This window comes from Quercus robur, chromosome 1 (assembly GCF_932294415.1).
Source record: "Quercus robur chromosome 1, dhQueRobu3.1, whole genome shotgun sequence".
Lineage (NCBI taxonomy): Eukaryota > Viridiplantae > Streptophyta > Magnoliopsida > Fagales > Fagaceae > Quercus > Quercus robur.
The window spans coordinates 13,884,085-13,956,173 of NC_065534.1; the positions used below are offsets into that span (position 1 = coordinate 13,884,085).

A 72,089-nucleotide genomic window follows, 5' to 3' on the forward strand; every position below is an offset into this window, starting at 1 on the left:
TCTATAGAGATGGCTTTGTCTATTCTTAAAGGACTGCTCCATGGATATGTTCAGTCATTGTTTGACGAGGTGACAGAAAACTTTTTATCTGGTTTTTGATTTGGTTCTTTTTTATCTTCTTTGCCAACAGTCCTTTTGCTCTACTTTGTAGAATTTTTGTATATTGAAATGATTTTAGGGGCTTCTAGAGGATTAACTCCAATTGATATTCTTTCAATTGTAATGGCTTGACCATAATATAATTGAATTCTTCTGAATTCTTGGATGTTTATTCTAGTTGAGGTTTGGGATACTAAAATCTGATAATGCAGTAATTCACCTGTTCCTGCATCTTTTGCATTTTAATACAAGTTAGATTTAATTTTGAATGAGATTCCATATCCTGGCTTGAACATTTGTTTGGAAAAGAAAGTTCAGACAGTTAATAATGTGTATTCATTTCATTGCTTGCAGGGGATAGTAAATGATCAGTTTTCTCAGATTCATACTTTGAAAAGTGAGGAGGAACCTGAGCATGTTGTGCAGCTGATTGATAAGTACTTTGTTGATGTTGAAACAATCTTATCAGAACTTACAAGCAAAATGTATCTCCATATTCATTTAATTTTACATGGTTCCAGTTACAGATTCTAGTTCTATATTTACTTTTGGTTATTTCTCATTCATGTTTTTATATCTGCAGTGATTGTCCTGATGTTGATTTCTCAAAGCTGTCTGAACTGGTTCACAAAGTAGATGAGAGAAGCTTGAGGTAGCATGATAGATAAATTTATCAATTGCATTACCTTAATGATATTCACCTATGTCTGGTAAATGGAGAAACTCTGTCAAGGTTCGTAATGTAAACATGTTCACAGGCTGCTGTTATTGAAAGGCAATTCAGATCTATTTGGGTATATTTAAAAGCTGCTTCTAACATTGTGTAAAGGACAGCTGGTTTTTATAAAATGTCTTGCCTTACTCAAGAGCAGGAGGCTTTGATCAAAGGTTTGGGACTTGACATCTATCTTAGTGAAGGGCATGGCAGACTAAACACATGCCTTTCTCAACTTTTAGTAGTAACTGGTTCCATTTCAGCCAGGCCTTTTTCCTTTCGCTTTACAATCCAACCCACTGAATATATATCTATAGATTTGGATAATTTTTTCTCATTTCTTTTCTAGTATTGAAAGATTATTTAGTATTTTATACTTTTTTTTTCTTCTTCTTGTAATAGTTTTTGCTTGCTTAGTTATGTTGTTCTTCTTGACATTGCTTATTTGCAAATAGTAGTTACCATATAATATGGGTGCTAATGAAGGCACCTTGTTTTTGCATGATCTGCCCAGGCAGTTTGATCATTTTTCTCATCAAGTAAGAACACACATTGAGATTTTAATAGCACTGGAGTTTATCATCAAATTTTCTTCATTCTAATAGAATGCTAAGATTTGTTTTTCCTCCTTTGTAGTAAAAGTAAGAAAGCATTGTCTGTCCTTACCACCTGTTTCATGAACCTGTTTTTCTTGCACTTACATCCCAGCAGTCTAAACTATGAAACTTTTATAGAACATGGAATAGAAAATGTAATTTATTAGCTCCTTTTTCCTACTATTACTGGAAATTGCTGTAACTTTTTGGTAGGCAATAAAAAATTGTATTCAAACAAAAAAGAATTAATGCATTGAAACTAAAAAAGAATTAATCTTATCATCAAGTTGTCATCATAAAAAGTTTAGAACAATGAATTCAAGAATGCATCAGAGTGTAAATTTCCCAAAGCAAGCAGCCAGTCGAATAAAGAACGTAAAAAAATAAAAATAAAAATAAAAAGCTTTTCAGTGAGTTCCCTGCAAGCTCTTTATCATTGAAAGTATGATTATTCCTCTTGCACCAAATTTTCCACATGATGCAAAGAGGAACTGTCCCCCCAAATCTCACCAATCTTTTATATACGTGGATACTGGTGTAGAAGTGAATAATGAATATTCCTTGTTACGGATGATACACTGCGTCGTATCTTCATTTTTCCCAAAGAGAGGAATCAATTATAGTTGCACACTTTGATACTCAGATGCACCCTTTATCTTTGGAGTTTTGGGAAGAATGTGATTGACACATTGGTATGTACCATCCTTGATGTATACCTGAGTGTATGTAGAGTCAGAAGGAAATCATCCCACCCGGCTTACCCCTGACACATGTTGTGATTTGGTCGAAGGTTAAATATCAGAAGCTGAACTTCCTGATTCATGTTTATGACATCAACAACATTGAGTACTAGAATTTTCAGCACTACTTGTAATGGTCAATGTAATATAATGGGATCTCACAAAATGTAGACTACCATTACCTGCACTGAATATAACACGTCTACTTGATTGTGGTTTGAATATTTAAGATATGAATCACATAATGCTAAGTTTCAAGCTATATCTAGAAACAATGGCAACCTTTAAAATTGATATCATGAGATTGAATAACTTTCCTCTTGTTCTTATGATCAATATTATCAGCTTTTCAACATGATACTTGGTGTGAATGGTTTAATTCTTATTTCATTTTGTTAAGGAAGTTTTAATTATAGACTTGTTTTCCCAAAATTATTTATGTTTACTTCAAGGGATACGTAGAAGATTATTTTCTCCTTCCATCTCTTGGTGATTGCAAACTGGATCTTACTTTTTTATTTGGTGTTACAGCATTGGTGCCAAGCATGTGAAACTTGCATGTGCTGATCTCATTAAGTCTTGTGATCAGATGAACAAGGAAAAGTAAGGATTTCTGTTATTCACACTGCCTAAATATGAATGATGACGTATTGAGAAGAAGCAATTAAGATCCATTTTGCTCATGGAGAAGTTACTAACAAATTTTGAATATAAGATATACTAGCATTAACCTAGCTTTTTCAAATACAATATACCAGGATCGTAGTAAAATTCAAAATTTGACCCCTAGTATATCAAATTTGAATCCTAATGGGACCAGTGGGTCCAATCACTGTCACTATTGCTCTTGAAAATGTTAATAGTATGAAGTAGTTTAACCAGTAACCAATTGGAAGAAGTGTCATAGAAGGATATCAAATGAGGGTTTCATCCTCCTTTTTGTGTAAAGTTTACTTAAATGTGACTACTTTGGGGAGTTCCTGAAGTCCTTGTAGTTGTGATTACCCTTTTTCCTTTCCCTTTTCGAATGTTTTCCCTTTGCAATGTGGTTTTTGTTGTATGCTTGTGGTGTTCATGGGCTTATCCCCTTTTCCATCTATTCTAAAAAATTAATAATCATCCATCCAAACAAATTGCTAGGGGTTGTTTGATGTTTTAGATTTCTTTAATCACATTTTTTGAGTAATTTATTTTTTCTAATTTCCATCATAAACTGCTCTATCAAGTCTCTTTTCTTGTTCAACTTCAGGACTGAATATATTGTAATTGAGTTTGTAATCCTTGTTATAAATTATTGCAATTGATTTTTATTTTTATTTTTAAACTGGGCCTTCTTAATTGGTAATGTCAGGTACTCTAATACTTCACACACTTGTGCATGTCACGCTAATTAGGTTATGAGTTACCCAACCAAACCTCTCTTTTTCTTGCTTTCATGTCAAAATTTAAGCACATAGCAAGTTAGAGGAGTGTTTTGACATATATGCATATATATTCACAAACTTGCATACATATATACATATTTATATGTATTTATGTTACATGAAGGAGGTAGCCCTCCCTCACTTCTGTGTTGATCCCTAGGCCTCCGTTTTCTTAGGGGAAAAGATACCAGCTCTGCACAAAGGCTGGTAATGTGCTCTGACATGTACACTAGAGGGTAACCAATTTTTCCAAAAATGATTTTTTGTTCACTTTTCTACTAGCTAGTTGGTAACCTGTGAAATGCACAAAGGAAAGCTTAACTTAATATGATTTTTCTCTCTTACTTTTTTTGTCTAGATATGAAATTTGATAATTGTGGTAGTTATTAATAGGCATTTATTATGATTGAGTTTGTATATGGAACTTATATATTTACCTTTTAAATAAAATATGACATGCCAAGATTTTAATAGAGGGTTTAAATATAAAATATAATTTTAAAATATTTACATATATAAAATAATGACCTGTAAAATCGTGAGGCCCCAAAAGCTAATGCGGCACAATCTTATAAGGTCAACCAAAAGTCAAACTCAATTTTACATATATTATAGATTATATATAATTCGATGTTTTCCTTGTAAAGTATACATTTTAAATTAAGGCATAGCTGATTATATTCATTCAATCACTAAGTTTGTCCTCCTGTTGTTTTTTAATTCCTTCCATTTGAATGAATCTGCCAGTATCATTGAGTTTTGCAGTAACTAAAAACTTGCCTTTTACACTAAGAAGATTATTTTTATTTCTCAATTAAATTTGTCTCATACTTGCATAAATGAATTATTAATCCCCTGACCCCTTTGTATTGCAAATTTTTCTGTTTCAGTTTCTCCAGAGCCTTAATTTGGATAAAGAATGAATTTTCTCACACTCGAAACAAGCTGGAGGCCTATGCTCAGGTATTGCACAATGTTCATTTATATCTTCTAAAGTCTCATGATAATGTTTAATTGGAAAGGGCATTGTATTATTATTCTTGATCTTTCATATGTATGATTTTAAGTTTTTATTTCCTTGACCTTTGTTAGTCTTCTTTGGAGAGAAAATTATGGAAACCTGATTTTAAGGACGTTGGAGAAATAGAAAGATGATATTTTGGGTTGTAATGGGCGGTACTCTTCTATAAGGATCTGGAAGTTTCTAGGAATTTTTCTAGTGATGATGTTTTCTTCCCGGCTATTTCAAGAATACTCCTATTGTAACCGCTTGGTTATCAAGAATTTCCTCCACCTCCTTTATGTAATATCCTTCAAGGAGCAAGTAACACATCCATTTGTAAATGTTGAGAAAATCTGTGGTAGCAAAGACTAAATGAAGCAAAGATTTCTAGGCCATTGCTATGAGGGAATTTAAAGAATTTGCTTCCTCAATTGCAGGAAACGTGGTTGGTAGGTCAGAAAATCAGATTTCGATAAGGATGTTACATTACCATTAATGCAACTCAAAATTATTTCATGGAATGTTAGGGGTGTGAATGACCCGAGGAAGCAAGTAGTTATATAGGAATTGCTTGCAAAATGGAGAGGCAACTATTTAGGGGAGGCAAGAAGATGAAAGTGGCAGATATGACTACTAGGGAGGCAAGACTATTTAGGGGTCCATATGTGGATTGGATAGCTTTCAATTTAGGGACAAGGGTGCGCGTGGTTGTACCAATGTCTACCTTGGTTTGTCTGTGTTAGTTATAAAGAAGATGCAAATAAGGAAAATGTGAATGAAAATGGGCTATTTCTAAGTCCAGCAGCCCTTTCCCAATTCATTCCATATATATGGGAGATTATAAAATATTATAAAGCACATTCTGATGAGTAATGCTACATACACAAACCATTTTACAACATTTTTACTAACTGCTAATGTAGCGAATTCTTACTAGTTCTAATATAGGCTCATCACTAACATCACATTTTTACTTACAATAACTATTTGGAAAATGTTAAAGTCATATCAGCAGTTTGTAAAAATGTTGTAAAATAGTGTGTCTATAGCATTACTCCATTTTGATTGTGACAGATGGACATGGTAGGGACATCTCACCAATGTTATCCTTCTAGAAGGATACAATTCTCTTTGTTTCTAACATTCCCCCTCAAGTCGGAGCATATATGTCATATAAACCCAACTTGGTACAAATAGATTCTAATTGAATCCCACATACTGATTTAGTAAAGACATCAACAAGTGGGTTCTTTTCTTTGGGCTTCTTTGTGCTCATTATATGTACATGAAGTAGTCTCTTTAACTTAAAAGTATTCTTACTTATCAAAAAAATCATCAAGTTAGTTCTCAGATTGTACACACGGTGTAGCTATTTCGTCTTCGTATCTTGTCCCATACAAAGTAGCAGTTTACTTAGATGTGCTTGGTCCTTTCATAATTTTGATAGGTAATAAAAAAAATTATTAAAAAAAGACTACATGTATAAAGAACACAAAATAGCCCGGAGAACTACATCAAAAAGAATTATATACAACAAGGTATTGACTCTATGAACAACACAATGGAACTACTATTCGTAAAACCCCATGTGCAAGACCACTCATATAAGGATTCAAAGCAATGTTTGTAGTAGCTTGATTATCACAGGATTGTTTGATAGGAGTAGGTACTATGGCTAGAGATATATTTGGGGAGTCAAAGTGCCATGCACAGTGGCATTTTTCAGATGGACAGCAACACTGGGTAGGATGTTGATAATTTACGAAAACGACACATTGGGATTTTAGATCAGTGTTGCATGAGTAGACAGAGTGGGGGGACAGTAGGGCATCTCATGCTTCATTGTTCCATGTTTAGAGGTTTGTGATCTTTGGTGTTTGCTTTAGTTGGAGTATCATGGGTAATGCAAAAGATGATAATCCAAATGTTATCTTCATGGCAAAGAAGATTCATTAATTATAGAAGTGAAAAGATTTGGGAAGGCTGTTCATTGTATAACTCGTGCACTTATTGACAAGAAAGCAATAGTAGGGCTTTTGATGGTGTAGAACACCCGATTATGTAATTAAACAGATTATGTTATGCTCTTTGTCTGATTGGGTGATTGCATTAGGCAACATCCCTATTGTATTTTTTCTGGATTTTTAGATTCTCTAAATCTTAGCTTGTAATGTTCTGCAAGTTGATTCATCAATTATATTTAACAAAATTATCATTTACTTATTAGAAAAAGGTTGATCCTCCCCCTTTAGTGCTTGCTTAATAACTTTATTATAAGTCCAATAGGGTTAGAGTTGGACAATCTCCTTTTATTGGATTTTACACCATAAAGATGCGGATTTCACAAACTTCACCTTACTATGATTTAGTAAATATTTATAATCAAAGACCCCACCAAAACATGACAACAACAGCCATCCATGACAACCAAAACAATGACCCCAAATTGATACCAGATTGGTTTAGGGAGTAATGAGGGAATAAAGGTACACACTCAAAATGGATTGATAAGCTCACCACTATTAGAAATTGCCAAAGAGATATAGAGCAAGAAACTCAACACCTATAGGAATCCACAGAAGGGTGAGAATTAAACTAGAAATCCCTCTACTCACAAGGTAAAGGCTGATTAATTGAAAATAAAATTCTCTTTCTGATTCCAATTTACATATGTGATGAGCTTAGAACAACCCTTTAAACATGGTAATAACAACTTACATCCCCCAGACAAAAATAATTAATAAAAATCAAGAACTTGAGAAAATGTTCATAACAAAATTAACAAGACCCATTAACAAGACATAGGAATTGGAAAAACCATATTGGGAACTAATCAAGCATAATTAGAAGCAAAATAATTTAAACCTGGCTATTTTTGGAGTACTTTCTATCAGCCCAAACAGTCTATAGCAAAATTGCTATAATTTCGTATAGAAAACTCCAAATTGCACGCTGTTTGATACCTTGGAAACTGGAGACCTAGAGCCTTGCAATGGTATATAGCTTGCTGGCTAATTCTTCTGGAATCATTACCAAATTAATTTTGAAAATTCCCCAAAAATCTCTCTTTTAAGTCCTTTGAACTTCACTAGTGTGCTTGAATTATCAAGCACCAATGTAAATGATATATGCTGTTGACACTTGTTCAAAAGTTCACCCATTGGGAGGCATTGATGGTTTAAGATTTAAGATTAGTCATGGTTTCCCATCAAGTGCAATGGATTACCAGCCAAGCTATCCCCATGACTCAACAAGCTAGAATGTATATTGTCCAGCTTGAACCAGCAATTAATATCTATATATATATATATATATATGTACCCAAATGCTGGTAATATCATAGTATAACTAAAGGGTAATAGCCTATTTATTTTGTTTTCAAACAATCTTGTGTTTTACTACATTTAAATTACTCTCAACACATTTGTGTACAGATGGAGCGGAGGATTATCAGACTCAAGAGCAAACAACAAAGCAGCGCTTGTGTGCCATCAAGTTCTCTCGGTTGTTTGAGAGAAGTTCCTGAGAAGTGAGAATGCAATCACTTCCTTATGGAAGTGAAGATCTGTAATAGCATGTATAGAATTTTTTATAGTTGCTCCATCTACGTGGTCGCATGTGTTTACAAGGGATGCTTTATAAACAAAAGCTCTATCTACCTATTAACTTGAGTTTTCTGTTAATGATTTGACGATTAATGTTCTATATTTTCTTCCTACTTATTGTGCATTGTTCAGATTCCAAAAAGGGAACTAGTTGGCCACTGAAAAAACTGCAGTATAAGCACTACCACATTGTCTTTAGTAGCGTAACAACAAATCGATAATTGAAAGTTCATGACATAAAGTACTTTTGGGATTATTACAATTTAGGATTTTTTTGCCATTTAACACAATTTTAGGAACAATTTTGTTAGTTAGCAGGTTTCTGAAATTATTTAGGAAACTAGCATCTCAAGTTTAAGAGACTTGAGTTCAATGTAAAAATCAAGCCTGTGACACTCGAGTCCTAAGCTAATGTGGAAAAAATTTTCCACATGGATAGCTGAAAGAAAAGAAGAAGGCGTACAAACTGAGTGAAGGAGTGAAGAAAAAAGAAGAAGGCATCCAATCCAACTTCATTTGGGCAGAGCCCAACTGCCATCGCCTCATCTTGGGCCAAGTAATTTATGAATTTGCAACTTTATCTGTTGGACACCAACACTCCGTTCTTCCTTCTCATCGTGGCCGCCGCCGATTGCTTTGAAAGCAATTGCCTGATAGAAGATGAGAGCGTGGGATTGGGATTAGGATTGGGGTTTGGTTCTTGTTTTGTTGTTGTTTTCTGGGTTTGTTGTTGAAAGAAGATGAGAGCATGGGATTGGGGTTTGGTTCTTGTTTTGTTATTGTTTTCTGGATTTCTTGATAGAAGATGAGTGTTTGTTTTCTAGATTTGTTGAGAGAAGATGAGAGTGTGTTTTTTATGGGTTTTGTTTAGGGAACTCGAATCTTAAAGACTTAAGTTCCATGTGGAAAAAATTTTCACCCTAGCTTTGCCAGCACATAGAACTCGAGTCTCTGAGACTTAAGTTGCTATAGTGAACTCGAGTCTGAGTGACTTGAGATTTTAATTTCCTAAATAGTTTGGAAATAATGCTAACTAACTAAATTGTTAGCATTTTGGTGTTAAATTGCCAAAAAAAAAAATCCTTACAATTTACCTCATTGTGGTTTGGCTCTATCACAATTTATAGTACACAAACTCTTAATTGTTACATTTAATCTCCTAAGTTTGGACCCAAATGAAACAATTAAGATTTCATTCAAATTATCACTAATACTTTCATCTTAATACAAACTTTAGGGGCTAAAAATGTTGCAATTGAGAAAGGCTTTTGTGATTCTAAATTGTTATTGGACCAACCCACGTGGAGATAAATTGTTTAACAGACTAAATTATGATGGATTAAACCAGAGTGGATTGTGTGTGTGTGCGTGTGTGTGTGTGTGTGTGTTTCGTTGGAATGAAGTGCTTTACTTTCATTGCTCATTGTTGATGGCCATTTTGGAAGTCCAAGTGGAAAGGAGAAGCCCAGCAACGTAGACAGAAAAGAGTTAGTAAATGGATAGAAAACTCATTAAGCCCAAGTGGCAAGAATAATGGATCACAGGCCGATAAGATAAACAAATGGGTGTTGAGGAGGCAAATGGGCTTAAAGAGACCCGGAAAGAGAAAAAAAAAAAAAAAAATCATGGGCAGTATATGATGTGGAAAAGTGAGAATAGACCACGGCAAGCCCAAAGTAATAAAAGCAAAGAAAGTAAGGGGTTGATGGCAAGCCTATGAGCCCCAAGGATGAGGGATAATGTAATTGGGTCGGGGAAATCCAAAGAACTCAGTAAAAACCCATGGGAATGTAAAGTTAAGAAAAGAGCCAAGAAAGCCCAAGGAAAGCAAATGGGTCAAGGACGCCCAAAAGAAAACAAATGGGACACAGAAGCCCGCCAGTGATGTAATAAAAGAACCAATGGCTGTACTGGGCCATTGGGAGAAGAATAAACGACAGACCTAAAGAGGCCTAGCAGGATTGGGACAAACAACTTCGCAGCAGGAATGATAGAGTGGCATGGTAAGAGATGGTAGCAGAAAAAAGGGTGGACTGAAGAAAGGCAAAGCCCACCATTAAGCAAGGCCCAGCCCCTAAGTGAGGCAAACCATAAAAGAAAGGGAAACCATAAAATAGTCAAAAATAGGACGACAGACTGTGTAGGCCAATCACAGCGAACGCATGAGCAACAGGCAGATTTTGGACATACATGGAAGAGAGGCATGTGCAAGGCCCAGACATCATCAGCCTGTACCCAGCCAATACAGGACACGGTGAAGACAGAGGTAAGAGGGCATGGTTTGGCGGTGAGGAGAGGGGAAAAGCCTATTTTGAGGTTCCTGCTCGGGCTCTTTTGGGGGAAGTGTCCTGCTGAAATGACATACCACCTAAAAGAAAAGAAAACAAACTGAGTTTGAACCACTAGGTGCATGCCATGAGGGATAAGGAGAGAGAAGGCACCTACACCATAGTAGAGAAGGGTACCATGACAGACAAACAAACAAAATAGTTTTCTTTTGTCTGGTGATGGAGAGTGGCACATAGACGGACCAGTGGTAGTCGACAAGTACACTCAAACCAGACAAAGGTGGTTAAGGGCTAAAATAGTAAAATCCGGTCACGGCAAGCACTATAAAAAAAGGTCATTGCCGTGTACAGGAGACCAAGCACCACGGAATAGGAACTTGAAAAAACGGGGGAATAAAAAACAAGTATTGAGCAAAAGAGAAGAAAAAAAAAAAGATAAAAAAGGGGAATGTTAGAAGACAAGGAAAGAAAAAGATAGAGAGTTAAAGCGACAAGCATGCTCCAATAGGTTGATTCCTCTCTCCCTCTCAAAGTCCTGCTCTCTGCCAGAAACAAAGAATTCTCTTGTGCACGAACTATTTAGGTCCGTTTCCCTCAAAGTGATTAATTTTCATGGAAAGATTTCCCTGGGAGATTATTCACGTTGAGAAGAGATGTTCTTCCCTCTCTAGTTTTGGTCCTGCAAATTAGATTTAATCTGATTTCTTTCTTCTTTTGATTAACTCATATACTACCCACTTATTCCCCTTACTTTCTTTATAAAAGTAATTGTTGTTAAACTGTGATTATATTTTCTTGATTAGGAATTATCTATTCACTTTAATTAAGAAGTCAAAGTACTTTCTTTTGTCTTATTATTATCATATTTGCCTGCAACGACTCATCTAAAACAGCTCTGTCTGCCATAAGCGTGCTTTTGGTGAGCGAGGAATAGTTTACGCACAAGCTGAACCAAATTGAGTTGCAGTTGGACCGGTCTCAAGTCCCTTACTCAGAATATTTGAACCCAGTACCACAAGAGGCAGCCTAGCCCGATATAACCAAAAAGGCCCACAACACTCATGATTATGCTTTCTTAGATACAGGAGATTGGTTAGAGATCCTTCTTGCTTTCAACACTGTACAACATTCATATAATCTACAAATGTTGCTCCAATCCTAATTTGGCTTAGGGGATAAACCAATTAAGCTCAAATTCAAATTATATTTCTAAGTCTGGCACATTTATAAATTTTGCACCCGTAGTTTTAGAGTTTATTTTTTTCCGCTAATGGACTGAGGTGCTTTGCTCATGAATCATGATGACGCATTCTTAGATACAGGAGATTGGTTAGACTTCCTTGCTTTTAACCTTGTACAACTTTAATATAATCGACATATGTTGCTTTATTCCTAGTTTGGCTGGGGGGAGAAACCAATTAAGACTCAATTAGGAATTATCTCTAAGTTTGACATGTTTTTATTTTTGTCTCTATAGTTTTAATTTTTTTTTTGAATTTCATCCTTCAACTCTCATTTGGTCTTCTGTAACATCCCAGATATGTGGATAGAATTGGATGAATGAGTTGGGCAAACATGGGTTGAGCCACACATTGGGTGCTATACAACACAAACATTACTAGTGTTTTTAATGTTCACTTGACTAGTTCTTTTGAAATATAGCACAAATATGACTAGTGTTTTCCTTGGATCGTGACAAATGGTATCAGAGGTAATCAAAATATTATCTCCAATCATGGGGGATGGGCAAGACAGATTTTTCACCACAACCCAAACATATTTACTAAAATACCTTTAAATTTTTCATAATTTCAAAATAACTCGTAGATTTTTCCTTTCTTTCATTTCCTTCTTTTTCTATCATATTTCATCTTTCACAAGATATACTCACACAGTCAATGCCCCACCCTCTCTATCATTTCATTTGATTGATTGTTTCATACTTTCATATTAGATCTTAAGTTTTTAATTTTGTTAATTAAAGTTTCAAATTTATGAAATTTTTTCAATTTAAGGCCTATGTACATCTCCATTTTTCATTTATAAGATTAAGGGCAATAACATAGCAAATAAAAGTGGGAAATAATTTATTAAACTTTGCATTTCACTTAAGGTAGTTTATAAATTAATTTAGTAGCTACTAAACATGAGAGTAGCAAGAGAAAGCTTTGTTTAAAGAGAGAAATGTTTGCTTAGAAAGAGATAATGATTGCCAAAAAACTAAAATTGAGTACCTAAGTAAAACACAGTTTTATAAACAATTTTTCTTTTTTCTCTACTCCATTAGAACATCAATCTATCTCCAACAAACTCTCTACTTTTCTTTTATTTTTTTACAAATCTATAGTGTGTGGATCAAAAAAATCTTACAATGAAAATAAGAATATGATTGTCACAATTAATTTGTTAATATGGGCCAAGAACTTTTGCAAAAAAAAGAATCTAAAAAGAGTGAGATCCTAAGCAAGAATGGCAATACAATCTTAAAAAGGAAGGAGGTGCAAGCTACATATTCACAATGGGTCCTTGGGCGTGCGGATGATGGACTTTTGAATACAATCGTTTCTCTCTTGCTCACTTTTTTCCCTTCACACTTTTTATTGAGAATTTATGGATCCCCCTCCTTTTGGGGTTCAAGTCTTATTTATAAGGGTTGAAGTCCCATCCTCACTGTACATCTATAGGGTGGATGAAAGGAAGGAAAGATATTTGTCTAATCTCCTTTTTTTGCTTCTTTTGAGATGAATGTGGATGGGAGCATAGATGTGTGACACTGTTCCGGTGATCATTCTATATTAAATGCGGCTTGACTAGCAAGTAAAGCACAGCTCTCTAACTTTTCGAATGTTTCCTTTCTCAAATAGACAGCTCTCTAATCCTCTTCGTATTCCAAGGAGGGTGTTTGGTACTTAACCAAGGATGAAGCAATCCTCAAGACTAAGGTCTTTGTCGCCTTCTTGGGGGCCATGGACTAGGCCTACTTGACCCTTCATTATTCTCTTTCTCCCTCGTTTGGTTCCTAAGCCCATGGGCTTATTTCTTTTGTTCGGTCCCCCCACACCCCCCCCCCCCTCCCTCCCCCACATATGGTGACTTTGCAAAAATAAATAAATAATAATAAATGATTGAATAAAAATGTAGTTAACTCTTCCTTCTTTAATTGAATAAAATTTGCTAAGTTAACTGAAATTTACTATTTGAAATACTTATAAATTATGTGAAATATAGAAGAAAATTTTTTTCCTCCAAATTTTGATGAAAAACTAAACATAGAGATGTTGGAGTGATCTTGGTGATAGCAATGATTAGGACTTCAAATTAAAACGGTTTCATTAATTTGAGATTTTAATTTATAAAAATAAATAAATAAATAAAAACTCTCATCTATATATATATAAAACCGAAACCTTTGAAACTCCCACAATTTTCCACATCATCATTTTAATTTTAAAAAAATTTAAATTAAAAGAGAGTCCTAATAGGAGTCTCTTATCTATATATATATATATATATATATATATAAGAGACAAAATCTTTGAAAACCCTAAAGTAATCTCCTCTGTCTGTCTCCACTAAGAGAGAAAACCCTAAGCTTCAATTTTTTTGGTATGCTTGCTATTACTTTTTCTCTTTTTTGTATAAAACCGAAGTCTTTGAAACTCCCACAATTTTCCACATCATCATTTTAATTTAAAAAAAATTTAAATTAAAAGAGTCCTAATAGGAGTCTCTTATCTATATATATATATATATATAAGAGACAAAATCCTTGAAAACCCTAAAACAATCTCCTCTATCTATCTCCACTAAGAGAGAAAACCCTAAATTTCAATTTTTTTGGTACGCTTGCTATTACTTTTTCTCTTTTTTGTGAATAAGTTTTCTTGCTATTGCTTTTTCTCTTTTTTGTGAATAAGATTTTACATGACTTTCATTGGCGATGGAGTAGTACTTTACAATATATAGTAGAACTACAAGTATTGTGGAGTAAGGTATATCACTATATGTTATCTTATATTTTCTCTTATGGTGTCATGCTTCTTTGTTTATTAATTAAAGATTATGTTGGAAGCCTATATTATTTGCACCTTCAAAGTGTTTGACAATGTTTGAACCAAATTTTTCATTAATTAGGAAGAATTGGATAAAAAAAACTTAGAAAAGCTTTCCATCCTTACTGAAATTGTCTCGTAATAATGACTTTTTGTTTTTGTTTTGTTTTTATAATTTGTAGGTTCTGAATCTTTTGATTTTAAATTTTATTGTCTTTTGAAAGTTTGACCATCTAAATTTTTGGGTTCAATTTTTTTCAATATTTGAAACAGTTTAGCAAATTTCAACTGTTATAACTATGGATTATTCTCTTGAAGGTAACTTATCTTTCTCTTATATTTTCTCTATTTGGTAGTCATATATATATATATATATATTTTTTTTTTTTTTTTCCTTTCGGACGTTTTAACATTAGAATTTTTTAGTTATTTTTTTTCAATATCTAAATTTGTTAGCTAGATTTTTTGCAACCTATTGCATGTTCAAGTAATGACTTATTCATCAAATTGTAACTCAAAAAAATATGAGCAATTCACACAATAGTATAGTTTCATAATCAATTTAAAATTTTATAAAATTATTTTAGTCTATTATAAATAGGTAAGATCTCGTGCGTTGCAAGGGTTTCCGACTAGTATTTGATATTTCCATGCATGAAAAGATAATGTAAGGGTATAAGTGTCTTTGCAGCAACTCCCAAAAATAGAAGAAGCATAACGTATATATCAAACGCGCCAAATCCAAACGGCAATGAGTTTTATCCCCAACTCCTCACCACACAAACACAATACTCCACACAACAGTGGAAATGGCAATGGCAATGGCAATGGCAATGGCAGCCACTGTAAAACCTGTCTTTGCCAATCTCTCTCATATCAAATCCACCACCACTACTACTCGGCCCCGAGCGAGCGTGAAGTGCTGCGCCGTGCGAACAGAGGAGACTCAGCGAGTCACGCTCGCCAACGGGAACGATTCCCTCGACATATGCCGAGTCCTCAACGGAATGTGGCAGACCAGTGGGGGATGGGGCCGAATCGATCGAGACGACGCCGTTGAGGCTATGCTTCGCTACGCCGACTCCGGCCTCTCCACCTTCGACATGGCCGATCACTGTGAGCACTACTCAAAACCCTAACTCTCTCTTTCTTTCTTTCTTTCTTTGTACGTGGCAGGTTCTATTGGGCTGTGTTAAACTTTTTCTGACTTTTTATTGGATTTTAAATAAACCACGTGGCCTTTTGCTTGTCACCTGTTCAGCTTTGTTGAACTTTGAACCCTCTATTCCTATTTAATTACATTTTTGTACCTTTTAAGTTTTGTTTGTTGAAATAATTTTTCTTTTCTTTTCTTTTTTCTCAAAATGCCCAAAATGTTAATTTATTTATTATGAAAATAAATTTAAAAATTAGATATATCCGTTATGGGAAAAAGTTAGTTTAGGAAATATTTTTAGATTTTTTTTGATAGATTTTTATATTTCTTACAAACTTGGTATTAAATCTTTTCTAAAATGATTTATTAACAAATTTGATACACATTTTTTAAGAACTCGGGTTGAACGGGTTACAAAGAATTCATGGGGTCTAATTGGGTTTTAACAGGTTTTATGCACGGATTCAAACCCGTCTAACTATCAAGGATTTGGCCCAACTAGCTCAGTCGGTTCAGGTTTAATAACTATGTGAGATGTATTATTTATTTATATTTTTTAAAAAAGGAAAAAGACAGGGGGTTATATGCAAAATTGGTACAAACTTTGGGACTATTACAAAACTGATAGCATTTGTAGAAAGTAAAGGCGCAGAGACAGTAGGAGATAAGGACAAAAATTTGTTGTACATGGTATGTGTTTAAAAGGATATATACTAGAAAAGCAGAGACCACAACCTGCTTCTGTCTTATTTGAAATGGCAGAGTTGTTGCACCATTCCTTGAGCAAATTCACTTTCACGTTCAATTCAACAATAACAAACACCAAAAGAGACAGTAATAGACCACGAAAACTGAATTTGGGACCAATAAGGTGTGTGTTAAGTGAAGAGAAGCGAAGAACTGTAGTCAAGAATGGGAAGGATTCATTGGATATCTGCAGGGTCGTGAATGGGATGTGGCAGACGAGCGGTGGCTGGGGTAGAATTGATCAGGACAATGCAACTGATGCTATGCTTAAATATGCTGATGCTGGACTCACCACTTTTGATATGGCTGATATATGTATACTACTAATGCTACTTCTAACTGTTTTTATTATGCAGAGGGACTTCTGTTTGGCCAATTTTATGGAATGTCTAAACCTTTGAATGATGTCTTAGATTAGATAGTTAATAATGCTTTGTAGTTCTTGGATTGTCTTTTATGTTTTTTGATAATTAGATAGTTAGGGGTAGGGGATTTGAACCCTCAATGTCTCTGTTAGAAACACTAGAAGGAGCCAATTGAATTACAACACATTATAGTGTTCCTTTGGATATAGCTTTTTGCTGAAAGCTTATTTGATTATTTGTCAAAAGTTGATTTAAGTATAGTTAATACTTTAAAAAAGTGAGTTTTTAAAAAATTGTACGTAAACAAATAAACTAAAAAGTTAAAAAGAAAAAGTTGTTGGCAAACACACACATAATGTATGGATTCATGACAATTAGTCAACTGGTTTTGGATTTAAGTTCGGGAAATATGGTTTGTTTTCTTATTGTTTTGACTGTTATGATGTTGTAGATGGGCCTGCAGAAGATCTTTATGGTATCTTCATCAATAGAGTTCGTCGAGAGCGCCCACCTGAATTCTTGGAGAAGATAAGAGGGTGAGTGCCTCCTACTTATTATACTAATCCAGTTTGCATCTTTTTGGTTGAATAGAAAGAAACTAAAACCTTTTTGTTGGACAATATAGAAAGGGAACCCTTACAGTATGTTTGCCTCTTCTGTTATGTGATGCAGTCTTACTAAATGGGTGCCTCCACCTGTTAAGATGACAAGTAGCTATGTCCGGGAGAGTATTAATGTTTCTCGGAAGAGAATGGATGTGGCTTCCTTGGATATGCTTCAGTTTCATTGGTATAAATATTTTTTTTTCCTACTCAGCTAACCTAGTGTGATAATTGATGATATGGCTGCATAATTTTTAGTGATGTGAATACCTATTATTTTAGTGCTTGGTAGGTAATCCAATATACAATAAATGATCATGCTATATTTGGATAGGGAGCTAGAAATTCAATGAAATTTTTTGTTTGATCTGGATCCATTATTCAGCCAAAAAAGAAAGAGAGAGGAAAAAGGCTCCATTTGTCAAAAAATTGTATGTGGAATAGATTATATGCTAAGGTTGACGTTTGATGCTAGTATTGATGTTTGTTGAGGCAAGCAAGGTTGTCAGGGTGGGTAACTTTTACATATAACAGAGTATTCCAGTCTGCATCAAACCAGGTACTGGCAGGATTTTTTTGGAACCATTTTCTGGATGTACTTTTCCATAGAAGTTGGTTTGACTGTAATTATATTGGAAACTTATGTCATTTAACCCTGCGTAAGTATTGGTTCAGAGTTCAGACTGTTCAGTTCATAAGACAAAAGGTTTGACAAATAATGCGTTGTCAGACACTTGTAACTTGTGTAACAAGGAAACTCCAATATAAATAATTACCATGTGGTCAGAGTATACAAGCATGTCCAAATAAATTCTATTTTCACTATCTTTTCTCTTTCTTGCTACTATCCCATACATTATAGTTTTTGTACATTGTACTAGTTTATTACCTCAAAAATACAATTAATGTTCCTTAGAATTGATGTTCCTTGTATTAGGTCCAACTTATCCAAACTAATAGACAATAAATAGAGTATTAAACTAATATTTGTTTAAGATTGTTATTCTCTGATGGCATTTTTCTCAATTTCTACTTGAAATAGGTGGGATTACTCAAATACTGGTTACCTTGATGCACTAAAACACCTTACAGATCTGAAAGAAGAAGGTTAGTATCATTTTTCTCATTAAGATACGTTTAATATCTCAGATTGCATTTCTCGATTTGATCAGATCATTTCAGCAAGTGGATTGCAGGTAAAATCAAGACTGTTGCCTTAACAAATTTCGATACAGAAAGATTGCAAATAATCCTAGAAAACAAGATTCCCATTGTGAGCAATCAGGTATATGCTAGATACAATTGTATGCTTTTACTTCTAAATATTTTAATGTTCTCCCTTACATCATATATTCTGTTGTAATAATAAGTACGGGTAATGTAGGTGCAACATTCAATTGTTGACGTGCGTCCTCAACAGAAAATGGCGGAGCTTTGTCAGCTTACAGGAGTCAAACTTATAACGTATTTCTCTCTCTCTCTCTCTCCCAAAATAGACATGCACACAGTTATATTGTCTATCAAGCATTACCCTCTACTATAGGATGTAATCAGTAATATAGCATGAGTCTTTTTTTCTTAAAAAACAACAAAAGTTTGGCTCTTCCTGCATTTTTTTGCTCATTAATTGGCCAATAATTCCTTGTTAGTGTGATAATCTAAATTTAGTCTTGGAGGGAATGACCAACTTCAATGTTCATTTTGGTAAAACATTTTATAGTCTCTGGCAGACAACTAAGCATTCTTTTGCATTTCTCTTTTTTAAGATAAAAAATTCTGATGCAGGTATGGAACAGTAATGGGTGGTTTGTTATCTGAGAAGTTCCTTGACACCAACTTGTCCATTCCTTTTGCTGGCCCTTCATTAAACACACCCTCCCTCCAAAAGTATAAAAGGGTATGATGTTCTTGAACAGAAATATCCTGTCAATAGTGATTTTGGAATTTATTTTTTTGGATGGATAATCGTGATCTGGAAATTTGTAATACTATTCGGGGAGTGGGAGTCTTTTTTTGTTGGGGTTTGTGTGTGTGGTTTTAAGGGGAATTTGAAATGTTATGCATGATGTTGAATCGTTGATAGAAAGTTTACAATATATTGCAGATGGTTGATGCCTGGGGAGGATGGAGCCAGTTCCAAGTACTGCTTCAAACACTTAAAAAAGTAGCTTCTAAACATGGGGTCTCAATCCCAACTGTTGCCGTGAAATATATACTAGATCAGGTAAAATCGATTCTCCCACTTTATTATAAGCTTGAATCTATTTGACTTTCGATAAGCCACATTGTGAAGTCACCTTTGATAAGTTTGATTTGTAAAACTGCAGCCAGCAGTGGCGGGATCGATGATAGGTGTTAGACTTGGGCTGTCAGACCATATTCAAGAGTCAAATGCTGTCTTTTCTCTCGTTCTTGACAATGATGATGTAAACAGCATACAAGAAATCTCGAAAAAAGGGAAAGATCTTCTTAGAGTGATTGGTGATTGTGGAGATGAATATAGGCGTTGAGACTTGGAATCGCATGTCCTCGTGAGCTTTTTTTTTTCTTAAGAAATGATCCTACAAATACTTGAACCCCCTTCTACCTTTTCCGTTTGGCTCTCAAAAAAAATAATAATAACAGTATAATGTATGTGCTTCGAAGTTATTGAGTAGAACATGGGCGTATAATAAATCATTTGCTTCACCTTCTACTTGGATATCTCTAAGGCAAAAATTTAATAGTATTCATATTATACATAAATCATGTCTTAACTCAAGAACACAATTTTAGTTCTACATATCAATTTAGATATCTCTTAAGGCAAAATAATCATAGAATTCATGTTATGTAGAAATCATGTCTTAAGAACACTATTTTAGTTCTACATATCAATTTGGATATTAGACATCCAAACCTTTGGAGATCTTTAAAGCAAAAATTCAATAGTATTCATGTTATACATAAATCATTTCTTAGAAACACTACTTAAATTCTACATATTAATTTGGATGTCAAACATCCAAAAATTTAAGGTTTGGATATCTCTAAGGTAAAAATTCAATAATCAAATCAAAGCTTGAGTGACACTTAGATTAAATTAACAGCCAAGATTAGAAGTATGCCGGGTGCAATACCCCAACTGAGGTAAGAACTAAGAAAGCTTGAGTGACACTTGGCCTCTGGCAAGAAACAAGTGGATCAACATCAACCTTGTACCTTTAAAGGACAGAACTAAGCAATTAAAACAACCAAATCAAATATTGTATAATAAGAACAATTTTTCTTTTTCTTTTTCTTTTTCCTTATGAGAAGATATCAGAACTTGAACTCTTTAATATTCACAAGTGGTAACCTCGGGTTACAGGAACCGCACATGCTTAAATGTTAGGCAAATGCTCAAAATTCAAAAAGCTTAAAACCCTGAAAGCCATCAAGAACTCAAGTCTCATTGGAGGTTTCCTAGCTACTTTTTCTCCTGATCTTCTGCAATCCTTTTGGTCCACCTGGTGAGCCACCAAAGAAATATCTCTTCCGTTGTGATTTTCAGCTATTCTCTCCGTTGCGGGTCTTCTGCACTCTTCGTCACCTCTAGGTCATTATATCCACATGCATTGACTGATGTATCTGTAAAACTAAAAGGGACTTGTTATTATAGGGGCAAATGATACATGAGCCCTTTTCATTGGACACCGTTAAGCATCAAGTTTGCCTAAACTATCATTAAAGCCAGTATCCATTGCAAACCATTTAAAGACAGCTTCATCCAAAGTGTGCACCTCAAATCATTTGCTTTTGTCAAAGCCTCAACTCAACTCAACTTGGTAGTCAGGGATTGTACACTGAATACAAATTATATTTCATTGATTGAATGAATCATTTCAAAGTTATATACAAGTTTCTGATATAACACATTATACACAATCTACAAATAAAAGAAAAAAAAAATTGTAATACATCGTTTAACCAAAGATCTTGTGCCAACCCCAATCCCCCCCACCCCCGGAAAAGTGGGGATAGAAAATGTAAGTCATGAGTTTTACTAAAGCGAAAAAGAGAGATGGGGACCAATCCATGGAAGACCCTGCCTAGCATAACTATAGCAACATCTACCCATTGAGGAACCAATACCTGAGCCTATGTCATGAGTAGCAATACAATTCCCTAACCTCATTTATTTTTCCCTTCAACTACAATAGCTTCAACCCTAACATTATAATTTAAGCTCACCAATTTCAGGCATCTTTTAATAACTGCCCACATTGGTCACTCATCCAATTGAATTTATAGGAGACTATAGGTTAATAGTCATTGAAGTTCTAAAATCCATGAGGTACACTCCTGGAGAAGTTGAAATTTCTGATGAATAGCTATCTTCAAGAAAATCTGCATCTTACTCCGGAATTCAGTCAAATCTTCCTTGCACTTAAATGGGCCTGCACAAGCACATTGCTCAGCTAAATGTGCAGCCTTCACCTGATTGCACCTAAGACACACCAGGTCCTGCAAGTGGTAGAGACGTTCTCTCTGCCGTACGATTTGAAGAAGAGCGTTCTCCATGACCTCACGATCGTAAGGTTGGCCACATTGTGGCACAGCACAGCGCCACTCCTGAGCCAGTAGAGCTGTGTCACGGCATAAGTCCAGTTCTCTGCAGTCATTGCAGTAGCTGTCCAGAAAAATGAACGTTTATCAGTGATCGGTTTGAACTTTGGAAAAGGTTAAACATGCTATTTGGATCCAACAAATTCAATGAGAATGAAAAGAAAGAAAGATTAAATTATTACTTTTTTAGTGTATCAATCAAGGATCAAGCATCTAAGAGCATAAATTAAACAAGCTACCAGATATATTTAACATAATACATGAAATCCAGCCTTCCACAGCCCCCCCTGTCACGATACAGACTCTGGTTTCACTATGACAAATTGTACTGTCATGACTTTTGTATAGAATGGCTCCTTTTCCTATATATTGATTAAATTAACTTTCGAATTTGATTTTATGCAAGGCTCATTAAAGGATACCATAACAAACTTTACACTCTTTTTGTGATAATTGCTTTCACTAGGGTACTAGCTTGTACCAATACACAAGTACTAGCATCTAGAGCATATCTTACATGCCTTCCAGTAGCAACGCAATAGTACACTTGAGTGAGTTGTGATGTTTAACGGTTTTCCAGATTTGGGCCTTCAGAATTCACTATATATTGCAAATCATTTCAGCCAACCTTATTTCCTACTTTGGTTTGTCAGACAAATATTCACAATGTCATTCAGAAAGAAATTCAAGAGGTGAAGCCAGACCTGGGAAACTTAGTCATCACAATTCTTATGTCCATTTATGTTAGTCTAGCTACACATCACACCCATAAGTTGGCTATCCTTTTGTGTAAAGTTCGTCCTTTCAATTATCCAAATGAGATATATCATTTGGGGAGAAATTTGATCCCCAAAATCAATGCAAAATATGGTCCTGTTCATTTGATACTACTCATAAGATTAAATTGCAAATGTAGCAACATTGAGGTAAATGAGCAAGTTGATGTATCATAGTAACCTGAGAGTAATGCAGTCTAACTGAATCTAGCTAACAGAGATCCACCTTCAATGTTTTAGACATAAAATCATCAAATAATTTCTGATTTCTGATTTTCACTCTAAACCTATTTATGGTCGTAATAATTGACAAATGTTCTTACCAAGAGCCTTGCAACTCAACTAGCATCTCCTGCTGTTTCCAACAAAGATGTCCCCCCCCCCCCCCCCCCCTCTTCCCCACTCCCATACTATCAAATATATCCCAAAAAAACATTGACCAATGTTCTTTATCTTAATGAATTGAATTGTTTTAACCAAGAGAAAGAGAGAGAGAGAGTATAGATAACCTAAGAGCAACACCAAGCAAGGGAGAACAAACCTAGTAGTCAGCACCTAGAGTAATTGGAATTAACACTGGACTGTTGGAAAAATTCCAGAGAGATTTTATAAATCAATCAAACATGTATCCATAGGAATAAAATAGCAAGCTTATGTAGACTGCTAGGACTAAACCCTAATTCTAGTTGACTTAGGGAAAGCCAGTTATTCAATTACAAAACTAACCTCAACTCTAGAAAATTAAATAAAAATTACTAGTAACCGAATTAACTAATAAGACTAAACATAAAATACAATTGACTTTCAAAAACAAAACAAAAATTTCTGTGCTTCTAGCATCAACCACTTCTTGTCAAAGTCACTTGTACTCAACTTAGAAGCACTTAAAATGTTAGCTTTGCATTTTTTTTATTCACATTAAAGAGATGGTGTGTAAGGTCATTATGGTCATGATAACAGGCCTGTTTGGCCAATTAGCTTTATCTTAAATCTAAAAACAAGGTGGAGGGTGTAGTTGCAAGATCAAAACCCACCGGGTGTATGTGCTATTACCAACTTTATTTGTATATCATTTGGACAGGCATTGTATGCTTTCTTTTATTTATGGACATGTTCCCTTTTCATATACTTTTCCAGTCACTAATTATCTCCTATCGACTCCCAATAGTACAACTTGAAGGAAAAATAAAGCACTGGATTTTTTGGGAACCTCTTAAGAAAATCTCTTACCTGCAAATGACATTTGATAAATTGAAGGATGGGCAAGGATCATGAAACTCAGCTTCTGGAGCAAACTCCCTCACACGCACAAATTTTAAAAGATTCTTTCTCATCACCTGTGGAATATGGGCACATGAACAAGATATCACTTTACTGACCAAGGAAACCCATAAGGAAAAGCATTTCAATCTGTACCAATTGTCAGAAGAGTTGAGCTTTTGAAGATGAGTAAGTGTGGAAGAGTTCAGTTGCATATAATACACAGTTTAAACCATAAACCAGCGAAATATTAAGGTTGCATGAGAAAAGAAAATTCCAATTATTCCAACCTCAAATGTATATCTGCATATTTCTTTTGTTGATAGGTATATGTACATATGCATATTGATGCATCAGTAACCTGATTCATATTCCTCAATTTTCAATATCTAGAGCCCTATCATTCAATTGTCAACCAGTCAGCCAGCAGAAGCAAGCATGCAAATTGTTATTATAATAATTATAATATGATGCAGAATCAGGAATTGCATTGGGTAGATGACAAATGGCTAAGTTGAAATTAATGTTTCATGGCATGTGGTCATGACCATTAGTTCATCTGTGTAACATTTTAATTTATATATCTTAGATGTATCACAATGATGAAATCACAAAATAGGCTCTGTGATCAAACTCTTGAAAATACATCAAATTTTAATGCTAAAGTTTATGCATTATTTGTTAAAAATCTCAGGTGAGAACAACCTTGTTAGAACCAGAATTCCAGATAAGATATTAGGGTCTTCAAAAGTGACTTGAAAATCATATGATTCTACAATATTGAAATAGAAAACTAAATAAATTTGATAATCTAATATTGTAAAATCTTAAAATAATTGAAAACCCTAAGCAAAAAAGATAAAATGAGCAAAAAAATAAAATAAAAGGAATATATGAAATAAAAAACTATGAGGTTACACCAAAACTTATACCATTTAACAATTACTCCTAGAAAGTAGAGAGCATTCCAATGGGAAAAGGGTAAAAAGAATAGAGAACTAGTAAAACCCACAAATCACTACATCAAACATCTATTTATTGGGTTTCTTTGCAAATGTTTATATTAAGCTACTAGACAAACATTCTCTTGTATTATATCATACAAAGTAAAAATATTGCGTCTGCATATTATGGGTCTGATTGGGATTCGCTTATTTTGCTAAAACTGAAAACTTTTTGCTGAAAGTACTGTAGATAAAGGTAAAAGTTAGCTGAAATAGTACAGTGAAACCCATAAAGAGTATTAAAAAGTACAGTAGGATCCATGAATAGTACCAAAAATAAGCTAAATAGTAAAATAAGTTAGCAAAAATAATCTTTGCCAAACAGACACTATATACATAGTATAATGCCTAAATCAATAGAAAAAGTATTACCAGAACATCATGTTGAACATTTTGGTCTAGGGCCAGAACAGCGCACACATGCTTAATGAACTCAAGCGCAGCATCCCCTTTGTGGGTTTTATCAGCAAATTGTGGGAGCCCAGAAGATAAGTTTTGGTCATTTTCAGTTTTGCTCATCCCCTTCATATGAAGAATGGTATCACGAACAATACCCAAAAGTTTGTCTGTGAAGTAAGAGCTGATCTGTAGAATATTAATAAAAATACATAAATCCAATTAGTATTTACCCACATTGAGGAATCAAAAGTCATACAACCTTTGGTCACAAGCATTCTTATTCATACCTGCCCTTTTAGATATTCTGTCATATGTGACTCAAAATTCTCAGCACCTGCAACAGTCACTGACGGAGTAGACAAGTTGCCATCCTGCAAAGAGGCTCTAATTGCAGCTTGCTTTTGTGCATAACTCCAGGGAATATACATAAACTGAGAGACGATAAAAACAAAATGATCCTGCAGGAAGAACACAAAATGACTGAACCAGTCAGTCTGGGAAGTATATGAATGCACTAAAAATAGAAATTTTGTTTGATACTTATATTGATATTCCCCTAGCTGCCTTTCACTGTACAGTAAAAACATCACTGGGAAGCTTACCTGAATTTTCTTGGGTAAGTATTCAGCAATATTCCAGCTTGACACAATATCCACTTGAGATTCATCAGGTACAATATCATCAGCTTTGGCCGGAATTCCACCATAGTTATACTATCATTAAAAGTTAAAGCAACCACAAATCAAATGGAGTCTAGTTTGCTAATGAATATGATTAAGGTAATAAAGAAGAAAAAGAATAAACTTTTTTTATAAGTAAATATTTCATTAGATAAACACAAAGGGGTACAACCCATGTAGACGGGAAGTATCAACATTTAACTTTGAAATTACAACCGTCAAGAATTTTAATTAAACTTGCAAAGGAGAATAGACTTGAAGCATCCATCCACTCAAATAAATATTTGAGGAATAAAATTTTTAGGTATAAGACAAAACTTTCATTTAAGTATATTCCCTCGGTACGAATAAGAATGTAGAATATTTGAGTTTTTCCCTTGGTATATGCATTTTGCAAATGATATAGTTTTAGTGGATAACATGGAATCAAAATCGTTTTAAAGATTTAGAGGGATAGTTTAGAATGTAAATGCTTTAGATTAAGTAGGACTAAAAACAGAGTACATGGAGGGTACATTTACATGTTTGATTAAAATGAAGGACATAAGGGAAGAGAAAGGACTTATCATCCTTTGGTTGGAAGGAAAGAGAGGAGAGAAAGGAAGTATGGAGACAAATTGCTTATATGGATCCACCAATATTTTATTTTTTTTACTTTCCCTCCAAATCCATAAAATTACTCTTATACCCTTAAAGAATTTTGATTTTTTTTGTGAAATTACCTTTATATCCTCATAATTATTATGAATTTATAATTTACAAGCCCAATTATAAAATAAAGTTTAATTATTATTTTTTTATTCCTTCTCTCTCCTTTCTCTTCCCCTCTTCATCTAAACACACATAAAAGAAATATTTTCTTTCCCCTTTCTTTTTTCCTTTCCCTCCTTTTTTCTTTTCTCTTCTCTTCCTTCCCTTTCCGCCCAAACAAACATAGCCTTAGTGAAACAAAGATGCAAGCCTTATAAAATTGGATGGTTATGAGATATCAGAGATTGTGTCCTTTCTTTATCTTGGATAAAAAAATTCACAAGGACGAAGAGATCAAAGAGGATGTGAATCACAACATAGAGCAAGGTAAATGAAATGGAGATTGGAGAAACACATCAGGAATAATGTGTGATTGTAGAATACCTCAAGTTAAAGTGAAAGTTTTATAAGACTGTTATAGGACCAGCTATGTTATATAGTATTGAATGATGAGCTACTAAGAAGTAACATGTTAATAAAATGAGTAAAGTTGAAATGAGAATGTTAAGATGAATACGTAGAAAACAAGAAAATTCGTGATACAAAATGAAGAAATCCATTTAAAGAGATGGCTTCTATTGATCAGAAAATGAGGGAAAGTCATTTGAAATGGTTTGATCAAGGGCAAAGAAGAGTTATTAATGCACTAGTGAGAAAGAGTCAACTGATTCAAGTTGGGGGATCAAAAGCATAGAAGAAGTAACAAAAACGGACATGATTATTAAGGATGTGACAGAAACTATGAAGTTGGATAAGATATATTAGCAGACAAGAAAACATTTGGCCGACCCAGATTAGTTTGTTGAGGATCCATCACGGATCCCAAAGTGTTGGGACAAAAGTCTTTGTTGTTGTTGTTAGATGACACATTTTTCTTTTTCATTTTTCATATTCTTATTGTCTTGTAATTTTATCATGTGGATTACTTGATTTTCTACCAAAAGATCAAAAAAGTGACTATTTATAATTAAGATGTTTACTCCAGCACAAGGATCTTCAAATTTTAGTCTAGAAACTGACACAAGACTGACCCATCACCAAACAGATAAGAGGCATCAAAGCATGACTTACTTGAATGCTTTTTTTTAACTAGGGTTTATGCAATCTAAAACCTAGCAAGGCCTACCAAATTTCAAGCTAAGCAAAAAGCCCGTCAAAAGGTCAGTTTTAGCTTTACTAATTTATTGTATCTGTACCTCAAATGCCTCTTAATATGACAATTTATGAAAATTGAAGGTCCTCCAGAATTATGTGGAAAATAAATTGTGAACTACCCAATGAGATGGATACTTATTAAGATCTAAGAAATAATCTTTTACCAATTTATGGAAAACAAAAGGGGGAGGAGGGGAGACCAAAGACAACCAAAGAATAATGAGAAAGCCATAAAAATCCTAGGAAGTGCAATCTAAGTTATAAACAAGGAGAAAGTAAACAAACCTGATCCATGAAAAGCAAAGAATGCCAGAAGTTCATTGGCTCAAGCTCAATCCACTCAAACAAGTCTCTACAAAATAGCAAAGACGAATTACATGACAGAAGACAATAGCAATAAATCTACTTAAATTCTTTGTCAAGACCAACCTCTTTTGCAGAGTTTTAAGCAAGCTATCACAGTAAGCTTTGGCAGCAGAGAGATCAAATTTGCCTGTGTCTATAATAACCTTTGAGAAGTTTGCAAAAATAATTGTGGCACCCAATTTCCGAAACTCGGCCAACAATAATGCAAACACCTTTTGCATCACCTGTAGATATTAAAAACAACCAAAAGAAGTCAGATCAATTGATTAGGACTTAATTTAGGTAAAATTCACATATTAAATGAATCACCATATCTCACAAGGTATACAATTACGAGAAATCCAATTCATTGTGAAAGATCTATTTTTTTTCACAAATAAAATAATTCAAATCATTATTATAACTAGCTGATGTCCCGTGCGATACACACATATGTTATAAGTTCATTTCGAAATATTTGATAAGAAATTATTTTTATGACCAATTTATAATACTCATTAAGTAATATAATATTTGAGAAATAAGCTTCAATTATTTACGTGCCATTAGAAAAAGGGAAATTTATAATACTCATTAAGTATTGTAAATTTTTAAGATTAATATAATTTAGAATATGAACCTATTGTAATATTGCTTGCATAAATTGGCAAATATTTAATTACTTTTCCAACTTAAGAACATAATTATTCTTATTATATTCTTGATTGTGTGTTAAATTTTTTTTGTTGGATTTTGTTTAAATTTGTTTTATTCTCTAAGAATGCATCACATGGTATAACCTTAGGCTACTAAGGTATTAAACGGAATAAAATGAAAAACTTTAAGTTTGATGGACTAAAATGACAATTATAGGGTCTAAATTTTATGTGTGTGTGTGTAGAGAGAGAGAGAGAGTCATACAAATTCTTTGAACTTTATTAATAAATACATTGAAATAAACACATCTTCCATTAATTAATACTTTGACATAAATGCTAAACTTTGAAGAGGTGGAAGCTTAAATAAAGATAATCTCAAGGAATGTGCCATGTAACAAAACCTCATACAAAGTAAAACAAAAAGTATTTAGAGTAACCTTAAAGCTCTATGTGCAGCCTAGACTACTTTCTTGTGTTACAAGGAAATCTTATGCAATCCAACAAGTATTTACCTTGTGAAGTATGCGGTGAAGAGCTGGGTCATGAAGTTTTGATTCAGGGCTGCAACATAAAAATGAAACTAGTAATTATATGATCCAAAAACAAGACGGCATACAAATCAGAGTTAAGATGCTGCAACCTGCAGAGCCATCGATATAGATGTTGCAATATTGCATCAGCATATACATTTCCAAACGTGACTGCATCTGCAAGGCACCTTTGGATCAACTGTTTTAGGACACGAAATGCAGGTGCACATGCGGTATCCTCATCAAAGCCAACATGTTCATTCTGAACAGGTGCTCCAGAATGCATGTCCTGGTCATATCCTAGCAAAGCACCTCCTTCCATTTCATTCACTTGGTTGCTTTTCAAAAGAGCATTTACAGCCAGGTGATGAATCTTTAGCTCCACTGTTATTTTTCTATATGCACCAGGGTATGTAAGAACAGGTTGATGGACCTCATCAGCAAAACAGGTATCTTCCTCATTAATGCCACCTAGATCTGGAACACCATCATCAGATATCCAAAGTACCTGTTGTTGATCACGTAGTGCTCTTGAAAAGAAGAGATCTGCTGTAAATACAAGCCAATCAAGTTCAAAATTCCCCACTGGTACATGGGCATATCTTGACAGAGAGATTCTGTCATTCAACCACTGGGACGATGCAGCACAACGTTGCATTCCAATTTTCGCAGCCACTTGCTGCCACCCAAGAACCTGATAGTGACTATCGCGAGCATTGGAAGGAATGGTCACACATGGGAAATCATCTAGAGCTCGTATACCTGACTTCATTGATTGAGCATTTGGGCATTCAATAACAGCAATTGTAGGTCCGTGATGTTCATGTCTGTACTCATTTATTTCTCTTTGTAAAATCTTTTCAGCATCCTTGATATATCCAACATAGTCCACCTTGAAAATTACACCATTTCTAGGAGGAGGTGGTTCAACAGATAGAGCTTGGCAAGCTTCACGGAATTGTTTTTCAAGAAAAGATGGTGACAAATCTTTATTTTGATAAGGATTAACCACCACAACAGATATTGTTCTTGATGCAGGAAAATACCCAATATATATAGCTCGTCCTTCAGAGATGCTGTGATACAAGTAAAAGAAGGAGATGGATTGCTCCAGATAAGAGCATTCAGTTGTTGTCTTCATGTGTAGTTCACTCAGACTCCAGGCATCCTGGATATTTCTTTTCTTAGCTGTTTTGTCCACTTTACAGACACAACCAATCTGGAGGATGGCATTAAACTCCAATGGCACCTTTGTTTCATATATCCCCTGATCAAAGGATTGCATTCCAGTCAAACCACTTAAGTAGATATCTCAAATAAAACTGGTAGCATATGAGTCATTTTAGCCCTATTAAACAAACCAAGTTCTGAATTTCAATATTCCAACCCTTAGAGTGGACGTTAAAATGCATATAAATAGACAAATAACCATAGAGGGGGGAACTATTATGTCTCAGAATCACTTAGGAAATCGTGAATTCAATCACTTAACCATATTTTTTAACACTCCCCCTCATGTGTGAGACCCAACACATGGGATTTTAAACATTTTAAATGGGAGAAGAATAGAGACAATGATCAAACTCAAGATCTCCTGCTCTAATACCATGTTAAATTACCAATTGTCCCCAAAAGCTTAAATTGTTAGGAGATGGTGAATTCAATCACTTAACCATAATTCTAACACACAAGGATGAAAAATAGGCAAACAAAATCAAGAGACAAACATGTGCACTTACATTTGCAAATGCATTAGTAGGATCATTCATCTAAGAGTTAAACCCTTTCCAAATGTGTTACAGCAAAGAATACGGGAAAGAAATCCCATAGTTTAGAGTAACTTAAGATGCTTGGAACCAATAAGTTCACAAGAAATTTCTATTGCCTATACTCACATTTCAAAGCTAAGAAGGAAATTCATAAAAGCCCTTAAAAATTAGCATTGTAGAGGGACAGGATTAATAAGTAATATAATTTTTACATAGCATGCAATAAAAACTTCCACACTATTTGAGCATTATTGGGAGATCTTGCATATACATTATCCCTATGATATCTACAGTTTCCAAAAATAGAAAGACCCAAAAAGAATGCCTATAATGCCTCAATAATGCCTTAAAGCAATTTTAAAGTCATCTTAAACAAAAGTAGATGTAACCTGCTATACTTATTTGATGCAACTTACACAACTGATCATGAAATCATAAGTTGTACTCATAGAGTCTAAAATTTTATGTTTGACATAAGTTGTACCCATTGTCTCTTTGCCAGCAGAAAAAAGACAATATAAAGCGCTAAAAAAATATAAAGTTGCTGATGCAACACCTCATACATTAAATTAATCTAGTTTTGATAGTTTGCAATCTACAAATAAAATACCCCACATTTCTGTTAATGCACAAGCAGAAAACATCAAACTTCAAACCATATAGGAGATTTCCTAACCAATCTCTTTTTTATTGGTAGCCAACATGACAACACAAGCATAATTACCATTTAAAATAAAGGCTAAGAAACTTGTGACATTAAACGGAAATGAAGACCAGTAATATAACTATATAAGAAATCATGCACAAGGTATGCAACAAGAACCATATATGCCTTTTTCAATTTCTTAAATGATTATAGGTTAGCATACTGACCTCAACTTCAGGGTCTGCAAGGAGGGCTGCAAGTTTTTTGCTATATTTTCTAAATTGATCTTCATCAATTATAACCTATTAATAATTCATCAAAGAAGAAGAAAATTAAACCTCAAATACCTTTCATATGAAAAAATCTGGTAGAAGCACCATTATTGTAACTTTAAAAGAGCTAACAGTAAACATACCTCATACAAGTTAAAGCTACGCCTTCCATGAGGAAGAATCTTGCTTACGCGCCTTCCCAGAAATTCTTCTGTTACAGGTGCTTTTGAGTTGAGGTAAAATACCCTAGGAACAGTCATGGGAATCTTAAGCATGATTCCTTCTAAAACAACCCAAGCAAAAAATTGGCCATCTGAACTGGGAACTAGCTGTATAATCTGAACCATAGAAAGAAGAGATCAACCTTCAATTCAAACCATTCCATCTAAGTGTTTAAAACGAATTAAAACCAATACCTGCCAGTGGCAGCGTGTTAGAGATGCTTCATGCCTCTTAAAATATGAACTGACACCAGATCTGCCCTGAGTATCTTTATGATTTGTCACATCACCCAGCACTTCAAGAAGACCTTTACCACGGCGTGGGGTCCTTGAATTGCTCAATCTGTTAAAGTCAGTGCCATTTTACCAAGTAGTAGATTAGCAACATCATCAGGAAAAAATATCTAAGCTCACGTTAAGAGACTTGCATACATATCACAGTTCATTTGAAGTTCTACATATAGTTGGTGGGTAGAACCACATATTTGGCCAATCAAATAAAATTTACTAAGGACCTGTTTGTAGTCCCATGGAAAGTGGACAGTTATATTCTCATACCACCTAAATGATGCGGAGTCATCCACCATAGTTGTTGGGGTGGATCAATTTTTAAGAATTAAAAAACTCCCTTATTTAGCTTTTTATGTTTATGGTTGCCACTTTTGAATTGCTTCATTGATGACAATATATTTTTTCACAAAATCATATCACATAAACAACAAAACAATTCATTGTCCATGGGAAATAAAAACAGGCCCTATTTTTGGTCAGCCTAATCTTTTTAGTTACACAATTCTATGCCAAACTCCAAATGGAAAAACAATATCATTTTATAAATAATAAAATGTAAACTGGTTCTTTCAATGTTATTATCAGATCTATTGTAAGGAAGAAAACTCAAAACAAAAGATGTACTAGGCAAATTGTGAATCACATTTGTACAATATCCAATCTGTATGAACAGTTCTAAAACCATCAGATGGGCCTTTGTACATAGGAAACAAAGAGCATACCTTTGCCTCTTCCTTCTCTCTAGAGTATCTTTCCACTTTCTTTTCTTCAGTTCAAGCCATCCTCGATAATCTACATTTTTGTCAATGTTTTCAGAAGAAAGGGCAGGTAGCCTATGATCAGTTTGTTGTTGCAGGTAGCCTACTTGGTCATTTGTCTTGACAGAGTTTTGTCTATTATTAACTTCATAGCAACGAACAATTGGTCTAGGTCCAGTTACAGATTTTCTGCTTTTGTTTCCAAAGTCCTCCAAGTCTTTAACAATTTCTTCATTCATCATACCATTGGCGCCAGCAGCATCACTATTCTTTTTCAAAAATTCATCCCTGTTCAACGAGCTGAAGATATCAACTAATTTGCGTTGTCGAAACTTGTCCTCCTTCTCACGAACCTTCTTATGCAGCCAATCAGGATGTACTACCCTAGGGACGGGATTCGCAACCTGAAAATTTCAACTCATCTTACATGAGGCACACAAAAGAAAAAGGGAGATTGATAACTTCAACAAATAACAATGAACAAGCAACAAAACCTTTTGCATTGCTGCAGGAATGGTAATAACTTTCTGAATTGCTGAACTAAGCCTTTGCTTGTAATAAGACCAGTCAATAATGGATCGAATGCCCACATCTGATGAAATCTTGCACCATCTCCGCACATAATGCTTCATTATTTCTGTGAATTCAAATGTGTACATGCTTTCTTTAGTACATAAACAAGAAGCAAATGAAATTTAAGAAAACCATGGCAGAACTTTACCAGCATCAGTTTCAAATATTGCAACAGGAACAGCACGCTCACTTACAGGTGTTCCCTACTCACATAACACAAAAACAATCTTTAGATTAAAATGACCCCATCCAAAAAAAAAAAATAGAAAATTAAAAAATAGATATGCCAAGTCTAGTACAATAACAGTATCTAAGATAGCAAAAAGAGATGAAACAAGCACACCAGGGAAACAATCTCTCCTTTGTTTCTGAAACAATCTCTCCTATGTTTCTGAAACAAAGAGATGAAACAATCTCTCCTATTATCATGCATATACAAGCATGGATATATCAGAAACAAAGCTGCTTTGATTTGAGGATGTCTGAGATAGCAAAATCAAAGGGAGGCCCGGCCTCCTATTTCTTCCTAATTACCAAGAATCTCCCGTTGTATATGCATGATAATAGGAGAGATTGATATGTGCAGCATCCAACAATGCTAACAACACCTTTGACCTCACAAGGAAGATTTAAACATGATGATGATAGGCTGAAAACTTGTCCATGTTAAAATACACTTCAATGAGAATCAATAGCTCATATAAGAGGATGAAATAAAGGATGTATTATTGAGTGATTGATTTAAAACTTTGATCAAGTAGGCTTTTCACATGAGGAATAGATTATGCTAGCCTAAGAGTTGGAAAAGAGCAATTTAAATCAAGCTGACATTCTACAAAGTTTAGCTGGGGTCAGAGGCATGGATGAAATTGAGTCAAACATGTTGATGGAAAGGCAAAGGTTGGCACTAACAATAATGTTTCTGATGGTGACAAGGGCAGCAAACACATTATAATAGGATCATTGGCTTTACTGCCAAGATCCTGAAGAGTATAAAATTGCTCTTTCATTATGAGATTTGGAATGACTTTCTCAGCACATCAATCTTTCAAGTGTAAAGTAGATCAGCAACACAAATTGGGTGAAAGACAAAAACAGCCACAAAATCCCAAGCCTACCATGAGAATACCCTTCCAGGACAACAAAGGTGATAAATATATCATCAATGCTGACAAAATTCATGCCAAATGTTAAATTAATCACGATTAATATACCAAGAGCTGCCATCATATAGCCAATGGTATTTTACCTAATCCAAGAGAATTTCCATTTCATTCCTATGAATGGATCTATATTGTCCATACTGAAGCCTATTTCTGATTGTTCCCTTGATTTTTGCACTGATAATGACCATATGATATCAGAAGAAACTTCACTGGCTAAGTACACACATGGAAGGATCCATAAAGCTCACATTCCTGAAGCTAAAAAGAAAAAAAGGAACATACCTTAGGTTCACATGCAACTATATACTGGCAGCGGAGTCCTTTATCTTTAACCATTGCATCACCAAGAAAATCAGCAAGGCGTCTTGCAGTCGTCACTGCACATGACTTTTGTTCACCATAGTCAGCTAAGGACTTGCTCATTGTGCTTGACTCAGATATGTAGTCAAGCAGCTCACTGTCTGCGATATCGTTTCCTTGATTCTGAGATAAGAAATGAAAGAAAAGATATGGGAAAATTTGAGCAATTCCTATGTTAAATTACCAATTGTCCCAAAAGTTTAAGCTATCAGGAAATTGTGAGTTTAATCGATTAACCATAATTCTAACACTCCCCCTCACTTGTGGGCCTAAACTTCCCCTTAATAAGCAAGGGCCCAGCAAGTGGGAAATTAACATTTTAAATGGGAGGTAAAGTGAAGACAAAGATCGAACTCAGGATCTCTTGCTCTGATACCATGTAAAATTACCAATTGTCCCAAAAGCTTAAGTTATTAGGGAATTGTGAGTTTAATCACTTAGCCATAATTCTAACACCCTGTTTTGAAACTTGAATTAATCATGAAACTATGAACATCCTCTGTTACAAATAAATAAGAAAGAGAAAGAAAAAGGGTTTGTACAAGGAACCCTAGAGCCATACTTTAAACAAAGCAAGGGGAAATTGAAACTAGTGACCAAAGCAAAATCAAAATCAATATATCGAACTATTTACGTACATCAAGAAGATCGAGCCAGCGGTTTGCAACAGAAGCTACAGCTGAATAGCATTCCTCCAAGGTGGACCCATGGAGGAACTTATCAAAGAGCTCAGCCTGCAAACAAGATAGTATTTTACATACAGAAGGAGATAATTTGGAAAAAAAATATAGTCAGATGCATCAAGACTAACTACTAAAATGAATATAAAGTTGGCTCATTTTTTCTTTCTGTTGGTAGGAAGATTTGGTTCCATATAACATCAACATAATTTTATCAAGACATGCCACAATGAAGAAAAAACAAAGCCGATTCTATAGCAGGTAAAAGCAGGGACATATTACAATAAGAGATTACCTGGAAAACTTTGATGAGCTTCAGCTCACCTCTACGCTTGATCTCAAAACCTTTAAGCTCGGCAAGGGTTCCATCATCATTAAAAACAGCATATCGCTTCTTAATTAAGATTCCTTCTTCCTTAGAAGCAGGAATAATCATTGCCTGCACGGAAGACCAGATGATTTGCATGAATGCAATGAAGAACAAATCAATTGTTAAATTAACTAGTAACTATTCAACATTACCTTGTATGGTCCATCGACTTCAAATTCAATCGAGCATTCACTATGAGTTGTATATCTTTTATTGATTGGATCTGTTAGTGTCTGTAAAACATAGTAGTTAGAACTTGAAGAAATACTGCAGTTACATAGACAGCCAGAGTCATGTCGCAATACACTAAGCGTAACCAGAATGATACAGAATACATCAGGAATTAAACAATCAATAAGGTTCCAAGCTAACCTGGTATTGATCATTTGTATTGTTTCTGGCCACATCAACATTGAGCATAACACATGGATATGAGATTGTCAGCTTCTTCTTCAAGTCTCTGAAATATATATTTCCCATATGATAGTCAGCTTCTTTTGATACTCAATAACAATATTTTCACAAGTCAGAACAAAACCTTGGATGATGCATTTAAATTTGGCTACATGCAAGTGGTATAATTAAAATAAATGTCAGATAATTGATGAGGATTTTGACAGTTGACATAAAAAAACAAACACCAATAACTATGTAAAGCATGAAGAGCAGAATCGTACTTGGTTTTGAAAGTAAAGTTCTCTGGAAAAGATCCAGGGAGCACACACCAGATACCATCTGTATCTAATTCAAGTGGTTTTCCAATTTTTTCAACCAATACGCGAGCATTCTGAATTATTTTTGCTCCTGTATACGTAACTACTCCAGCCATTTCCATTGAGTACCATCTTGCACCCCTGGAAGAAATAAATGTTTGAGAGATAACACAAACACAGAAGCCACTGTAACAACAGGCTCCATACAATTAGTTTTCAAACCAAATGGAAATCACCAAACTCACTTGCGCATGACGTAACCATAGAAGGAATTAAGTATACACTTATGGGCAAGTTGTAATGAATCATAAAGCACTACCATATCCTGCAAAAACAATACGAGACTATGTAACTCATCATCACAAATTGACTATATTCCAATTGTTCCAAAAGCTGATGAATAATCTTCATACTTGTGCTTCCTGGATTTTTATAGAATTTCCACTAGCCTTGGCTTCTGACAACTTCCCTTTCCAAACCTTGTTAAGTCCTTTGTATTCATACCTTCTGTCCCGAAAGCTTGAACAAGATCAAAAGAAATGCGACTTAGTGAAAAGAAAATGTAATTCAGGAATACACAGACGCACACAAAAGGACTTTCCTTTTGAATATTACAAATTCAGAATTTATAGCATAACAAAATTTTAACTGCTCACCTACGAACAGTGTCAACATAAAATGGGTTTTCCCGCATGCAGATCCCTGCTTCTCGGAGTTCAGTGACTGGCTTATCAAGTACCCGTTTATATGCCTGCAGAAGACAGTAAAATTTATTATCTCTGGCATTACTTAAGCAAAAACATCTACTAGTACCAAGTGAGAAATATACCTTCTGACTGTACTTTTTTAGACGCTCTTTTAGCCTCAATTGTTGCTCTGTCTTTGGTAGGTCAAGAAAAGATTTTGGCAACTGACCACCAGTACCATCAACGAACTCAGACTCAATTTGCTTCTTCAAATGATAATAGTCACTGAAGTTATTAAGGAGATGTGCATACACAATCATCAGTCAGTCTTTTATTGATGCACCTATAGAAATAAGGGAAGACTAAAACTAGGAATAAAAACCTCTTCTTTGCCATGAATGTCTCTCCACGCCAAACCCATTCAAGCTTTCGTAGACAAGTTTTTCCTGGACGGTTGAAATCACATGCAGTGCAGACCTCATCTGTAACTATTGATGGTGGCTGGAATAAAACAAGAAGAAACCTTGGTATACATTGATAGCAAAGGTACAAATTGGGGGGATGAGACCAACAAAAACTATTTGATGATGCTGATGTACAAAACAAAATAAACATTTAAAACCACTAATATATCAGCTCAAATTGGAAAAGACATTGTAATGCACTAATCAGGAGATAACTCTCAAAGAAACAAGATAATTAAGAGGCATCAACAAAGCATGTTAATGAACACAAAACCTTACCATAGCAATGTGATCCCACAGCGGGCGTGTACTAGGTCAATCTGGGATATATAAATGACTACATGGAGTTCCAACTGTTACTAATCTATTTGATGAATAGCACAAATATGGCTATCGCTTTCTCAGGTTGTGACAAACAGTATTTAGGCCAACCTTGTAATGTAATGTCACCTGTTGCTTGGGGACAGTACAGAACTAGGTTGACCTTTGCTATAAAAGCAATTACAGTAATGTTGACAAAAACTTGTGAAAAGACAACAATTTCCTTGCTAAGGATAAGAAAACTGGTTTAATATGTCAAAGTAAGTGAACTTGCAGTAATTATAAATGTTGGGAAGGATTTCCAATGGAAAAGTATTAGAAGTGGTTGGGATCTCTTTTCTGAACATTAAATTTGTGGTTGGGGATAATAACCAGGTTTGCTTTTGGCATGAGCTCTGATGTGGTAATTCTCTTTTAAGATATCAGTTTCTTGACTTAATCCTTCAAGATATGGACAAGGGTACTTATGTTGCCTCATACTTGGGTTGTTCAAAAGAGATAGTACGTCATTGGAATCCTCTCTTTTTTGTTTTGCCAAATTCCAGTATTAGGGGTTGGAATTAGTTGCTGGATTTTTCATCTGTAAACTAATTTTCCAGAGTGCGTTGGAGGTTGAAAGGGTCAGTCCATAAAGCTTGATGTGCATTCTCTTCATGATGCCCAAAAAAGCTATTTGGTTTGGAATTGCATATGGAGTGCAAAGGTTCATTAGAAGGTTTCTTTTATTGTTTGAATAGCTGCATTGGAGAAGATATGATGGTGGACAAACTTCATAAGAAGGAAATTCTTATAGTTGATTGGTGTTGGATGTGTAAAATCTATGGGGGAGCTAGTTGATCACACTTCATTGTTTGGCGGCAGGAGAGCCTCAGTTACTTGTTTATACAAGCAATGCCAAGGAATTTGATCCAATTACTTGCTTGCTATCAAAGCAAGTATAGTTTTTTTTTTTTTTTTTTTTTTTTTGATAAGTAGGAAGTATATTTGACATAGACTTAAGTATAAGAGATATGGAATAATTTTCCATTAAATCTTTATATGGACATTTCGGAGAGAGAGAAAGATAGAAATAGTCGAACATTTGATGGTGTTGAGCTCATTCATAATTCAATCAAGTTATTATTATTGGGATTTTTAAACAATTGGATGACTCTTACAGGCTGCATTTATAAAATTCCTTGACCTTTTAAAGTTTAGATTGTAATAACTAAGGAGAAGTTCTGTACATTTCCAATTTACTTGGGCTTTCTAGTTTCTCCTTTAATTTATGAATTTTATCTTTATCAGAGAACACTGCCTTACAGATCTTATGATGTCCCACTGTCATATTCTCCGTATTCAAATCAAAACCATTCCATCCTTGCAACATATTTTAAAAGCAAATGGAAAATATAAACCAAAATTTAAAAATAAATTTTTTTTTTAAATGAATATCATCCACAATTACTTAAAGCATTTATTAACATCGTACCTGGAGTCTGTTTGTTAAAATAATATTTGGATACATTGCAGCTACATCAAGATGATAAATAAGGGGGCATTCATCGCGTATAGGTTCGCCTTGCAGTCTTACAAGCTACAGATGAGGGAAGAAAATAATTAATGAAAAAAAATTCTTCCCGAATATATATCTTTAAATATTCAGATGTTAACACCATATTTAGGTGAAGAACTATACAGTAAAAAATAAAAATAAAAAAAGAATTGCAAGCTTAGTGGTTATGAGCTTTAAATGCAAATTACTATACAATGCATTACATATTATTAAAAGAAAATTTACTGAACATATTTGGAAATGAGTCCAAGCCCCATTACTGGAACATAAATCATATGCTTGAAATAGAAATACTCAGTACCTTTTCCATTATAGCATTCTTCACTTCATCATAATTGGACACCAATTCCAAGTCCATCTTACCCTCTACTCTAATAGCATATTGCAAATCCCGGTCAAGGTTGTTGATCAGTTGCTGTAATTCAAAATACTCCAGAGTGAATCAAGTATATTCACAAAGCAGAAATAAAAGGATTCATATTAGGAAACCTTAATTGAGTAGCTTTTGATTAGGCACAGTAGATTCTTTTTCTTTTTCTTTTTCTTTTTCTTTTTAATTCAGTAAAGCGACTTCCAGAAAATTTTACAAAAGGATGGATCAATCTTGAAGGAAGTTGTTAAGACTGAAATATATAGGAATAAAAAGGACAACATTACAAGATAAGTGATGCAGCAAATAAAACAATAGTCCACACAGAATGCCTCGATGAACCAAGACTACAAGTCTACAAGGTTAAAGAACATATAGTAAGATTTTCAACAACACAAGCACACTCAAATTGCTGTTTGGTGTATGTTAAAATATTTCCACCTAGAGGAAATAAAAACTCATTTGAAATAGATATATCATATTTAGTTGTTTTGACAAACTACATCAGACAAAATAGAATAAATTCACTAGACAGTGGCCTATGAATGTAGAGATACTGGATGAACACTAAGGGTCCGTTTGGATACAGCTGAAAACTGAAAACTGAAAAACACTGTAGCGAAATAATTTTTAAATGTGTGAATAGTATCGTGGGACCCATTTTTAATGAAAAAGTTGCTGAAAAGTGAAATTTGTGGGTCCGTGAACAGTACACGATGTGCTGTGATTGGTCCAAAAAAATTTGAAAAGTCAAAGTTTGCGGCTACTGTTCATTGAACAGTGCATGAACAGTAGCCGCAACACCCAAAACGCTCCAAAACGCGTGAAAAAAAAAAAAAAAAAAAAAAAAAAAAAAAAAAAAAAACAGACAAAACGCAAACGCAAGGAACTTTCAGCCGAATCCAAACGCACTCTAAATCAAACCAGAAGTCATTTTCGAATGATGTAACTGAACGCCTGGTCAATAAAAACAGTACATGAAACAGAAGAAGAAATTGCATACCTCATAGGCAGATGGATCAAGCTTGAAACTAGTAGGAATATCAGATCTAAAAACCCCACTTTCGAGGCATTCCACATGGCCACCTATATAAGTCTCACTCTCAAGAAGGTGACTATTGTAAAACTTCTCTGGGTCAGATTGGTGTTTGTTAGGACAGATAACATTAGCCTGATACGCCTGTAAAGGTTGCAAAACATGTGAAACTGGAAGAAACTTGATAGCATAGTGTTGGAAGAATTTACTTTACAAAGAAGTGCAAAAGCTTCAGAATGCATGCACACAAGAACACACCTGAACCATAAGCAGCATTTCACAAAGGGTCCCACTACCTTTGCGTAAAACCTCATCTGGTGACATAGGTATAATAGTAGCAAGAGAGAAAATGAAGGGATGAACATACGTCATGTACAAGTAGTAAGTTGAAACAGCATCAGAAACAGAATAGGAGGCCATCATCTGCGATAATATTTTCAACAAAAAAATACATATATACTATCATTAGAAATGATCCCAAGAAGGTAATGTACAAATAATTAATAAATAAAGGTAGGCAAAAACCAAACAGAATTTTCAACTGAAAAACTCAACAGGTACTACATATCAACAATGCGCTTCAAGAAAAAAATATTTTGACAATGCTGACTGCCAAGAAAAAGAATTGTGGTATATAACATCCCTGGCCGAGCAACCCTGAGACAACAATAGCAGCACTTGGGATCAGGGCATCTGATGTGGTGGCAGCCAACAACTTCGACACATACATCATATTTATATAATGTCTGTGTGCATGTGTCTGTGTATTACAGGAAGACTCATAGTTGTGGGTTCTCTTCATAACTAGGGTTATAAATAAACATATAGACATAACTTCCAGTGCCTCAACCCAAAGCGAAAGCAGGATATTTTATTGATGAGCTACTCTCTCTCCCCTTCCCCCTAAATGCCACAGGGTTAGTAATAGAAGCCAGCATATGACTAGCTCCCTAATTGCTTTTCACTCAAAAAACCTAATCAATTATGAGTTATTAGCAACACATCGATGAGGTTGCCTAACCAGTAAGGCCCTCTTCAATATCAAAATGAATTCTCATTAGAACATATTAGAATCAAACTTTGGGAATGTCAAAAGTGGCAAGATTGGCTTATGCATCTGCTTCTGTATTGCCCTACATATACAAAGGAAAAAGATTAGTTCCAAACCAGTTAGGAGCTATCTTCCTTTAACCCATTATGTGACAATTGAAGATACCATCAATGTGTAGTTATAATCACATGACTTTTTTAATGAATCATGTGACTTGTTTAAATAATACACATGAATAGTCTTATAAATTGCCACATAGTAAGTTGGAAGAGATTCCTCCAAACTGGTTTGGAGCTAATCTTTGTCCACATACAAATTAAAACATGGTGGATGATACTGAGCTCAGCCAAGCAAATAAACTTAAATGCCACTTGCTCCAAAAGACCAATAAAGAGGTCAATTTCAGACCTAACACACAAATATGCACATACAGCTATCATTTTATATATCTACAATAGTTCATATAGTGATCCTTTTGTCCTTAAATCCCATCATCATTATCATATAACATGTTCCAATTCTATAACTGGCACACCATGTCAAGTCAATTTTGCTACATCAGGAACAACATTTCCAGTCACTCATACCTGAGGCTTTTCCTTTGCAAAGCGAACCATATCCTCAGGATTCACCTCCAGGGGATCATAACCCAACTTTGCTTTAGTAACAGCCTAACATAAGATCAAAAAAAAGTAAATGCATAGCACAACTACTAAAAAGGAATTTCATGTTACTGGAAACTAAAAACTAACAACACAAATAATAAAATTCTGTCATTATGATTATGATATTGAAGTTGCATGTCATTCATATTTTTTTCTCCTAAATCAATTTATAATATTTCTAAGGTAAGAGCATGGATGTACCACACAAGGTGAAGTTATTCCTTTGTCAACATGTTAATCAAGATTCAAGAGGATCATTTGTCATTTAGATTTTGCACAGTATCTCCTATGTTGATATGTAAATATGTTCATTTTCTTCTCTCTCACTTGCCGCCAAACCAACCCCACCACAACTGCCAACAACTCCAGCAACCAAGACAAAAAACAAGGCTGAGCTCCATCAATCAAAATAGCTAACCACTGCCCATCATAACAATCACCAAACCAAGCCTAAGCCACCACTTCTCCCCTTGAACCAAAACCCAAGCCACCATAAACCCATCATTACACAAAGCTTTGGTAATTTTACAAAGGCTACACCACCATGTATCCAAACCATAATGCATCCATTACCAGGTCTAATTCAGAAAATATATATTCCCAAGCTGGATTCTGTGAATTGAAGTTTCTATTTTCAGAGATGGCAACACTTGTAAATTCACGCTAATCCTGCCATTGCAGGGTCTGAGAGGGGAGATCCAAATATACAGTCCTAACACTCAGCATATATACTTGAAAATGGCTGCTCACGTAAATTAAACCATGAACACCAGCCATTGTTTGACCAATATAAATAACATGTTAATCACGCAGAGTGGTTATCAACATGTAAAGAATTAACTCTCTGATTGTAGCATTTATTTATTAAGAAATGTGGGAAATGCTAAAGCAAATAAATAGGCCTTTGGATGTTGTGGATTTTAGTGAAAGCATAAAATTGGAATCCCACTTTGATATGGACATGATAAAAGAATGAGAAAAAAGACTAAAAAATGACCATGCCAATCAATAAGAACCAAAGTAAAGTTATCACTTACCAATTACAGAATCTATCTAAATATGGTTGCATGCAGATGTAAACGCAAAATTTCAGAAAATAAAAATAAAAACAATGAATATCACTGCTATGTGTTACCTCTATTAGTCATTTGAGAACTTGAAAAGAGAATAATACAACAATAATATGAAAATTTATTCTTTCATCTGTCATAGAATTGTAATAAGAAATGAAGGGGTTAATATTCAAACAATTAATAGCCTGTTAACCATTAACTCTCAAGATGTACATGCCATAATTAAGAATATTTTCTGGGTAAAGAAAAGAAATGCAAGAACTTGTAATGAATAAAAATTAAACTAATAACAAACAAATTGAACCCAAGTTGGGAGTTTGTACCTTTAGGCCCTGGCTTCCTTGAGGGAGATAACTATCACGTTTGACCCAAGCAAAGCAATCCAGATGGCAAGCAAATTTAGCACGACACTCCCCTTGATTCTTGTCACACTGAAATCCTACCTCCTGAGCCCAAAAAAAAAAAAAAAATTCAACGGGGAGGGGAGAAACATTAAAAAGAACAAAGCTATACTTCTACATGGAGCAACCAAGATATCCCGATGACAACTGAAATAAGAATATCTCAAAGATCACATGTATATAAGAACAATTCAACTATTACTACTCTTACTAGAATAATTAATGTTAAACTCGGCATCAAGTCAATAGTTTTGCACACATTTAATCAAAGATTGAGAAGCAGAGAAAATTTTAGCTAACAATGCTTTTGAAACTTCTTTCATAATTGCCATGATAGCATCAAGGTCCAATAAAACATAAAAGAAATTTGAAATGTGTAACTTTTGTCAATTACTGTTGCTGTAATTTAAAATATGATATGAATACAGTAAAAAAAGAAATGAAAGTTCAAAGAAGTTCGAAGTAAAATGCATGCAATCCCACTACTAACAGAAAAGCCAAAAATTTTCATGTATGTGTAATTTCAGTTGAATTTTTTGGAGAGCTAAACAACAGAAAACTAAATATTCTGTAAAGCACTCTATATCTAAATACTTCAATTGAATAAAGACACAATTGATGTAACACAAAATGTTACAGGCAAAAACATAGACTAAACAATATGAAAGTCTGGTTCAATATTTTAGTGGCAAAATGATTTCAGAAGTCTTTTGCTACAAGCCACAAGCCATTAGCCAGCAGTAGATCACTGACTAACTATAACAACATATTTATAGCCATTGATCATGATACAGGGTAAATTTATGCATGCAACTAATGATATTTATGTTCTAGCCTTCTCGGTAATAAAAAGAAGGTAAAAGTCTAAGCTGATATTCTAGTCATTCAACTAACAGAAATAAACAAGGCACCTCACTCATTTTTAACCCATGATAGGCTGCTCTGCTTTCCAGGAACGGCCAGTCAAAAAAATCACCATTGTACGTGACATAAATACCAGGCTTCACCTCTCGCATATGAGCAAACCACTGTCTAAGAAGCTCTACCTGCAAGAACAATCAGATCACTTAACAAAAATTATCCTGCATAAGCATCCTAAAGCAGTCTAGGAAACCTAATTGATATAAATGCACATGCATATTAGATGGACAAACAATAAACACACGTGCTGGAACACAAACACATACACATGCAATATAAATGTATACCTAACTAAATACATGCATCTATACATACATATAAAGATTTGTGTATCATTACCTCATTTCTCACATTTGTCACTTTAAAATACCCTTCAAATTCCGGTTTTGGAGTATACTCTAAGTCCTCTATATCATCTCCAACACACTGAAAATAAACACAAAAAAGTTGCAGATATTTATTAGCAATTGCCAATGAAGGATTGAGTCTATCAACACAGAACAAAATCATGGCTAGGGGATCAATGAATAACAAGCAATGGCAATAATGGGGCTTACATGGATGCAAAAGAAATGAATAATAATTCATTTTCATCAGCAATCACTGGAGGAAATCAAACTTTTATGAACATATACTGGCCACAATCTTAAAAATCATTGATTTGGTTAATTAATTACAAAGGTAACATAATATTGGAACTCGAGAATATAACATCTGTTGTAACCAAGAGTAAATCATAGATATTATAAGGAGATAATCTTCAATGCTTGTCAATGAACTGAATTAGTATTACCAAAATAGTTAGGATATATTACTTATAAAAATAAAAATAAAATAAAAAGGAAAGCTCTGGCTGTCATTCACTAGAAACATCCATACTAGAGCCTGACAGAAAGGACTTCATATAACATCTCCTGGCCAAAAATCAGTAGTAAAATGAAACAATAAGTTTCTAAGAGTTGAACTCCTATGCAGTCATCTTTTACAAATACATCCCCCCCCCCCCCCCACCCCAGCCCTGCTCCTCACCCCCAGGTTCTTTAACATGCATCTGTGAGAGCCATTAACTCTACCAATATGTCCCAAACTTCTTAATTAAAAACCAGATAATACTCATTTTATACATCTTAGGCTGATAAATCACAGTTATACTGGGAACGGGGAGAAGCATACAACAACCACCCCCCCCCCCCCCCAAAAAAGCTTCAAATGCAAATAACTAGTTATAAAATTAAGCAACTATTATACCTGAACATAAGACAGACCAGAGGAATCACAAAATCTTATTGCAAGACAGATAAAGAATTCACTGAAAGAGCACTAAGCTTAAGCCAATCATGTGTACCTCTCTGTTAATAATCAGGTACCCTTGTCCATCAACCATGTACGAAATCATCATTACTAAATCGTATTCAGCATCAGGAAATTTCAAAGGAAGCTTTGTAGTCTCAATATCAAATGCACAAACATGCACTTCAGCACGTTGCAAAAGATCTGTCCTCTTTTCCAGCATAAGACCAGTACTGGATACACTAACGTCATACCATTGCCCACATCGTACATCTGAGTCATGAATTTCTCAGTGTCTCTAAAGGAGATAGAAAAATAAAAATGAAATCTCAAAAGAAATAGAAAGAAACAAGAAATCACCATTATCAATGGCAAATCGAACATGATAAGGAACATCATACTCGCGGAGATCAACAATACAATCTAGAAAATCTTGAGGCCTTTGTTCTCTGCAGATCAAGTACCAAATATTTTGGGATAAGTAAAGAGATACCACATGTAAGAAGAGGTAAAAGGTCAGTGCTAGGGAGTAGAACTGCAGAAAGAAAACAATAACCTTTTCACTGAAAGGGCAATAATGGCTGGTTCAACGCAAATGGAACCTGAATGAAGAATAGAGCCTTACCTTTTCCCTGCTATAATGGACTCATATGCTTCTGCAGCATCAAATTTTTCCTGGTTTCTTTGAACGACATGCAATAGGTCACTCTTCACATTCATTAATTGTTGAACCGTGTCAAAAGATAGCTTCAAATAAGGTTTGTGCAAGCCAGACAAATGGTTTTTCTGTCCAGAAGCATACAAAGATATCAGAATGCATATATAGGGATACAGAATTATAATACCAACTCAAGAATAAATAATGATAATGATGTGCAAGGATATGACAATTAAATAACCAATCATAACAAGCCCACTATAGTAAATTAAGTCTGCAGGTGAATGATATAGATTATAAAATTATCTGCAACAATTATTTTAGCATGGTACGACCTAACACTCCAGAAAAGATGATTAGCAAGAAAATGGGTTGAATAGACAACTATACACCCTAACTGCAAATTTGACGTATTTTTTTGCAAAACATAATGGTTCTTTAATCATGAAGCATACAAGGAAAGATAACAAAAAGGTGGAAATCCTTAAGCCTTATGCAAATGCTTCAGTTGTACAAACTAGCTTATTATGAGAAGGACAAAGGTGAATGTAGCAACATCCAGATGGTGGTTTGTTGATTCCAAAAGCAGCTGGATTAATGTAAACCCCACAGTTTTACTAAAACAAAGAAATGTGATGCACCAGGGTAGGATAACGAGCTTATTGTATCAAAAGTGTGCTACATCCATCTGCGCTAATGTCAAGGGACATATGGCACGGAAAGGGACCATTTAGGAAGCCATCTCTTTTTTTTTTTTCATTTTTCTGAAGATTTAAGTTTCAATGACTACCAGTCATCATGTGATAATCCCCATTTAACTTAGTAAACTATATTCCAGTTCAGTAAAAACGCGTCAATAATACTACCATGTAAGATGCAGTGAGACCAAGACAAAATGGTTTGGGTGTGTAGATTGGCAGGAAGGGGTTATTTATAAAGTAGGATAACATAGAAGGCGATCAACTTTCCTAGTCAAGGTTAGAAATTAGATAGATTGGTTTACCTTTGTCACCAAAAACTATGATTTTGCCAAATCAACTTGATGTGCCTTTCACTTAAGAAATGAGAATCGGGACAAGTACAAGATGGAGACTAACTTATGAGATAATTTTTTTACAACATGTCGGAATTAAATTATTAAAAAAAAGTGTAATCCACACCATGGCGTCAATCAAGCATTGTGTTCATTTCCATGTGAGTAGGTCGACAAGCAATCAAAAGAATACAAGACCTTGGTCCCACTCTTATGTCTAACCCACCATCCCAACATAACTTTAAATTCTGTGGGAAGATCTTGCTTCAAAAAACTAAACTTTCGAAAGGCTGGGCATATTAATATGCTTCCCAATTTAATTGAACTAAATTCACTTGCATAATGATTATGTAACATCAATTGTTATAGAATGAAATTAGCTCTAGCTCTGCCCAAACACAAGTGGAGCTTCTAGCATTGCCAATGGGATCATTGAGATCTCTCTATCCCCCAACCCTGAATTCAAACAACTTCACTTCTTTGGTATGCCCAAGAAGTAGTCAGGTAATCTCTTAAAAATGGTAGAAACTAGAAAACTTGCCTGATAAGCATAAGAAGGAAAGCAGTACAATTGTAAGACATTTCCAATATTCTCTAGGACAAGAAAAATTATAAGAATAGTAACGCAAAAAAAAAAAAAAAAAAAATCTTACAAGATCAAGGTCTTCTTTCTCAATGATTTCAATATCAGCAATTTGGCTTTCATAGCGCCGTCTCAAATATGCTTCAACATCTACTTCTGTTTTTTCCTATAATAACAATTCCATCAATGTGACCACCATTATGACAACTACTAACCCGTCCTAAATATTTCAAGTTAAACATACATACCTTAGTGGCTGCATAGAAATAAGGTCGGAACTTGTATTTTGACTTGAAAATCGAACCATCCTACAATTAAACTAAAACTGTTATATAATCAAACAAGCCAAACAACCACCACGCAGGAAAACACATTTCGACTAAGTGCAGTAAGGAACCACTATCCGTACACGTAAAGAATATAACTGCATTGGGAAAGTTTACCTGTGAAACAAAATAAAGATCGACACAACTATAGACGTGTTGAGTGTCTTCATCCTCCCAAGACGACTGCAAAACACGAGAACGCATCAATAATTTTCCTCATGACAAAAGTTCATGTACTTGTGTGTTGCTAGTAAAATTGAGGCATATAGTAGAGCAAACTGAATATCACATTGTAAGACATTCTCATTCTCTGAGATATGAGCATAGCACAACTAAAGTGACTAAACCAATTACTCATTTTGCAACTAAATACTTTGAGCTTCAAATTGAATTATCAAATTTCATTTTCATACCAACACAAACATAGTTCCATGCAACTAAATTTGCAATTTCCTCATCACGAACTGATAATAAAGGCAAAATAGCTAATGATATGAACCAAATCGAAGCAGATAAAAACATAATCATCCAAAATTTGACTAACGGGACATATACATGGAGATGAAATTGATGAATAGAGGCCAAAATTGACTTACGGGAGAGGATGTGAGCAACCATCCGAGGCGCTTGTCGCCTTCAGAGAAGAGATCGAAGCCGAACTTGGACTCGAGCTCTTCCCCGGCGGTGCGGATTAGCTTCTGCTTCTTGGAGCTCCGCGGGTCACGGCGGTCCCGCCTCCTTCCTTCGCCGTTCATTTGAACTCCCTCCGGCAGCTTTCAGATCGGAAAATTTAAGACGGAGAGAGAAAATGTCAGTGTAAGAGAGAGAGAGAGAGAGAGAGAGAGAGAGAGAGGGGTTTCGAAACCCTTTTCTGAAGTTGTAAATCTGAAAGTGAGGGCACGCGGGACTGAGGTCTGAGACTTGGGGAGTGTTTTTCCCGCGCTTTTGTTAGCCTGATTTTGGGCTTTGATTACACAAATGCCCCTCTCCTTCTTCTTTTTTTTTTGGTAATTACACGCCTCGGAAGTTTTGAGAAATAACATTCCGCCTCAAGTTTAAAAGAAAAATACATTTTCCCCCCAATTTTTGATCGACCAAACTTTATTAAATTAATATTAAAAATATTGTGTATTAATTTATCCTTTATTTAAGGGTAGATTTTCAAAATTATCTTATTTCATAATTAAAATTTATTGTTTTAAATTTTTTAATTAAAGTGTATTTTAAAATATTACGTGTGAATTTTGTTTCTTCTTTTTTTTTTTCAATGTGTTATGGAGTAATTTGTCATTGCAAATATTTTGGTACTTGATAAATTGCATTTTTATTCTAAATTTACCAGTTATTATACCAATTTATACGTAATCAACCAAGTTTGATGATTTGATGACATAATCAAACTTATGGACATTTAGGCTTCTTTTTAGTATTTCTCTTTGGATGATCAAGTGCTTTTAAATAGTCCTCTTTCATGTGCTTTGCATCAACATGCATTGGTCCATTTCTTTTTTAAGTATTGTGGTTTTGATAATCATATGTTTTGTTGTGGGTGTCTATCCTAGTGTGATGGCATTCTTTCGTGATCGTTTTGACTTGGTGCACCAACACAAGTTGATGATAGATGTAGTTAAGGTAATGACAAACATGGCAATAGTAATTAGTGCTGGTTTTGGAGGACTTCTTTCCGATTGGTTAGGAAGATGGGCCACAAACTTATTTGCGGAAAAATTACTCAAAAAACTTCAAAATTATGACTCGAATTCAAAATCCTTGGTTAATTTAACTAAGACTACTTTGATCCCGTATATAAGCCCCGTGATGCTCACGACAACATAAAGTAACCAAGGATTCCGAATCCAAGCCATGATTTTGAAATCTTTTGAGTGATTTTTCGATCGTGAACAACTTTTCTAATGGTGCAATTAGGTTCATCATAATCAGTTTTAGAGTAAAGATGATGAATTGGAAAACCTGAATTTCCTGAGATGAAAAGGAGAGAGAAGCATAAGGGTGGAACGGGTCTTCTCTAACATATGGAAAGAAGAGAAGGGGAGAGATAAGTTTGTCAATGTTTTTAGAAAATAAACATATCTCTTCTTAAAAACACGACATAGGTTGTCATTTTATAGTAATACATTATATGAGTTTTTTTAACAAAATTATTTTTTTATTTTATTATTATCATATTATAGGTTCATTTAATTTAACACGAAATTATGTTCACTCTCCCTAAACATTCTCCTTACATTTATCATATGTTCATATTTAAATAAGAAATTACTTATGTTTCTTAGTAGAAAATAATATAAAAACATATATACTCTTGGTTACGTTTATGTTTATGTTCATGGTGCTTTTATATAATTGTTTTCCTGACTTGAAAAAATAACCATTTATCATCAAATATGCTATAACTATGCTCATTGCTTTGGCTTAATTTAAAAGCATCATCTGGATTGTTGCTATCACCATACTTTTTAGTTTTGCATGGAGAATGTTCGATTGAGCTGGAAGATACTCTAAATGGAGGCTCAAATTGCAGTGTATGCTTCTTCTAGATTTGAGGAGTGTGTGCTTCTTTTAGTGCTCAAGGACTCTATGCAAAATACCATCCAAGTTTCCTCTACGAGCATTCCATTCGTTTCAAGGAGACAAATATAGAGTTTAAGTGTGCTCAAGTAGAGATAACAGTGAAAAAAAAATGCAATATCCTCCAAATCAATTATTCTGATAAGGTGATTAATTTAAAGATTGAATAGCCAATTTTCCGTAGGACCAATCTCACTAATATTGAATCTCCAATATTCCAACAAATTGAATTCTAATTTAAACAATCTAAGGCAGTGTCCCCATTGCAAATGGGTGAATTGCACCATTTGCAATCAAAGGCATTATACCAATGTATACGTAATCAACCAAGTTTGATGATTTGATGACATAATCAAACTTATGGACATTTAGGCTTCCTTTTAGTAATCCTCTTTGGATGATCAAGTGCTTTTAAATAGTCCTCTTCCATATGCTTTGTATCAACATGCATTGGTCCACAACTTTTTTAAATATTGTGGTTTCGATAGTCATATGCTTTTTGTAGAAATTATCTGTCCCGCTGTGATGGCATTCTCTTGTGATTGTTTTAACTTGGTGCACCAACACTAATGGATGCTAGATGTAGTTAAGGTAATTATAAACATAGTAACAGTAATTAGTGCTATCTTTGGAGGACTCCTTTTTGATTGGCTAAGAAGAAGGGCTACAATCTTATTTGCAGAAAAATTACTCAAAAGACTTCAGAATTATGATTCGGATTCTGAATCGTTGGTTAATTTAATTAAGCCTATTTTGATCCTATATATGAGCCCTGCGATGCTCACGACGACTTAAATTAATCAAGGATTCTGAATTCAAGCCATAATTTTGAAGTATTTTGAGTGATTTTTCGATCGTGAACAACTTTTCTGATGGTGCAATTAGGTTCATCATAATTAGTTTAAGAGTAAAGATGATGAATTGGAAATCCTAAATTTCCTGGGATGAAAAGGATAGAGAAGCATGAGGGTGGAATGGGTTTTCTCTAATGGATGGAAAGAAGAGAAGGGGAGAGATAAGTTTTTCACTTTTTTGAGAAAATAAACATGTCTCTTTTTAAAAACAAGATATAGGTAATCATTTTAAAGTAATACATTATATGAGTTTTTTTTTTTACTTTATTATTATCATATAATAGGTCCATTTAATTTAACACGTAAATTATGTTTGTTGTCTCTAAACTTTCTCCTGACATTTATCGCATGTTTATATTCAAATAAGAAATGACTTGTGTTTCTTAGTAGAAAATAATATAAAAACATATATACTCTTGGTTATGTTTATGTTTATGTTCATGGTGCTTTTATATAATTGTTTTCTTCACCCAAAAAAAAAAAACCATTTATCATCAAATATGCTATAACTATGCTCATTGCTTTGGCTTAATTTAAAAATGTCATCTAGATTGTTGCCATCACCATGCTTCTTGGTTTTGTGCGAAGAATGTTCGATTAAGTTAGAAGATCCTTTGAATGGAGGCTCAGATTGCTGCATATGCTTTTTCTAGAATTTGAGGAGCATGTGCTTCTTTTAGTGCTCGAGGACTCTTATGGCAAATACCATCCAAGTTTCCTCTACTAGCATTCAATTCTTTTCAAGGAAACAAATATAGAGATTAAGTGCGCTCAAATATAGATAACAATGAAGAAAAATAAAATGCGATATCCTCCAAATCAATTATTCTGATGAGGTGATTAATTTAAAGATTGGATAGCCAATTTTCCGTCGGACCAATCCCACTAATATTGAATCTCTAATATGCCAAAAAATTGAATACTAATTTAAACAATCTGAGGTAGTGTCCCCATTGCAAATGGGTGAATTGCGTCATTTGCAATCAAAGGTATTATAACAATGTATACATAATCAACCAAGTTTGATGATTTGATGACATAATCAAACTTATGGACATTTAGGCTTTCTTTTAGTATTTCTCTTTGGAGTGCTTTCAAATAGTTCTATTCTACATGCTCTGCATCAACATGCATTGGTCCACTTTTTTTTTTTTTTAAGTCTTGTGGTTTTGATAATCATATGCTTTGTTGCAGGTATCTATCACGGTGTGATGGCGTTCTTTCGCGATTGTTTTGACTTGGTGCACCAACATAAGTGGATGCTAGATGTAGTCAAGGTAATGACAAACATAACAATAGTAATTAGTGCTAGCTTTGGAGGAGTCCTTTCTGATTGGCTAGGAAGAAGGGTTACTTTGTGGAAAAATCACTCAAAAGACTTCAAAATTATGACTCGGATTCAAAATCCTTGATTAATTTAATTGAGCCTACTTTGATCACATATACAAGCCCATGCAATGCTCATGACGACAAAAATTATCCAAGGAATCCAAATCCTAGCCTTAATTTTGAAGTCTTTTAAGTGATATTATTATTATTATTTTCTAATGGTGCAATTAGGTTCATCATAATTAGTTTAAGAGTAAAGACAATGAATTGGAAATCCTGAATTTTATGGGATGAAAAGGAGAGAGAAGCATGAGGGTGGAATGAGTCTTCTCTAACACATGGAAATAAAAGAAGTGAAGAGATAAGTTTTTCACTTTTTTGAGAAAATAAACATGTTTCCTTTAAAAAACAAGTTATAGGTTATTATTTTATAGTAATACATTATATGAGTTTTTTTATTATAATTTATTTGATTATTATTGATGGGACTGACGAAATTGACTACAGACGGGCTTAGCAAGACAGACGAGACCATTCCCTGAGACGAGCCTAACAAACGCCCATGTCATTGACGAAGGCAGCCGGATCATTCAATGCCGCCAATAATGCCCCGAATGGTTACAAAACCAACTATACAGACCGTTGAGAGCATATTAAAGCCCCATTACTAGGCAAGAAGCGTTACCAAGGAAGGCATTAACATCACAATATCAATCACAACGGCTAGAATCAAAGGCAACATGTATAAAGCCCTCACATTGCCAACACAAGGTACACAGATACTCTGAAAGACACTAATTGTTATTTTGCTATTCTGTTTTATTGTACAAAGCACTTTCTTGTTCTGACTTTGGCATCAGAGACGTTATGGCAGACACTACACCAATGACCACCTTGAAAGAAGCGGTTTTTTCATTTACGCAGGTATCCAGACGAGAGCTTGGATCCATCTAGACACATTTAACTCGACTGACGAAGTCACACTTCATTAGTTTGGTGCCGTCTGTGGGAAACAACATTTTCGTACTCAAGGTCGAAAGCGTAGTTTCCTATCAACTTCCACATTCAAATGGAATCCAACCAAGACTCTGCAGCTCTAGCTCAACAAGTTCAGGCTCTTGTGGCTGTTGTCAAGGAGCTCACCAAACAGAATCAAGAGATGAAGCTATGGCTTCAATAGGAGGAAAACCGATATGTAGCCAATGAAGAGGACGAAGGAGATAGCCTTAGAAAGAGTGACCGTCAAGGGCCGACTACCCCGGATGAACCCCACTCAGACCTTCTCCGGGAGATGAGAAGAGAGATGGACGAGCTGAGGAAGGCCATTAAAGGGCAGGCAGATCGGAGTGTGGATAGGATGGTCAGGACAACAAATTTGCTGTTCACCACGACAGTCTTGGAGTGCCCTGTGCCGTCTAAATTCCGATTACCTCAACTTGAATCGTTTGACAGGCTTAAGGACCCTCTAGACCACCTCAACACTTTCAAGACGACTCTGGGCCTCCAATAGCCTCCTGACGAGATACTGTGTCGTTCCTTCCCCCCAACTCTCAAGGGAGCTGCAAGGGAATGGTTCACAAAGTTACCAAAATCGTCTGTCGAAAGTTTTAAGCAATTAAGCGATGCTTTTTTACGCCACTTCGTTGGAGGACAACGCCCGAAGAGACTAGCTGACCATTTACTCACTATCAGACAAGGGGAAAAAGAAACCCTAAGGTCATACGTGAAACAATTCACCCGGGAGACTCTGGAGGTAGACGAAGCTGACGACATGGTGCAGTTGACGACCTTTATAGCAGGGTTGAAATCTAGAGATTTTGTGGTTTCACTTGCGAAGAATCCACCTAAGACGATGGCGGAGATGCTCCTGAAGACAAAGAAGTATATGAACGCCGAAGATGCTTTAGCCGTCATAAAGGATGTAAAAAAGCCGGGAGATAAGGGAAGAAAGGAGGACAATCACAAAGGACAGAAAAGGGAGCGGTCGAACCGACGAATCAACGACGGGGGTAAAAGGAAAGAAGAGAAAACCCCCAAAATGGTAAAATTCACTCCTCTAGTTATGCCTATTGATAAAATTTTGGCACAGATTAAGGATGATCACTACCTCCAGTGACCAAGGCTGTTGCATTCATCCCCCAACGTCCGTGACAAAAACAAGTATTGCCGGTTCCACAAAGATCATGGCCACTACACAAAGGATTACCAGGACCCAAAAGAACAGACAAAGGAGTTGTTATGGAAAGAAAAATCGCAGAAGTATGTGAAGAAGGGGGAGCCCAGCAGGTTCAGAGACTGCAATAAAAGCCAGCACGAGTCCTCGTCTAGGGACGAGGATCACCCATTCTAGCCCCCACAGAATGTGATTGGGGAAATAACGACGATCGCATAGGGGCCATTCACAGGAGGGTCATTCAGATCCCTCAAGAAAGCATGCCAGAGACAGGTGAACAGCGTCCACATGGTACCCCCATTCAAGCAGAGACGAACGAACCAGGATATGTCCTTTAACAAGGAAGACACAAAGGGGGTGAAGCAGCCTCATAATGACCCCTTGGTTATAACACTCACGATTGAAGGGTTCAATACCAAGAGAATCCTCGTGGACAATGGCAACTCCACAGACATCATCTACCTACCCTCCTTTCAACAGCTGAAAGCTAGATCCTGGAAGACTGTGCCCATTTGACTCCCCCTTCGTCAGCTTCAGTGGAGACAGGGTATACCCTAAGGGTATAGTGACATTGACGGTGACAGCGGGGACCTACCCGAAGCAGTTGACCGTTAGTTAGACTTCTTAGTGGTGGATTGCTCCTTATCATACAATGTAATCATTAGGAGACCCACACTCAACAAATGGAAATCAGCCACGTCCACCTATTGCCTAAAGGTGAAGTTTCCAACAGAGAACGGTGTAGGCGAGGTAAGAGGAGATCAAGTCCTGGCAAGAGAATGCTACTAGGCCGTATTGGCTGCCAAGGAAAACCATATGTGGACGATCGAGGAAAAGGAAGAAGATAAAGTAGAAGCCCTAAAAGAAGTGAAGCTGGTATAAGGAAAGACAACCAAGACAACAAGGATGGGAACGACATTGAGTCCCGAGATGAGGTCAATGCTTATTCAGTTCCTTAAGGAAAACCTTGACGTCTTTGCATGGAGCCATAAGGACATGCCTGGCATATTGCCGAAGGTTATCGAGCACAAGTTAAATGTGAATCCCGAAAAGAAGCCCATCAAGCAGAAATGACGAGTCTTTGCCCCAAAACGGAACCAGGCCATTACAGACAAGGTTAACAAATTACTGGCAGCAGGCTTCATACGCGAAGAGTATTATCAGAATGGCTCACGAATGTCGTTTTAGTGAAGAAGGCAAACGGGAAATGGAGAATGTACATGGACTTCACGGACTTGAATAAAGCCTACCCAAAGGACAGTTTCCCCTTACTGAGGATAGACCAACTAGTAGACTCTACGGCCGAGCATAAACTATTGACGTTCATGGACGCTTTCTCGGGGTACAACTAAACAAAGATGGCTGAAGAAGACCAGGAAAAAACTGCTTTCATCATAAGTAAAGGGCTTTACTGCTATAAGATAATGCCCTTCGGATTAAAAATGTAGGGGCAGCTTACCAGAGGCTAGTGAATAAAATGTTCAGCAAACAAATTGGAAGAAACATGGAAGTACATGTGGATGACATGCTCGTCAAGAGCAAGGAAGAACTAACACATCTGGACGATCTGAAGGAGACGTTCGCCACACTAAGACAATACTAGATGAAGATGAACCCCAGTAAGTGTGCTTTTGGTGTAGCCTCGGGAAATTTTTTGGGATTCATGGTGTCCTAGAGAGGAATAGAAGCGAACCTGAAGAAGGTACAAGCCATCCTTGACATGACGTCACCCAAGACTGTTAAAGAAGTCCAGAAGCTCACAGAAAGGATCGTGGCACTCAATAGGTTCGTCTCTAAAGCGACGGACAAATGCTTGCCCTTCTTTAAAACGTTGAAACAGGCTTTCGCCTGGACTGATGAATGCGAGGCAGCATTTCAGGAACTCAAATGTTATTTGAGCAATCCACCCCTCCTGAGTCCGTCTAAGCAAGGAGAAGACTTATATCAGTATCTGGCAGTATTAGCTACGGCCGTAAGTGCAGCCCTAATCCGAGAAGAAGATAATAATCAGCTCCCCATTTACTACATTAGTCAGGCTTTTCAAGGGGTTGAGGCTAAGTACCTAAGGATTGAAAAGATCGCGTTCACATTAATAGTAGCCTCGCGCAAATTGTGACCATACTTCCAGGTGAACCCCATCCTGGTAATGACGGATTAGCCTATCAAAAAATCCATGAACAAACCCAAGGCGGCTAGGAGAATGGTTCAATGGGTGATTGAACTCAGCCAGTTTGACATCGAGTACCACCCCAAAATAGCCATCAAAGCACAAGCCCTGGTGGACTTCATTGTCGAGTTCACCCTTTCAGAGGATGACAACCTCACCAATGAGACAAAACGGTGGAAGATCCAGATCGATGGTTCGTCAGCTCAAAAGAGAGGGGGAGTAAGGATCATCATAGTCACCCCCGACGGGGAAATGCTCAGGTATAGAGTTCGACTAAAGTTCCCAGCCACCAATAACGAGGCCGAATACGAAGGAATACTGACAGAGCTGAGACTTGGGAAGGCACTCGGGGCTAAGAACCTGCTCATCCAGAGCGATTCGAAATTAGTAATAGGGCAGATAAAAGAAGAGTATGAAGCAAAGGAGGAAAGAATGCAGAAATTCCTCAAGCTGACGAAACATCTAGCCCAGGAATTTGATAAATTGGAATTCGTGCAGGTCCCAAGAGGCCAGAACATGGCAGCAGGCGAGATTGCAAAGATGGCCTCGTCAGAAGAAGGCTCAACAAGCATGGAGTTAGACATGGAGGTCCAAAAGCGCCTCCAGCATCGAAGAAGTCCCAACATTTGCAATTCAGAGCACAAACAGCTGGATGACACCGATCGTATCTTACCTCCAAGACGAGCGCCTCCCTCAGGACGCCGAGGAGGCCAAGAAGATCAAGAAGAGGTAGGGATGGCAATTTTGCCCCACCCCGCTTTGACCCGCCCCTCCTCGCTTCACCCCGTGCGGGTTTTTCCCGCCCCACAAAGGTGGTGGGGCGGGGATGGGGCGAGATTTTAGACCCGTACCCCGAGGCGGGGTGGGGATGGGTTTACACTTTTTAGACCTACCCCGCCCCATCCCTACCCCGCCCCGCATTAATAAGGATTAAATTGTAATTTTTTCATACTCTAAAACCCTACTATTTAAACAAAAATATCATCAACTTATTTTATTCTACTTAATGTGGCTCTCTACCTCTTTTTCTCTCTAGCAAAGTTGGAAATAAGGTGCCAATTTTAACGTTTTCTTTTGTCTTTATTAGAAACAAATTTATATACTATTGAATTACTGATTTCATTCATGATTCATACGTCTTTCTCAACTTACTTTTCATCATGAACATAATTTTTTTTTAATGCGGTACAGGTTTAGGCCTGAGTCTGAGACTCTAAATATTTGTGTCTATGTCTGTGTCATTGTGTGTGTGTGGGCATTTGGCTGTTATAACTTATAAGGTACAGGTTTGAGACTTTGTCCCATTCTCTATGAAATAGTCACAAAATGGGAGGACCTGAGTGTGCTAGTTTTTAAACATGCGTAGGAAAAAAAGACAACCAATACTTCTTATAGTTTTTCTTTGTTTGGACACAATCTGTTACTTTATTTTATTCTATTTTTTGGAGGGCTGCTGTCTACTACTATCCTCGCTTTTTGTAAGTTTTTGGGCTTCAGTCCCTTTTTTCAATATAATTCTATCTTCAAAGTCAAAAAAAATAATGCACACTACTTAGTAATTTATAACATTTATTGGGTTCAAGTATATTTTTATTATTGAAACATGTCATTTTATTTGAAAAAATGGTAATAGTTGTAGAGAAAATTAACAAGAAATAAAGTTTTACGTGGTGGGGCGGGGCTTCGTGGGGCCTTAAGGGGCGGGGATGGGGCAAGAAATTTTCCCCGTCATGCAGGGCGGAGCGGGGATGGGGCAAGAAAAATCCATGCGGGGCGGGGGCGAAAACCCCATCCTTCGGCCCCGCCCCACCCCATTGCCATCCCTAAGAAGAGGGTAGCCAGATTTACGAATGACATCTTATACAAGAGAGGCTTCTCTATGCCTTACTTGAAATGTGTCGACGAAGAGGAAGCCAAGTATATCTTGGAAGAGATCTATGAAGGAGTTTATAGGGACCATGCTGGCCTTAGATCCCTGGTAAGCAAGGTCATTCAAATAGGTTATTTTTGGCCTACTATGCAGGTGGATGCAGTAGAGCTCGTCAAGAAGTGTGATAAGTGCCAAAGGTTCGGGAATGTTCAGCGCCTTCTAGCAAGGAAACTGACGACGATAGCATCCCTGTGGCCATTCGCATAATAGGGAATCGACATCGTCGGCCCGCTGCCCCAAGGTAAAGGTCAGGTAAAACTCCTACTAGTTGCTATTGATTACTTCACAAAGTGGGTCGAAGTAGAGGCATTAGCAACCATCACTGAAGTAAGAATCTGGAGCTTCGTGTGGAAGAGTATAATCTGCAGGTTCGAGATTCCAAAGACAATCATATCAAACAACGGGCGGCAATTCGACAGCCAAGGCTTTAGAGACTTCTGTTCAAGCCTAGGCATTAAGAACCAGTTCTCATCCCTAGGGCATCCACAAGCTAATGGACAGACGGAGGTGACAAATCAGACACTACTTAAGATTATTAAAGCTAAGCTGGACGACACGAATGGTGCCTGGCCAGAAGAATTGCCCAACGTCTTTTGGGCCTACAAGACCATAGCAAGAACACCAACTGGAGAAACCCCATCAGACTCACCTATGGCATTGAAGCAGTAATCCCGGTAGAGGTAGGAGTAGCCAGCATCAGGCAAGAGGTACTACATGAAGAATACAACGACGATCAACTACGAATCAACCTAGATTGTTTGGACGAAGTAAGAGACAAAGCTTCTGGCAAAATGACGAAATACCAGCAGAAGATGACCAAATACTACAACAAGAAGGTAAAGCTCAGACAACTTGACATAGGCGACCTCGTCCTGCGCAAGGTTACCACAACGACTAGAGACTCTGCCCAAGGAAAGCTTGGCCTCACATGGGAAGGGCCTTATCGAGTCGTCCACTACTCCAGGCAAGACAGCTATCACCTAGAAACCCTAGACGGACAAAAGCTCCCACGACCATGGAACATTGAGCACCTGAAGAAGTACCACCAATAGATATAACAAATAAATGTATTCATTCCTAAAATTAATAAAAGAATTATTCAACTAATGTCTTTGTGCAAACAAGTCTAGTCAGCTGTAAAACCAAAAATGTCTAAGTAACAAGATTCCACCTTGACGGATGTAAGTTACTGACGAAGTCATAAAAATTACAAAATCCCTTAAGTGAGTGTAAGTCAAAGATTTTTTGGCAAAGTAACAAGATTAACGGATGTAAGTTACTGACAAAACCATAAAAATGACAAAATCCCTTAAATGGGTGTAAGTCAAAATTTTTTGGTAAAGTAACAAGATTCCGCCTTGACAGATGTAAGTTACTAACGAAGCCATAAAAATGACAAAATCCTTTAAATGGGTGTAAGTCAAATTTTTTTTGCAAAGTAACAAGATTTTGCCTTGACAGATGTAAGTTACTGACGAAGTCATAAAAATGACAAAATCCCTTAAATGGGTGTAAGTCAAATTTTTTTGGCAAAGTAACAAGATTCTGCCTTGACGGATGTAAGTTATTGACGAAACCATAAAAATGACAAAATCCCTTAAATGGGTGTAAGTCAATTTTTTTTTGGCAAAGTAACAAGATTCCGCCTTGACGGATGTATGTTACTGACGAAGCTATAATCATGACAAAGTCTTAAAGAGGATATAAGTAAGTAAAAAAAAAAGGAGACAAGAACCTTGCAACAAATCAGAACAGAGCACAGGCTGAATCTGAGCTCCCAACTAGTTCACCAAAACCCTCGACGGGATCCCTTGAAGAAACTCGAGTTGCAGGAAATCAACTAAGTTGCAAAACCTATGCAGATGAGAAGCAAATTGTTGATGAAGAAAAAGGAAAGGCACAACTAAAAATTTTACTAAGTACAAAGTACAAACGGATGTAAGACACCACAAGCATATCACGAACCAATAAATATGCAATCACAAATGCAAGTAAGTACGCAGCCATAAATTTAATTAAAGCCCAAAACAACGGGCAGTTACCATCGTTTTTCACATCTAAAGGGCCATAAACACTGAGCTAAAAATATTGTTTTCAAGATAAATTAAAAGGAAATTGTTCTAAAATTAGATTTACAAAAGCCCAAAACATAACGAGCACCCCAAAGAAAAAAGAGAAAAGAAAATTCATAAGTATTAGGTTCGGGCGTCAGCAGCAACGTCATCACCAGCAGGGGTGTCATCAGCAGGAGCTTTCTCGGGGGCGTCATCCTCAAGAGTCGAAGACTAGGCAGCCTCATCAATCGCCATCTCCTAGTCCACCACTTCAAGATCCAGGTTCTGCAGGTTGACTCTAGTGGGATGATTGACGAGGTACCTCTTTAGAAGCTCAAAGCCTTTAAAGTACCAACTGAAGAGTACAGTGTTGTACTCGTCAGTTTGTTGGAAATCCTCGATTGACCTGGCAGCAATAGTCTTGAGCTTCTCCTTGGCAGCTAGAAGTTGATCGTCCTTCTCCAGAGTTAGCTAACGCTCAGCTCGAAGATCGTCAATCAAGGTCTTGGCGTTTTCCCTTAAGGTGTTGGCCTCGTGCATGGAGTTGATGAGCTTCTTCTTCAGCATAGAATTCTCCTCTTCCAAAGCCACCATCTTAGATGTTAGAGACGCCACCTTGGCCTCCTGAGTGAGGTACTCAGAAGCAATATGGAGACTCTCCCCCAACACTTGAAAAGAAAATTGAAGCCATCAATACAAAGAGAAAGAAAAAAAGACTAAAAGACACACGAGCAGTTTACTTGGACGAGCTTGTGGACCTGCTGATTCGCAACCACGTTGAATGGCACACCGGTTAAAGCCTTCTGGTCCTCAGTAGTCACGACCTCGTACACCCTGTCACCATCAGCCCTTCCTTCTCCCAAACAGTAGACGAGCGAGAATCGGCTTTTTCCTTCTCCTTACCCAATATGCGAGGCCTTTTTGATGAAAGAGTAGGGATCTCTTCAACCGAAGTGGCTAGAGAGGCCGTCCTCACAGTCTCAACACCGGAGACGATGGGAGTAGCAGAAGCAACTGGAGTAACGGACGAACCTTTCCCCATTACATGCACTCCCTTCTTCCCAATGCTGGACAGCGGCTCGTCCTTGTTGGACCTCATCTTCGCATACATATCCTTGTTAAACTTGGTCGTCATTTTTGCAAGAAGAAAACACTTGTTAAAAAAAAATCCAAGTGCTTACAAGAGAATCAATACTGGCGAGCTTAATACTGACAAACTCAATACTTACTCTTTTTTTCTTCAATGTCAAGACCGCGCAGAATGTAGGGAGACGGGTCAGGACCAAGGTTATAAAAGGCAAGGGCCCACGGATCTACCAGGTTGTCCCAACTTTCGATTGTCAGGGCGTGTTCTATTGCCTTCTCAACACGCTCCTTATGCCTGCTTTTGAGCTTAAGCCGTCTCTTAACTGCATAAAACAAGAAGCAAAGGAGTCAATGACGGTAACAACAAATGCAACAAAACTAGAAACAACGAGAAGAAATACTGACACACCTAAAGTAGGGGTTCCCTACCGATGAAGCAACCTTAGGATATCACCCCAATCCCTGCTGGAGGGAGTCTCAAAATCGTCCCCGGACGTAAAGGAAAATCTTGATTTCCAATACCTGAAGGATGACGGTAAACCCTTGACAATCCTTGTTTTCCTCTCCTAGGGCACTAACTTATAATACCCGTACTCTTTAGACTCTTTCAAACGATGCAGATAGACAAGTTCACCCACCTTAATCATGTCCCTGTTAACGGTCAACCATATTTCCATACAATTAACCACTATCCTCCATGAGTTAGGCATAAGTTGCCCGAGAGCAATGCCAAAATGATCTAAAAGCTCCATCATGAATGGGTGGACGGGGAACTTAAGGCCACAAGTGAAGGCAGCCTCATAGAAGCATACCTCACCAGGGAAGAAGTGGCAAGCCCTATCCTCGTCATTGGGCCAACAAACATGAACCCTCTCCGGAAATTGAAACCTATCTCTAAATCTACCCACGGTGTCAGCATCCAGCCCACACACGTCCTTGAGGGTGTAAAAAGCCCTAACCACTCGAGGGGTAGAAACGACAGTATCTCCCTCCACCGAGTAATCGCTAGATGATAACCCAGTGTCGAGCTCACTGGATCTAACCTCAGACATCGTCCCCTGCTCTCTCACCAAACCCTCAAACCAATCAATAGATTGACGAAGCAAAGGACACAACTCAGCTAATGCAACGCCCAAACTGTTACCCTAAAAAACAAAGTCCTCAAGGTTTGGGAAAACGCCTAAAGACCCCCCCCCCCCCCAAATGCACAAAAAGGAAAGAAACTGAGGGGCAAGCTATCCTAACCTCAGAGCTACTAACCATGGACACCCAGGAAAAACACAGAAGAAAGAGGTAAATACTAAAATCCCAAAAGCCAGAAAACAAAGACAACCACAGCAAAGGAAAGAAAAAGGAAAAATCAGGAACTTATAACAAATTATGAAGAAAAAAGGAAATAGAGGAAGAGGAAAAAGAGAAATGTACCTTGAAAAGGTGCAGCTCAATTGGAAAAAATTCAAAGGATGTTGCCGAAGCAAGGTCGAAACAATCGCAAGAACAAACGGAAAAGAAGAAACTTAGAGCAATGATTAAGGAAATTGGGAAAAGTGAAGGGGGGAATGAAAGGAAATGAAAGTTTAAAAACTAAAGCCCAAACAATTGAAAAACAACGGGAAACCCAAGGGTCATGCAAATAACCCCCATCGATCAGCACGCGCCACGTGGCCACGACGCGTGTGGCGCCACCACTACGCATTTAATACGACGCGAAATCCCAAGAGTCACTTATGGTCCAAAGACCTTTTATCTTCTATGGTTGTCATGACATGTCACAGCGACCACAGAATCCGGGGGCAGCTGATGGGACTAACGAAATTGACTACAAACGGGCTCAGTAAGACAGACGAGACCATTCCCTGAGGCAAGCCTAACAAACACCCATGTCACTGATGAAGGCAGTCAGATCATTCAATGCAGCCAATAATGCCCCGGATGGTTACAAAATCAACTTTACAAACCATTGAGAGCATATTAAAGCCCCATTACTAGGTAGAAGGCGTTACCAAGGAAGGCATTAACATCACAATATCAATCACAACGGCTAGAATCCAAGGCAACATATATAAAGCCCTCACATTGCCAACACAAGGTACACAGATACTCTGAAAGACAATAATTGTTATTCTGCTATTCTGTTTTATTTTACAAAGCACTTTCCTGTTCTGACTTTGGCATCAGAGACGTTGTGGCAGGCACCGCACCGGTGACCACCTTGAAAGGAGCGGTCTTTTCATTTACACAGGTATCCAGATGAGAGCTTGGATCCATCTGGACACATTCAACTCGACTAACGAAGTCATGTTTCATCAATTATCATATTAAAGGTTCATTTAATTTAACATGTAAATTATGTTTGTTGTCGTTAAACTTTCTCCTTACGTATATCGTAAATTATGTTTTTTTTAGAAGACATCATAAATTAGTTAAAGACATGTTTTAAGTATAAATTACATATGTATATGCAATGGTGGAGCCATAAAAATTCTACTGGGTGGATCAATCAACAAATATATAAAAAATTAAATTCAAAGAATAACTTATATACATACATACACACATACATAAAAAATATGTTTGTATCATGGTTTAAAATATGTTATTTTCTTTCCCTAAAAAGACATGCTATTTTTCTTACATTTAACAAAGTACTTGCATCAAGTATATATATAACATTAATAAAAATTAATGTACCAAATAACATGTTAAATAAATGAACTAATAGTATGATAATGATAAAATAAATAAATAAAAAAACTCATATAGTGTAGCACTATAAAATAATAACCTATAATTTGTTTTTATTTTATTTTATTATAAATACATGTTATTTTTTCAAAAAAGTGAAAAACTGATCTCTCTCTTTCTCTTCTTTTCATCTATTAGAGAAGATCCATTCCACCCTCATGCTTCTCTTTCCTCTTCATTCCATGAATTTCTAGATTTCCAATTCATCATCTTTACTCTGGAACTAATTATGATGCACCTAATTACACCATTAGAAGAGTAATTCACAATCGAAAAAAATACTTAAGACTTCAAAGTTATGGCATGTATTTGGAATACATGATTGGTTTCTATCATCATTAGCGTCACAGGGCTCATCTATGGGATCAAAAGTGGGCTTTGCTTGACTTGGTCAATGCTTGATCGATATTTGACCGATTGAAACTTAAAAAATTTCAATTTTTAAATTCTTGTTTGATCAGTCTTTTCATGCATCATTTGTAATTGGATTCATGCTCATTACGCTGTTTACCTTATCTATCTTGCATTTTTAATCTTGTAGATGAGCCTTGTGATGCTCACAACGACATAAATTAGCTAAGGAATCCGAATTCGAGCCATAGTTCTGAAGTCTTTTGAGTGATTTTTCAATCGTGAACAACTTTTCTGATGAAGCAATTAGGCTCGTCATAATTAGTTTCAGAATAAAGACAATGAATTGAAAATCCTGAGTTTCCTAGGATGAAGAGGAGAGAGAAGCATGATGGTGGAATGGGTCTTCTCTAACATATGAAAAGAAGAGAAGGAGAGAAATTAGTTTTTCACTTTTTTGAGAAAATAAACGCATCTCTTTTTAAAAACACGTTATAGGTTATCGTTTTATAGTAATACACTATATAAGTTTTTATTTATTATTTATTATTATCATATTATAGGTTCATTGTTTATAATCCCAATCTATAACTATAAAGGTTAGATTTTTTGTAGTTGTACTCTGGTTATGTAATGTATTATAAATCCAATTTAAAACACTGATATTACTATTTTCGTATGTGTTATAATAAGTATTACTGTTTACTAAAAAAAAGAAAAAAGTAGGGATGTTTATCTCACATTGGTTGTGCGTGTCTATTATTCGCTATTTATAACTCTAGTCTACAACTACAAAGGTTAGACCCTTTTGTAGTTGTACTCTGGTTATGTAATGTATTATAAACCCGGCTTCAAACATTAATATTGTTATTTCCATATATGTTCTAATAAGTATTATTGTTTACTAAAAAAAAAAAAAAGTAGGGATGTTTATCCCACATTGATTGTATGTGTCTAATGTCGGCTGTTTATAACCCTAATTTACAACGATAAAGGTTTGGTCATTTTGTAGTTGTACTCTGGTTATGTAATGTATTATAAACTTGGTTTTAAAACACTAATATTACTATTTTCGTGTGTGTTCTAATAAGTATTGTTGTTTACTAAAAAAAAAAAGTCGGGATGTTTATCTCATATTGGTTGTGTGTGTCTAGTGTTCGCTGTTTATAACCCCAGTCTATAACTACAAAGATTAAACTCTTTTGTACTTGTACTCTAGTTATGTAATGTATCATAAACCCGATTTAAAATACTAATATTACTATTTTCGTGTGTGTTCTAATAAGTATTATTGTTTACTATAAAAAAAAGTAGGGATGTTTATCCCACATTGGTTGTGTGTGTCTAGCGTTCGCTGTTTATAACCCCAATCTATAACTACAAAGGTTAGACCCTTTTGTAGTTGTAGTCTGGTTATGTAATGTATTATAAACCCGGTTTAAAGTATTAATATTGTTATTTCCGTGTGTGTTTTAATAAGTATTACTGTTTATTAAAAAAAAAAAGTAAGGATGTTTATCCCATATTAGTTGTATGTGTATAATGTCCGCTGTTTATAACCCTAGTCTACAACTACAAAGGTTAGGTCATTTTGTAGTTGTACTCCGATTATATAATGTATTATAAATTCGGTTTAAAACACTAATATTACTATTTTCGTGCATGTTCTAATAAGTATTACTATTTACTAAAAAAAAAAAATTATAGGTTCATTTAATTTAACATGTTATTTGGTACATTAATATTTATTAGTTTCATATATATACTTTTTTTTTTTTGTTTGAGAAAGTGTTATATATATATTTGATGCAAATACTTTGTTAAATGTAAGAAAAGTAACATATATTTTGTTAGGGAAGAAAATAACATATGTTAAACAACGTTACAAACATATTCTATGTGTATATAAATATATATGGGTTATTCTTTGAATTAATTATATATATAATTTATACTTAAAACATGTCTTTAACATAATTTATAATGTCTTAAATTTTTTTTTTCCCGATATATGTTAGAATATAATAAGAACATGCAATTCAACAATTGGATTTTTAAAATTTACACAAAATATAAAGATATAGTAGGATTTTGAAGGGTTAGAGAGAAACCTTTTCTGACATATATAATAGTTTATTTATTTTTTTAAATAGCTATAAAAGCCAAACAATTTTGTTAGTTAGCAATATTTCCAAACTATTTAGGAAAGTAACAACTTGAGTCTGTTAGACTTGATTTCACTGTAGCAAATCGAGTCTCAAATTCTCAATTCCCATGAGGTGCGTGGCTGAGGTGGATTAAGAAAATCCACGTGGAACTTGAGTCTCTAAGACTCGAGTTCCCTCCATAACTTTTTGCCCAGAAAACACGAACCACTTTTTACCTAGAAAACACGAACCACAACCCCACAAAAAACAGTTTTTACTCCGATTGAGATTGTGATTTGGGTTTGGGATTTTGAGAAATGGGTTTGGATTTTAAGAAATGGGTTTGAGATTTTGAGAAATGGATTTAGATGAAGAAGGAAGAACTGAAAACACAAACCCATAACAGAAAATATTCCTCCGATGTCGAGATCGTCAAACCCATGGCGCTCTGGTGCCGAAATCGTGATTTTTGGGTTTGGATTTTTGCTCCAATTGAGATCATGATTTGGGTTTGGGATTTTGAGAAATGAGTTTTTGGGATTTTGAGAAATGGAATTAGATAGGGGGTTTGGATTTTTGCTCCGACTGAGATTGTGATTTGGGTTTGGGATTTTGAGAAATTGATTTAGATGAAGAAGGAAGAACTGTCTTAGGTTTTTGGGGGCTTGGAAGAAGGGAGTGGGATGGCAAATGGAGAAAAGAAAAAAAAAAAGAAAAGAGAAAAAGAACGAAGGAAGAAGATGGTGAATAGGAAATCAAGTCTTAAAGACTCGAGTTCCACGTGGATTTTTTAGTCCACCTCAGATTTGCTAGCACACAGAAATCGAATCTCTTAAACTTAATTTGCTACAGGAAATTGAGTTTAATAGACTTGAGTTGCTAGTTTCTTAAATAGTTTGGAAACGTTGCTAACTTACAAAATTGTTTGGCTTTTATAGTTATTTAAAAAAAAACCTATATAACAGTGAAAAAGTAAAAAATGTAAATATGAAAAGTTAAAAAAGTCATAAAATTATACATAAGAACTTACTTTTTATATTTTACATATTTACTTTTCAAAATACTTTATTTCAAATTAGATTACTTATTGTACACTATATTTAAAATATCAAATTTTCTTAATTTTTTAAATTGTTAGTATTTTTTCACATACAATAACTATCATTTACTATTGAGATACATAATGGAAGAATAAAAAACAAAATGCAAAACAAATAGTGCAAATGTAAATTTATACAATTATTGTAGCAATTTCACAATATTTACAAACTTTTAGCTTGACTGATGTGGGTGAGTTTATGGTTTAAATATGTACAATAGAACATTTTATTTTTTATTTTTTGTTTTGCATTGTCTAATACAAACGCTCTTTGATGTGAGAGATGAGAGAGTAAAAAAATAAAAAGGTAAATGTGAAAAGTTAAAAAAGCCATAATCTATATATCTATATATATATATATATATATAATAGTAGGTGAAGCAGAGAGAAACTCAAATTGTAATTCTAAATTAGAACTCTAATTTTGTGTCATGTGTCTATATCTATGTGACAATTAGTTCATAATTATCTTTTCAATTGTTCAATTAAAGTCTGAAATTGAAGTTGAATTTTGTTCCATGTGGCTAGATGTTTGTGGGCTCATCCAGTCATTCTCATTAAAACCACTTCTATGTATCAGATTTAAAAGACAATATTTTTTGTTTGTATCTTATTCTTTTAATTTTTATCTCAACCCTAGAAAAAAAAAAAAAAAAAAAAATCACGGGGGACAATAAATGGAACAGAGCTAAAAAAAAAGTAAAATAGAAATGAACGGACACGATTCAATCAAAACCAGTCTGCATCACAATAAGCTCAAACCCTAGCTATATATATTCCTTACCACCCAATCCCAACGCTTCCTCTTCTATAAACCCTAGGTCTCCACAAAAACTCCATTAGCTCAAAGCGGCCTCTGCGCATCCAAGTCTCAAATCCAAGTACTCCCTCTCTCTCTCTCTCTCTCTGTATAAGTTTGATACTGATTGATTAAGGTTGGTTTTTTTGTTTAATTTAGCAGAAATGAAGGTTGTCGCTGCATACTTGTTGGCCGTGTTGGGAGGCAACACAACTCCTTCCGCTGAAGACTTGAAGAACATCCTCGGATCAGGTTTGTATGACTGATTCTCTCAATTATAACGATTTTCAAGCAATTTGTTTTCGTTATAGTTTGCATTTTTGTTTCTTATAGAAATGTTATTTGAGGTTTCACATGTGTATTTGTTTAGGTTAATGGCTATGTAATTTTATGAGTATGATGATTCTGTTTTCGGGTTTTTGTATTTATGAATGTTTGATTTGCATTTTTTTTTTCCATATGAGAGTATTTACTGAGAGTGAATAAATAAAGAAATTACTAATGGTACAGTTTCTTTTAAGGGTCTTTTAAATGCTTTCCCTCTTGTTAAATATCAAGATTTCAGCTGTTTTAATTTGTGTTTTACTTTGGGTCATAAGTTTTTCGGTGCAATGATTTGGTTGATGCATAATTATGGAAAGATTTTGCTGCTCATATGAGAAGTGCTATACTGTTTTGCTTTAGATTTGTATGAATATGGTTTTATTTGATTTGTAACTATTGGGAGCTGTGCTTATATGTCAGATAATTATATGATATGAATGGCTTTTTCCGGATTTGTTTCCTGTTTAATTCGGATGCTCTATTGGGTGTATATAGTCCAATTATCTGAGTTGGAAATAATCTTAGATGAAGTCGGTTAACATTTTATTGGAATTGTGTTTTATGAATATGGCTTTGATTCGAAGTAAAATATTTGCAAATGGAGATAATATTATATGCTTTGTATTAAAGCGGGTTTCTAGTGCTTGTTTTTC

The 72,089-nt window shown here is 35.5% G+C and overlaps 4 protein-coding genes across 7 annotated transcripts in view; 3 read left to right on the forward strand and 1 right to left on the reverse strand.

Moving 5' to 3' along the window:
- LOC126722102 (histidine-containing phosphotransfer protein 5-like) overlaps positions 1-8,260 on the forward strand; it is an 8,413-nt gene extending 153 nt beyond the window's left edge. Inside the window, exons 1-6 of the mRNA XM_050425254.1 lie at positions 1-69; positions 454-584; positions 683-751; positions 2,682-2,753; positions 4,465-4,537; positions 8,012-8,260. The exon at positions 1-69 is cut by the window's left edge and continues 153 nt beyond it. Of these exons, the coding sequence (XP_050281211.1) occupies positions 10-69; positions 454-584; positions 683-751; positions 2,682-2,753; positions 4,465-4,537; positions 8,012-8,110 (504 nt within the window). The 5' untranslated portion in view covers positions 1-9 and the 3' untranslated portion in view covers positions 8,111-8,260. The remainder of the gene's footprint in view (positions 70-453; positions 585-682; positions 752-2,681; positions 2,754-4,464; positions 4,538-8,011) is intronic.
- A 7,250-nt stretch (positions 8,261-15,510) lies between these two features.
- LOC126722108 (flagellar radial spoke protein 5) lies at positions 15,511-20,087 on the forward strand. The gene is given in 10 exon segments (XM_050425260.1): positions 15,511-15,552; positions 15,554-15,638; positions 17,242-17,326; positions 17,463-17,579; positions 18,435-18,499; positions 18,589-18,677; positions 18,777-18,856; positions 19,178-19,289; positions 19,497-19,616; positions 19,720-20,087. Coding segments are annotated over 10 exon segments (978 nt in total). The 3' UTR covers positions 19,903-20,087.
- A 1,122-nt stretch (positions 20,088-21,209) lies between these two features.
- Positions 21,210-50,650, reverse strand: LOC126722114 (DNA polymerase epsilon catalytic subunit A-like). 3 transcript variants are annotated; one of them, XM_050425267.1, is made up of 41 exons: positions 50,386-50,650; positions 49,907-49,972; positions 49,712-49,771; positions 49,534-49,629; positions 47,815-47,975; positions 47,550-47,638; positions 47,245-47,462; positions 46,239-46,325; positions 45,890-46,024; positions 44,901-45,023; positions 43,427-43,510; positions 42,047-42,211; positions 41,756-41,932; positions 40,684-40,797; positions 40,299-40,403; positions 38,425-38,543; positions 38,186-38,327; positions 38,013-38,107; positions 37,770-37,875; positions 37,602-37,681; positions 37,321-37,497; positions 37,016-37,103; positions 36,796-36,876; positions 36,569-36,712; positions 36,232-36,327; positions 35,516-35,716; positions 34,216-34,270; positions 33,989-34,131; positions 33,459-33,898; positions 32,641-32,788; positions 32,368-32,562; positions 32,180-32,254; positions 29,648-30,804; positions 29,520-29,568; positions 28,433-28,593; positions 28,289-28,355; positions 26,021-26,131; positions 25,706-25,876; positions 25,392-25,604; positions 23,986-24,092; positions 21,210-22,043 (listed from the first exon to the last, which is right to left on the reverse strand). In XM_050425267.1, exons 1-41 carry the CDS (start codon positions 50,542-50,544, stop codon positions 21,683-21,685), a joined length of 6,621 nt encoding a protein of 2,206 aa, XP_050281224.1. In that variant the 5' UTR covers positions 50,545-50,650; the 3' UTR covers positions 21,210-21,682. The 3 variants fall into 3 exon arrangements, with proteins under 3 accessions (XP_050281224.1, XP_050281232.1, XP_050281236.1); XM_050425275.1 differs by lacking the exon at positions 43,427-43,510; XM_050425279.1 differs by lacking the exons at positions 40,684-40,797; positions 41,756-41,932.
- A 20,381-nt stretch (positions 50,651-71,031) lies between these two features.
- LOC126722132 (60S acidic ribosomal protein P2B-like) overlaps positions 71,032-72,089 on the forward strand; it is a 1,881-nt gene continuing 823 nt past the window's right edge. Inside the window, exons 1-2 of one of the 2 annotated variants that reach the window (XM_050425287.1) lie at positions 71,032-71,194; positions 71,275-71,364. In XM_050425287.1, coding sequence (XP_050281244.1) covers positions 71,277-71,364 — 88 coding nt within the window. In that variant the 5' untranslated portion in view covers positions 71,032-71,194; positions 71,275-71,276. Of the gene's footprint in view, positions 71,195-71,271; positions 71,365-72,089 lie in introns of both variants that reach the window. The other variant, XM_050425291.1, reaches the window with a different exon arrangement.

What these genes read in the sequence shown, in the direction of transcription:
- LOC126722114 (XM_050425267.1), bottom strand. Translation starts at nt 50,544, where the DNA reads ATGAACGGCGAAGGAAGGAGGCGGGACCGCCGTGACCCGCGGAGCTCC. An exon ending in ATGGGTTAAAAATGAGTGAG is followed by an intron (nt 45,024 to 45,889) that starts GTGCCTTGTTTA and finishes TTTTGGGCTCAG; the next exon opens with GAGGTAGGATTTCAGTGTGA. An exon ending in AGAATGCTATAATGGAAAAG is followed by an intron (nt 40,404 to 40,683) that starts GTACTGAGTATT and finishes CCTCATCTGTAG; the next exon opens with CTTGTAAGACTGCAAGGCGA.